This window comes from Tursiops truncatus, chromosome 11, assembly GCF_011762595.2.
Source record: "Tursiops truncatus isolate mTurTru1 chromosome 11, mTurTru1.mat.Y, whole genome shotgun sequence".
In the NCBI taxonomy this organism is placed as follows: Eukaryota; Metazoa; Chordata; class Mammalia; order Artiodactyla; family Delphinidae; genus Tursiops; species Tursiops truncatus.
In genome coordinates this window covers 33,889,409-33,950,356 of record NC_047044.1, presented here as the reverse complement: position 1 = coordinate 33,950,356, position 60,948 = coordinate 33,889,409, and the positions used below count along the sequence as shown (strand labels likewise).

Here is a 60,948-nt window from a genome sequence, read left to right as displayed (position 1 = left end):
AGGACCGGAGGATTCCTTTCCTGTAGACGACCTCCAATGCGTCGGGCACCACCCTGCTAAAGGTAGTGCGTCGGTTTTGTTTAACAAAAAGGACATTTTTTTAAAAATGCAGTGAAGGTTGAGAATTTTTTACTGCAAAACAAGGTCTTAAGAAGAGACCGAATCATTGCCTTGCATTTACATATGTATCCGCTAGGAACCTCTTGCAATCAGGGTGAAACCTGGCTCTCCCCAACGGGAGAGGTGCTCATTCCCGGTGGAAGGCAGGTACAAGAGTGAGGTGTGCGCTACTTCACACACTCACGCCCACACGTTACTGTTAAAGAGTCACACGTCTTCTGCTTTATCCCCTAAATCTGCAGCAATTTGTGATATGGAATAATTCTGGTTGCCAACTTGTGAAACAAAAAGCGCCCTGTCCTTACCAGGGAACTGTTTGATGATCTATTTGCCAATATCAATATTTGGATGGAAAGCTTAAAATATGTTGTTTTCCCAAGAGTTAGACATTAAAGGAGGGAGAGCACCACTGATGAAATATTAGCAGCAAATCGGTTAACCACTAACTTCTTTCTGTAGTCGTCGAGGCTCTTTTAAGTTTTCAGGAGAAAGGAAACTTCATTCTCTTTGCTCAGAACAGAGACTCCTCCACATCTGCTCTCTTAACCACAGCGTCTTCCCCGGCCGGTAGGTGACTTCGCCTACAGCCTTGAGGTCAAATCAGGCGGCGTCTGGAGACGCAGCCGTCAGCCCAGAGGCCCGCCAGGGCGGTCCCCTGCGGCTCCCCCGGGCCGGTAGCCGGGAGGGTGGTCCTACCCCAGAGGTGCGCACCAGGTGGCGAACCACCGGTGCAAGGGGGCGCTCCGACCGGCCTCGGAAGTTCGCTCGGCTCGTAGCCTTTCTCAGGTTCCCGACTGGAGAGCGCCGGCGTGAGGTCGACCGCGGCCGCGGTGGGACACGCGCGCAGACAGACTCTGGAATGCGGGTTCGCGCGGCCGAGGCGCCGCTCGCAGCCCCGGTCCAGCCTGCGCCCCAACGAGGGGCATCCCAGGGGCTCGGCTCTCCTTCTGCGAGCCACAGAGACTTTTTATTCCGCATCTCTACTTACGGCACTTTGCAGGTTAAAGTTTACTTTATCAAAATCCACAGCGGAAATCCATGTTGTTGGGGACAGGCAGGACAGGTTGGAAAGGAGAAGTTGAGTGAATATTAATCTTGACCTTTCTCTAAAGTTCTTTAATGATTTTTCGAATGAAGGAGTTGGCGCCCTCCCCATCCCCCCACCCTTCTCCCCTCCCCGACTAATCCTTGATGTAATGACCGTGTTTGTGTTTTTCTTTCTGTTGAATTCACAGAACACCGCGGCAAAGAGGTTAAACTAGATTACGAATGGTTTTCAGCTGCTTACGATGAGGTGCGTTCTAAGCGCACCTCCTCGGCACCCAAACCCTGTTTTCTTGTCCAGAGGTAAAGGTATTCGTGGGCGAGGGAGGGGCACAGTAGGTGGGGGTCTAACAGGAGGAGAATCTGCTCCTCTCGGTTTGGATCTGCCTTGATTATGTCTATTGGCCCTACCCTGATCGGGTTTGTTTAATGACCATGGACTTTATACTTACATTGTATATAATTCCAGTCCAAAGGAGAAACATCCGTCCTGTCGTTTTTGCTTCCATCTGTATTGAGATGTTAAGTCTTTCCCTGAGACGCGAAACCTCAACTCGTAAAAGTGTTTGCACAGCATCTTTTTGAAAGTAAGTTCTGTCTTTAAGAGATAGCTAATAAATCAGCAGGAAAAATGTATCGAAAACATATTGGATAGAAGCTTAAACAATTCATATCTCAAATAAAACGGTGGAAGACATGTTATAGGTAAGCGATTAACAATATGCTAGTGAAATCTGGGTTTATGAATTGAATACAGTTTAGCTCAATTATGCACTATACGAAAGTATATGTGTCATAAAAGAGATCTAACTTTAACTGTCTTTTTATTTTATTATATCTAGAACTTCCTGGAGCAATGACGACAGCCATAAAGAGAAATAAAGGTAATTATATTATTGCAGTTGAATTATGATTTTTTAATATTTGTAATAAAATACATTTCTCTACTAAATGTAAACAGTGGCATGTTAGATAAGTCACAGTATTTGCAAGTGGGGAAAATAGTCATTTTAGACTTTCACATTTAAATTAGATCCTTCAGGAGAGCAGAAATTAAATCCATTTCTCTCTTTAAGAAAAGGGCAGCTCTGTAAGAGACTATTACTGAAACAAGTTGAAATTCAAAAACAAGCGTAGGTCTTCGAAAAAGCATGTGAATTTCTAAAATACCAGTATACGTACTATGATTGAAATCACAGGTAAATTTAATCCATTATATTTGAGAGCTTTGTTAACAGCACACTTGAAAGACTGACAGGACTGATTAAAATTCAGGCCATTGTTTTTTAAATTAAAATACGGAAGCTTCAAAAATATGACAAAGTTATATATTAGTCTATAGGTGTGTTTTCTGGAGTAGATGATGGAACAGATATTTTGAAGGAAAGCTGAAAGGTTTCTTTGTGTTTGTGTATATATATGTACATATATATTTTTTATTTTGATGAAAACCTCTTGAGCTGCTTCGATGCAGACTATATTTCTGTATCTGTTATGTCTGTAGAGCTGTGGGAAGGGTGAAGATGAAGCCAGGGAAGGAAAGCAGCAGCGGAGCACACACAAAACATGAGGCCACCTGGCTTCTTGCCATCCTACATGACATTCAATTATTTTAGTACTTTTTCATGAGAGTTTTCTCTCCACCCAGCTTCCCCTCCCCTCTCCAGACTCCTGCTTTTCTACATTTGTCATAGTTCATCTAATTCAGCACGCATTTTTCCTAGCTTTACTTACTAGTATGCCTCAAACTCTTGCCAAAAAAAGAAAGGGCTAAGATGAAAATTCTTGCAATCCTATCTTGACATTCCCACTATTACTATATAAGTGTGACATTTCTTTCAAGAAGTTGAGAAAGGAACCAGAGTGGTGTACACATTGCTTCAACTGTTGCTTTGATGTATGTACTCAAAATATTTTTCATTTCCCAAAATATAGTCTCATGGGGGAGGGAGGCATCAAAAGCAACTTTCAGACCATGAGAATTTTTTTTAATGTAAAATAAGTCAAACTGACAGCCAATCCCTTATCTGAACTTGACTTACCTGAAATTACCTTTGTATGGGGGGGGGGGAGAGGAGGAGTCAGTCATTTCAGTGGGCTTTTAAACTAGTTTTAATTTAATTACTTTAATTCTAGGCTCTAAAGGGAACTAAATAAAGAAAACTTTAAACACATCCCAAATCACTGTGTTTGGCGAGCTGGCACCTAACAACAACAGCAGGAACAACCACAAACTGGTTGCAGGAATGTTAAATGTAACTTCAAATCAGAACATCAGAGTCACTTCACAAAACAGCCTTTCCGCTGTGTTAGCATCCCTGGTGCCAGAGAAATGAGAAAACAGTGTTGCAAAGAGGCTGAGACTTGAACCTGCAATAGGTCATGTTAACCCTCATCCTTTTGCTTCCTGGACTCTGCACATTCCTTCCTGACTCTGCCTCAGTCCCATCAAGGAGATGTGAAGAAGCATCAGTAGCTGCACCCTGGGATCTGAAAGTGCCAGCATCCTAGAATGTCCTAAATTTTGTTATGATTTAAAAGAAATTGATGGCTCCCCATCTCTGTCCCTCTCCTACCCCCACTCTCACCCCACTCCCACCACTTCCTGCAAGTGCGTTTTGCCAGGTAGATTTCTTCACTAACATGAAAGATGGGGAGCTGAATCCTGGATTTAGAACCCAGGTTCCAGGTATGGAAAGTGATGAACAATTCTCTCGAAGGAGAAATAGAAAGGTGGAGGAAAGAAGGGAATGGTAGCCTGGGGGTGATGGACTGAGTGTGCTGAGATAAAATCCCAATTAGAACCTGGTTTAATAAACTGGGTCTCTCTGGCCAGCCATGGTTCCTCCAGGCACTGCACCCTGGGGCCCTAGCCATGCTGACCCTTTGGAACTGGGGAGGCTGGGATGAGGAATGTGGATTAGAAGCAGGTTTTTAAAGCCTGCTGAAGAGGAAAGAGCCATGTAGGCTCTGGATAGAGTAGCTGAAAGTATTTATCAAAGTGCTGTGGTCAATTTCCAAGAAGGTTATCCTCAAAGCACCAGGCAGAAAATGCCCAGGTAAATCTCAGAGAGGGCAAGACACCCTCCAATCCAATCAGCCTTCAGTTTCTTCTCCCTTCTTGTGCCTTCCAGAAATCATTTAATTATTGTAGTTTTAATTAGTATTATTTTAAATTTATTATTTAAGGCTCCAATGGTTAGAGCTGTGACATTACCATAAACTCCATCTCAACCTCTCAGAATCCATTTAATGCAGCTCTTGGCAACCAGAGACCCAGCTTCTTGCCAAAAACTGCAGATTAAGCATTCGTTATGGGAGTTTGCCATTAGCTGTTCCCTATGTTTTGGGCACATGTGGTTACATGTCCCCAAACATACAGGACTCTGTGTAATAGATTTGCATTTCCAAGAGGCTCCAGGGATATTAAGTGGGGTTGGTGACACCTTGCACCCATCCCTCAACCACTACCATCAGAAGTGGGGTTGAGGTGTGGGGTGGAAACGGGTTTACTAGGCAGCTGTGGACCCTGGCTCTTCTGTAGCTTCCTCTGCGAGCTGGACCTTCATTGGTTTACAAGTACTCTAGAGCTTGCATCATATGTCTTTCATTTAAGAGACACCGAATGTTTTTCAGGGAATTCAGGGCTCTTAAGACGCATATTTATAAACAAGCTGACAGAGCTCTACGAGGTAACTAAGTTCATAGCTAGGAGTTGTTTGTATATTTCCTCAAGTCAGCAAGGCGTTGTTCTTGCTGCTGTGAATTTTTGAAAAACCTATTAAACGACCATTTCTCTTATCCTCCCCGTGTCTATTAGAGAAAGGCAGGCTGTCAGAACATCTGAAGGTAAGGTACAGAAGGGGTTAGGAGAGAATCAAAAATTATCAACCCGGATAAGAGTGAGTGGATAACTCGACTTCCGACATTCCTGTAGGGATCGCCCAGGAACAGCTAGAAAGTGCTCAGGAAGCGCATAGCTTGCTCCTTCGCCTTAAGCATGGATAGGATGTACCAGAGCAACCTCTCGCCAGCTTTTCCTTGGCCTTCCTCCCGCGTACTCCACCCCCGCAGCACCCCACACCCCCCATCCGAGGATGCCAAGCTTGGAGTTCGCGAGCCTTGGTGCAGTCTGGAATTCTCCCTGAGCCCAGTCCCTGAAAGCTTTCCGCCCCTTTTGAGAGTTAACAGTTAGTGTTTGGTGCCGGCTGCACGGCTCCGGAGATAGTAATAATACAGCTAAAGTTGTATCATTCAGGAATGGTGTCAACTCGCGAGAACCTGAGTGCGCGCTCAAGGCCGTGCAGAGCGCGGCGCCACGTGAATCGAGCTTGTGCCCCTGCTCGGGAGAAGCGTCTTGGGAGAATGGAGGCTGCTGCTCCGGGGCGCCTTCTCGGGTCCCACCCGGCCGGATCTGGGTTTAGGACCGGCCCCGCTTCTTGGGCAGTGCTGAAGCGCCGCTCTGAGGTGCGCAGCGCTCCACAATTCTTCCCCGGCTGCGGCCCATGCTGGCCTCGAAGAGGGTCTCCCAGTGAGTCCTAGGACAGCCAACACCCCGAAGAAAGTGGAAATTCCCGAGCCCATCCGGAGGCTCGCCAGAATTGGGCTTGGCCTCGCCACCCCTGCGTCGGGGCTGCCCCGCGTGCCCAAGGCCGCGGGGTGACTGCCCGGCTGTCCTGGGGAGACGCGACGGGCGCTGCAAGGGCCTGTGCGAAAAAGGCCGTCGGGTAGAGGCCTCCCTTGGAGGGCGCAACCCGTAGTCCCCAACTTGTGGGAGTTTTCACCCTATTTGCCAGTTTAAGAGGCCTGTTGCTAATGGCGGCCTTTCCTTGCCCAAGGCGCTGAACGCTTTTCCCTCCGACGCGGCGGGCTCCCCCGAAACCAAAGGCAGTCCCGAAGCCTCACAGAGGAGCTTTCATCTCCGCAGTGCTGCCTGCCCTCAGGGAGCGGCCAGCTCCCCAGCCTCCCACCATCCCCTCGGGCTGGGACCGGGGTCCTGGCCCAGCTCCGCGCGCGCCCGTCGCTCCCCGAACGCGCTTTTCAAACTCGACCGCGACCATTTAAGAGTAAAATAATAATCTTTTGAAAACCACCCTGAAGGCCTTCCTCGTACTTAAACCCCTTTGTGTAACGAACCTCTCTGGCCTATACTAGGGGCCCTTAGGAGGTACTTTTCCTATCGGGGTTTCTTAAAATAATCTGGATCTAATGATAAAATCGTGGACCAAGGGGAGGGGTGGAAGAAGGGTGGGGAAATCAGGTTGGTATCGGTATAATGTTTTCAGTGCCTCTTGCTCGGCTTTCCTCTCCCATTGCCACCACATCCACACGCCACCGCATTCCAGAAAGAAAGAAAAGGCCACGAGTTCGTGAGCGCCGAGAGCCCCCGGACGCCGAGCTCCTCGGGATTGGAAGGAGAAGCGGCCCCTCTACCACGGCCATCCCAGTTAATAGCTGCCAACGTACCCGGCTTCTTGGGCTTCGGATCAATGTGGATCTTCCACATAAACGATTTACGGATGAAGTAAAAGCCCTTTAGAGCAGTACTTCCTTTCAAGTTCGTAAGACGCCTCTAAATCTTTCTGGTAGTGAGTGGCCGGCGTGGGGGTGGGGTGGGGACCGGGTGCCGGGCGGGCGGCCCGGGAGGGCGCAGAGAGCGGGGAGTGGAGGGTTAACTGCTTTGCGATCTCACCGAGCTCTTCCGAAATGCCAGTCCACTGTCGCGACGGCAGTGTTTCTGGGTGTCGTGGCCTCATCCCTGATGGCATTTGTCTGAAATGGAGCTGTCTGTCTAACCTAGGCCTGGACGCGCCCTTCCCGGGTAAGTGGGGGAAGATGGGGGTGGGGTGGGGGCGGAGGGGAGTCCGGGGTGGAGTTAGTCGCCTGCCTATTTTCATATTCATTAGAACTGGGAGGTTGCCCGAGGAGCCCAGCTGAGTTTCAAGATATAAAAGCAACTTCGGGTGCCCCCTTTCCAGCCGGGACGTCTTAAAGGGCTCGGAGCCGGGCAGCTCCCCGCGCCGCAGCGCCTGCTTCCCCTTCGCTCCTCTCTGGCCCTCCCTCCTCCCGCCCCCTCGCTCCCTCCCCCAGCGCGCTCCAGCCTCCGAGCTCCAGTAGCTCCGAGACAGCTTTCCAGGATTATGGAGTTTCTGAGCGAGAAGTTTGCCCTCAAGAGCCCACCGAGTAAAAACAGTAACTTTTACATGGGCGCAGGAGGCGCGTTGGAGCACGTTATGGAGACGCTGGACAATGAGTCCTTTTACAGCAAAGCGTCGGCGGGCAAATGCGTGCAGGCCTTCGGGCCCCTGCCCCGCGCCGAGCATCACGTGCGCCTGGAGAGGACCTCGCCCTGTCAGGACGGCAGCGGTGAGTCCACTGCTCCAGCCGGGGTCGCGGAAGCCCACCCGCAAATCCGGAGTGCGGGGAGTGGTCGGGGCAGGGAGGGAGGAAAGGAAGGAAGAAGGAAGGAAAAAAGGAAGGAAGGAAGGAAGGGAGGAAGGAAGGGAGGGAGGGAGGGAGGGGGAGCGAGAGAGCTGGAGGGCGGAGGAAGGCAGTGGAACGCTGCTTATTTTAGGAAGCGGAGTTTTGGTTGCTGCAGAGCCAAGGAAGGAACCCGCACCCGGTTACTTCCGCGCGGTTCTCCTTTCGCTGTCCTCCACGGGTCCTGGAGTCCCTCTATCCAGGACCCCACCGTAAACTGATAGGGCGCTAAATAGAGCGTAATTGAGTCAAGACAGCGCGCTTCCTCTGCGAGCCCGCCGAGCTGCCCAGGCAGGAGGAGCTGAAATCCATCACAGCTCGTTAGAGGACGTCACTACCGTCACGAATAAGAAAACTTAGGTGAAAAATGTTTTTTACTTTTCAAGACGCAACGATATTTTTCTTTGTGAAGTTAGAGGGTTACTAGATTAGCTTGTGGGGATCTGTGATTTCTACTTCTTTGGGTTTGCGATACAACAACATACATTTTTGTTAAACGCCAAATCACTTGAAATAGCTTCGGGCAAAGAATCTTCAATATAATCACTCACTCCCGAATTCTGCGTTGTCTATTTTTCTGACTCCACGTAGAAGTCACCTCAGAAGACTTTCGGAATGCTTCTGGATGAAATCTTTAACTTTGGATGGCCAAGTATCTCAAAGTCAAAATGTTATCAAAACAAACCATCTATCTTTTCTATCTTGTAACCCAATACAAACCTATTTTTTTTAGATCGCGACAGCTAAAGCAAGTTTACAATTCCAAGAGGACTTTTCCTTATCATTGTATATATTCAACAGTTAAGCTGTAAGGAGCGGGTTGTTTTAAAATAACAAACGAAATAAGTGTGAAATATTTACAGCAAGCCTGCCGCCCCCTATTCTAATGGTAGTTCAAAATCTGGCAAGGCACCGGCTCATAGAAGCTCCTTTTCTAAATACCTAGTACGCAATAAGCTTAAAAAACGGCCTCGTATATTTTACTTATTTTGTTCAACGTTGCAAGTAACTTTTGACTTGCAAGGTCAAATAAAAAATAAAGGCGCAAACAATAGAGTAAATCAGTTAAATCTCAGTCATTTATTTAGGAAGACGCAAAAACAATTTATTTTAATACACTGAAGTTTTGGCTTTCTTGCTGTATTTCACATTGTAATATTTTTATTTTGAAATTTATAGAGGTATACATAAAGTTATTTCTATGGACAGGATTTTTTAAAAAATGGTTCTGAAATGTCCTCTGTTGACAGCTGGATACGACTCAATCATAATTTTTATTTAAATTGTCGGGATTCCAAAAATAAGAAGAGAAATAGGTGATTTTTGATACTTTATCAAGTTTTTAAAGAACATCATACTATTAGAAGGGATTTTAATAGGAAAGTATTAAGTAAGATAAATGTAGGCAACAAGCAGTCCGCTAAATTTAGGAAGTCTTTCTCCTGAGATGCCCTTACCCTCACGCCTGCTTCCCCTCCCCCATCCCTAATTACCGCAGTTCCCCATTTAACTCTGCCCGCGGAGACAAAACCGTATTGTTTGTTAATGTCCAGGCTCTTCTTTCTGTTTAGTTTTACCTCACATCTTTTTTTGCCTAAATACTCTTCCGTATTTAAGTTACCTAGGTACTAGAGTTCAATACATTTGTATGATGATTAAAGCAGTTGTAAAAATACGTCATGAGAGAATTTTAAGATAGACAGAAACGAAAAAAGTATAACAATTCATTGGAAATCATTGTTGTGGCAGGGCTGACTTAAGAAAATGCTTCCCGTGGCATTATGTGCCTCCATTACATTTGTGTGTGTGTGTATGGCACCATATGATATATTTTCGTTTTATATCATACTGCCAAGCATGCACTCAAATCTGGAGGAAATCACTAAAATTAAAGCACCCCTAAACAGAATGCCAGATGACATCCTTTGTAATCTTTTAATAGATGTTTTAATTTCCGTGCTTTACTAGAGGGAAGAGTAAAGCTTTCTGTCTTAAAACATGTTTCATGAATTAAGCATAAATTTGACAAATTTAGAAAGAACTGCAAATGAGTTTTTAAGCTAAAGAAGTCTACCTAAATCTTATTATTTTCTGTAGGAAACACACACAGAAACTGATGGAAAATTCATTTTTTAACTTAGTAGGTCGCTTTTTGAAATAAAAAATGTAAATGCAGACATGATATACAGTTGAAATATTGGAAATACAGTAGGAAACAATACCATATCTTTATAGTCCATAGGTTTTGTGTGGAGGAGAAACATAACTTTTGAAAAGAGTTTGGATTTTGGTTTACGGATAGTATTTAAAATTGAAATATCCTCTTTGAGCCATGTAAGTAGCTTACTTTTGTCTGCTGTGAATAAATAAGACATATTAAATTTGGCTCACTTAGATTTTTTTGAACTAGAGCGTCTTTTAATTTGATTATAAATTATGTGCATAAACATTACATTAACCCTGGAAAATAGAACTGTGTGTTTTGACAAATTATATGAGTTCCATGTACACATTTTTAGATGATTCTAAACCTGCCCGAAGTGAATTAATAATGTGATGATCAAATTAATACTGGCACAATAAATCATAATGGACCGCTTGCCTGATGCTCTAAATTACTTCAACTTAAGTCCTTCATCCATGTTTTGCAATCCTGAGAACTGTTGTTTTCCCCCTTTGGGTACAGTGAACTATGGGATCACTAAAGTAGAAGGACAGCCTCTTCACACCGAACTAAATAGAGCTATGGACAACTGTAACAGTCTCCGGATGTCTCCCGTGAAAGGGATGCCAGAGAAGGGAGAACTGGATGAACTTGGGGATAAATGTGACAGCAACGTATCCAGCAGTAAGAAGCGGAGACACCGAACCACCTTTACCAGCTTGCAGCTGGAGGAGCTGGAAAAGGTCTTTCAGAAAACCCATTACCCGGATGTATACGTCAGAGAACAGCTTGCTCTGAGGACTGAGCTGACTGAGGCCAGGGTCCAGGTAGGAGCCAAATGAAGGCTTGGGTGTGTGTGTGTTTGGAGGGCGGAGTTGGAGGGGGGATAGTGTTTGATCCATAGTTGTGTTGTACTACAAAGGAAGAAACCGATTCTCCTACTGAAGATGTAGAACGGGGTAGTATGTAAGTGTAGCATGTAAGTCTACTAAAGTTACTTTTTACCTGCAAAGGATTTGACAGCTTGCACACAAGTATAAAAGAAAAGAACACTTGAATTATTACATAGGCATAAAAACTAATGATTATTTTAAAAGAACAGAATATGAACAAATTTCTGATTTCAAAAAGTGATTTTTAAAGGACAAAAAACTAGTCATAGCTATCCAATCTAGTAATCTATGTATTTTGTTTTTCTATTTTATCAGCCGTTGAAGTTCTTTTGGGGTTAGATACCCTATATTGGTAACTTATTTGTATAGTGGTCCATACGTCTATAATTTTACTGAGGTTGGGGTTATAATAAAACAAGGAAAAATGAAGCAGTCTCACAAACTCCCAGTTGTTATGTATACCATAAACTATTTTCACTATACATAATTAAAGAAAGATCATATAGTTCATCTACAATTTTCTCGCCCCAGGAATTGCCAGTACATGCCCTTCCATTATAATTTTAAAAATCTAGATAATTTATATGATTTTTGCAGAGGCAATAGGAATAATAATCTTAAAGTAATTTTTAAATATATAAATTCAGTTAAATTATATCTATATGTTATATTCAAATTATAAAATTGGATGATTCAATATACTAAATTTCTTAATAATTTGAAAAAAATTTTAAAATACTGGGTAAAATTCTACCTCCTAAGTGTATTTTATTTTTACTAGCCTTGATATTCGAAACTATATTTTATTCGTTCCTAAGTAACAATAATTCAGGAGAATAACGTTTTTCTTTGTGTGTGTTTTTACTACTCCAAATAAAATAATTTGAATTTTGAAACTCCCATAAACCACTAGAATAGAGAAATAAATAAAAAATTTTTTCTGAGTGGAGTAATAGTATTCCTCCTGAAGATTGAGCCATTGTAAGGCCCTTATACATCAGTAAAGACAACATCTGGTGGTGCAGGAATACCAAGCAGCAGATTTTTGCTTTAGTTTGCGGAGACAAATGGTTACTTTATCTTAGTTCAGGAAGTAAATGTATAGAAAGTCAACGCTAAGGAAGAATTTTAGAACTGTCAAGTGTTAACACAAACCCCCCACATGTGTGTTTTTTGGTCTTGTGTTCATATATGTAAATTAGTTATACTTGTAACCATAGAAAAATGTGTTTACACACACACAGTGATCAGCTGTGCACAAAGCATGTTTTCCCCTTATCATTTCAGCAAGTTCTGATTAATTTTTGTCTAAGAACATGCACAGAGAGCCAGCCTGAACCTAATTTACTCAGATGGTTCTCTTTTCTGCTTTTCACATCAGAGTGGTAATTGGCACCCATTTTAAGGAGACTGTCAAGGTCTTTTTCTCAGTAGAAAAGCCCTCATTACTAAATTCCCTCAGTATGCTCCTGCTGTGGAGAGAGCAAGAAAGTGTGTTCTGTTTTGCTTTGTTGTTGATGTTGTCTTAAGCCCTGAATATAGTGGATAATACACACTTCCCAGCAGTGTTCTAAGAAACCATCTGAACAGGTAGCTGTCTTTGCCTTCTTTCAATTGCTGAAAACTCTTCCAAGTGCCATCTTAAATTTGCAATACATGTTTACGCACCAAACTGAGTATTAATATGTCTCCATAAGTGTGAAGGTAAAGATATAACAGATTAGAATTGAATATGAAAAAGAGTAAAAATTTCAAATAAAGTTTAATGAAAGGCTTTTTACAATTTACATTTTTATACTTCATTTCCAGCTTCTTTCCTAAGTATTTTATATTCTGAATATAGTTCTGTAAAGACTAAAGAGCTTCCTGAAAGCTGCTTATGTAAATTATACATATTGAATATCAAATTATACATATTGAATATAATTTTCTGTATAGAGAGCTGTATTAAAGAGAGCTTTAATACCTTAAAATATTAAAATGATGATTCTGGAAAGCTACAAGTGTGAATTAGTTAATATTTAACCCTCTGAGGAAGATAGGTGTTATAATGGATATTTCATCTATGCAATTAATTAGAGAGATTTGGAAGGCAGTTCAGTGACCCTGTAGAGGCCGTACTAACTCACAGGCTTTCTTGACAGTTGATTATATCTGCCCTGTTTCTTTTTTAATTTACATTACCCGTAGGTCTTTTAAATTGGATAAATGATTTTGAAGATTTTATGAGCATTTTCTATAAGAGAAAATAAGTAAGTGGTGTCATTTACATAATAAACAATTTGTATATTTTAAAACCATAGTTCAGCTTCAGATGATACCATTTTACCCAAAGTCTTTATCATAATCAATATAATATATAATCCTAATGGTTTTTGTTTCTAAATAATCATGATATTTCTGCTGATGTCATATGTTTTAGATATAATCTTTATGTTTACATTTTTCTAAGTTTTTCTAAGTCTGGGTACAACCCAGAAGAGCCAATTGTTTTGACAGACCCAGATATTAATTTGGTTATAGATTGGCTGGGTTAATGTTGTATACATAGCCCCAAACTAAAAAGTTATGAATGTCTTCCAGACTTGTAGCATTCTCTGAGAGAGGGATTATTATCTGTGATAATTTGAAGATACAAGGAATCTTCACGGTCATATAATCTAATTCTTTTTTATTTTCTGTAAATGAAAAAACAGAGGCTCAGATGTATTAAATAAATTTTTGAAAATGTCTTGTCTCTTTGTATTAAATTATATTGCCTCATGGACATGGCACTTGTCAGGGTAAAATAGAAAGTAAAATTTGTGGATCCTTTTCTAATATAAAAAAATTCCCTTTTTAGTAATTATGTTGACCTGGTTTACCTTTCTAATTTGAAGTCTTTGAACATCATATTTGCATTATCAACTATTCCTTGCCTAAAATTCTACTTTTTTAAAAAATTAGGTTTGGTTTCAAAATCGAAGGGCCAAGTGGAGAAAAAGAGAACGTTATGGCCAAATCCAGCAAGCTAAAAGCCACTTTGCTGCCACCTATGACATATCAGTTTTGCCAAGGACTGACAGCTATCCACAGGTATGGTAAACTGCACAGAACACTGAGAGGCATAGGTGTGGTTTGTATATTCTTAAAAGGGCTAGTATAAGCTTTATTATATCTAATAGCCAAGAATGAAAATTTTAATCTCCAAAAGAATGTTTCCATGTTTGTTAGATTTTTATTTTACTAAAATATTTATTTATTTATTTTAATTTATTTTTCTAGAACCATTCATTTAAAAATATTTCAGGGTCTCTTCTTTGGTATACATTGAAACAACTTAAGTAGCATCATTCAGTAGTATGTCTTTTAATTTCTCTACTCACTCCCTTTGTTAACTTTTAAAATACATAAAGCATTGCTTGGCATGCTATCTCTGTGGCTGTTGTTTTATGAACCATACCATAACCTGGTGTCACATGTGGCCTGTGACACCTTCACTTTCACTGAAAACCATCTTTTTTTCAGTTTTAAGTTCCACTTAAAACTATGTTGTCTTTTCAGCTTTGAATTTGCTCATTGTTTCAAGGAAACATTTAGCCCTTTGTGACATAAAACATATATAGAATTAGTACTGGACATAATTTTTTGAATGTATCATGTTAAGAAAGACTTCTTTTATAATGGGAGCTCTCATCTCATTTCAAAGAATATTTAGAAATTCTTTTTCCTATAATTTTTCCTTTTAATTTAGAGAGGGTTGTTTTTCATACTTTGTAATTCACATAAATAAATTTTGTCTTTCTAATTGGGTATTACTTTTTCCTAATACTGAATTATAATATTCAAAATTGTATTTGATACATGATAAAGGACATGTGTATTATAAGGAACTTTTAAACCATCTGTTATTTCATTCCTGATTGTTTAATGATATGCGTTGTAACAGACTACTTTGAAAACAAATATGTAACATATATGCTGGTAGAATACCTTGATAGTCCAGTAAACAAATCATCTCAGGCCCAAACTTAAGGGTATTCGTTTTCTTTAACTGTAAATTCATACCCTGTGAGCATGAACTCAGTCCTTTAATTTCATGCTATCTTTTTGTTCTTGTGCCTTTCATGATTTTTTAAAACCCTATTTTGAGAACTTCATTCCTCCAGATAAATCCACCAAATTTATTAATGTAATATTATATGCAAACAAGAGCCTTAGAGATCACCTAGTTCAATTCCTTCATTTTAGAAGTCAGGAAACCAGACCCAGATGAGGTAAAAAAAACTGGTCTGTGATCACACAAATGGTTCCTTAGTCTATAAAAGACTGTTACAGCTAAGCCTTGCCACTGCAGTTTGCCAGAAGACCAACATTATGGGTACCTTTTGAATAAATGCCCATACCTACCTTAAGAAGAATCTTGTTTCTTTCACTTTAAAAATTTTATCTTAAAGTAGCTCCTTTATATTTTCTCATATTTTAAAAGCATGTGTATACTCCTGGTTACTTAACATCACAGGGCTAATGAAATTTTATTCACCAAATATTTTGAGTGTCCTAGTTGAGTTCTAAACAAAGTGCTGTGAGGATGTTTGTCCTCTAGGCTGTAAGTGCCGTGAGATCAGGCACTGCTATTTTCCTAGCTGTTAACACGACTGTAGCCCTTACTGTCAGGCACTGTTCTAACTAGGTTCCATATATTAACTCATTTAATCCTTACCACAACCTTATGTAGTAGGTGTTGTTGATTATTCCCATTTTTCTTATGAGGAAACTGAGGCACAGAGAGGTGAGGTATTTACTCACTTTCATTAGTGGTAGTGAACCCAGATTTGAGCAGAGCCAGTCTAGTTCTCAAGGGCAAGATCCTAATTCCCACAATAGACTGTCTCTCCCAGGGAATATGTTTGAATGATTGAATGATTAACTAATACCAAAGGAGCTTAAGTTGCATTATTCAAATTGCAGTTTAGTTCAGGGGAGCAGAGAATGTTCTCACAAACAGTGAAATAACAATTAAAAAAGTAACGGAGATGGCATATACTGCATATAATTTTGAACTACTTGACTGTTGGTGACTTTAGAAATAATAAAGTCACAAATTATGAACTCTTTTCAAATGGACTTTAAACAGTCTTACTGATATGTCCCACAACACTTGACTGTGATGTGTCTTTTTTTCACCTTATTATTTCAATATTCATTCCTTTCCTTGTTACCATTTCTATTTGCCACTTTTCTGCTCCTTGCTTTTGGTTGCCTTATCTCTAACCCCCCTTTCTTCTTTAGTGTATCATAAAACATATAGAATAGTGCCTGGACCAATTAAGCTCTATACAAAAGCTTAATATAACAATATAACTAGTCACCCTTTTTTCCTAAAATTATCTTGCTACTATGTTATTGTGCCTCATAGCTTGTGACATTAACGATTAGCAGAATGAGGTCACCTAGTAGCTCAGGCAGGAAAGGAAATGGTAAAATCAAATTGTACATTTGATAGTCTTTTTCACTCCAACAAAGGATAAATTAAAAAAAAAATTCCCCTCACAGATAACAGAATTTGCACTAATTCTTCTTGTGGCTTCTCCATAACTTATATACATTGGTTACACCACCTCATAATTTAAGTATGGGAATGCAGAGATCATATGTTGAAGTTATTTTGACAGTGCAATTCATTAACAATGATAAAAATCAGTACTGATGAATCCACACTACTTTTCTGTATTGGTAAGTCATTTAATGTTTGGTTACCAAAAATTCTGAAATCAAGCATCTCCCACTCCCCACTGTAGGTATTGGATAAAGTCAGGGGAAAATTCCATTTTAACTTAAAAATATATGGTTGACATTTTTTAGTTTGTTTGAAAAAAAATAATTATGCAAAAATCATGTCTCTCAAGACTCAGCCTAAGGAAATTTTTTTTTTATTATGTGGCTTAAAAATAGAAGTTTATAATGGGAAAAATAGGAACTGAAATAGAGCCTAACCAACTCAATGCAGTAAGACACTGAATTTGGTTACTGTTACTAATTACAGAAAAAAAATTATTAATTACAAAATGTTGGAACTAGAAAATGTTGGCGGCAGGACAGAAATAAAGAATTAGCAATTTGGCAGGGAAACAAAAGCATACACAGAAATACATCAAAACCAGAAATGGTTTACAAAATGATCTCCTTAAGCCTGCTCATAAAAATAAGCCTGTGTATCATAATCTTACCTAGCATAAAGGTATATGTATATAACATATAATGTTTATTTGTGAATAGTAATTAATATTTTCTAAAATGTTCTAAATACTTTGTTTCCACTGGTCCTCATTACACTATAGTAACAACAGCTGTAACAGTAAAAATAGTAACTACCAGTTGAGGGCTTATTATAAGCCAGGCTTCCTTCTTATAGCCATTAACTCATTGAATTTGAGCCCAAGTTTCTTGAGTTTAGGAGTCCCAGGCTTTTTATGCAACATTATGTTGGAGTCTCCCTAATCCAACATGGTGTTGAAATAGTTCAATTTTGACCCTAAAGCATTGCATTACTTTGGTAAGGAAAAATGCTTTCATTTTTTAAATTTGTAAAATAATAATATAAAACATTTAAAAAATGTAGATACTTCTTAGACTGTTTAAGATATTCTTTTTCTTAAACTTACTCATCATATGTGATAGCAAACAAACAAATAAGAAAGTGAGTGCTATGATGTCAGTAGTAATGTACTCTAAAGGTAGTATATTTTGATGTAGTGAAAAGCTGTTAGTTTTTAAAGCTCTATTTTGGGTCACAATATCAGTTGCCATTTGTCAACACTGTATAGCTAAATTAAATTACTTGATATTCTCCAACACATGATATTTTAGAAAAGAGTCTCCTTGCTTGTGCTAAGTCTGTTTCCCTCTATCCTGAATTCCCTTCCCTTCACCTAAACCATATTTCTTCCATGAAGCCTCCTCTCAATTTTCCCTCAATCAGCGCATCACTTTCTCATTGACATTGTGGTGGATTGTGTAAAATGTCTCCCACACATTTAGAATGTAAAGTATTTAAAAGATGATTCAGTTCTTATTCACATTTGTATCACCACAGTATTAAGCAAATTATGTATACACTGAATAGATGTGAAAAAAAGTACTGGTTCACTTCACTATTCAGGAGTACATTATAAAACAAAAACTAGTCTATTTTTAATAAAACAGATGGTTTCTGAATCTCTGATATTAACCAGCTCTGTGGTCTTAAGCAATTAACTTTTCCTCTTTGAAAAGAATAGACTAGAAAGATTTTGTAGACCCCTTGCAGCTTAATTTGTTTTTCTTGCAGAGTTGTTTGCATTTTATCAAACAAATGTATGCCAGGTATTGTTTTAGGCACAGAGGTTATACAAATGATCCAGACAAAATCTCCTGCTTTGTGGACAGATTACAAACTAGATATTACAAATTCTGCAAACACTTCTTGATGCAAACTAGACCCAGAAAACCAAACCAATTAGAGACCTACATAATTTTGTCCTTGAGTTTAAGAAGCAAGCACATATCTATCAACATTAGATTCTAACTTGTTTCTAATTTATCAAAACCAAAGCATTTTTTTTTTTTCCGGTACGCGGGCCTCTCACTGGTGTGGCCTCTCCCATTGCGGAGCACAGGCTCTGGACACGCAGGCTCAGCGGCCATGGCTCAGGGGCACAGCCGCTCTGCGGCATGTGGGATCTTCCCAGACCGGGGCACAAACCCGTGTCCCCTGCATCGGCAGGCGGACTTTCAACCACTGTGCCACCAGGGAAACCCAAAACCAAAGCATTTTTAAAATAATTAATTTTAGTGAATAAAATATTTTCTCTTAAGTTATAAACATTTTCTAGGAGTTTATAGCAGCCTTCATTCTTAAAGAAGAGCTAATTTCATGCCATTAGGTTTAGTTTGGATTAAAAGTACACTAACTTTATCATTTACTAGCTGAGTAACTTTGGGTAAGTCTCCGGGCTTCCTTGATCTTCAGAGTCTTTATTTGTAAGATTGAGGTATTGTTGGTGCTAGAGTTGGTGGTCTTAGTAGTATAGATGATGATGATGATACTTTTTCTGTTATGGAGAGGATTAGAGTGATTTCTAAACAGTCTTTGCAGCTAAATCCTGGGATTTGGGATGGGCCATGGATTCATGTATGACTGTGGGCTGCACAATTAGGGAGTTGTGGATTCAAATCCTGGCTCTGCCACTTAATAGATTTTTAGACCTTTGGCAAATAAATTAACCTCTAGGAACGTTTCTCTTCATTTATAAAATGGTGATACAAGTTCATATGTTATTCGTGAGGATTAAACAAAATAGTTTATGCAGAGTTCTTAGGATATTGCCTAGTACATAATGAGTGCTCAATAGTCATGGTTCTATGATAGCCATTAATCATTATTAATTTTTTTCTGCAGTAGAGAGGTAGCTAAGTGGTTTGAATTTTCCCTTATGTTGTAGCATTTAAGCTCATCCAATCTGTGAGTATATTTACTATTTGGGGATCTAGAGAAAGATCAAATTCAGTTAAATACACTTTCTTCTTTAAATTAGGATGAACAAATATGGTAGCTTTGGGAAAATTTGAGTATATTCTTAATCCACCAAAATTATTTTCTCATGAAGAAAATATTTTCATCAAAAATTTCGAAAAAAGTGTTGAAGATTTTCCCACCAAAATTTTCATTGAGGTTTTACTTAGTATATATTGAGAATCATAATTAAATCTATATATTCCAAATGCACTAAAAGACCCATGCAGTATTTTTGCTTTCTGTTGTTTAATTGATGACTTTATAAATATATGACACTTGGAGTTTGAACATACCAAGAGTTGGATTCAAGTTATAGATAATTTGTAGTAACTGGAGTAATTTAAAAAAACAGATGAAAGCTGTGTAATATTTCTAGTTTAACAAATCTACTTCAAGCATTGTTATTATACAATAAAAGGAAATGTTAAAGTTTCTGTAAAATAGTGATTTGAAGATATTGTGCACCCTACTTTCTTCTCTCACAAGTATCTGTCCTAATCTTAATGTTTACCTTTGCTTAATCTAAATAAGGAATATGAAACTTGTTTTCTTTTACCACCGTGGTTTAGTGATTTAAAGGTATCTGGAGCAGGTTTGTTTTTTGGTTTTTTTCTGGAGCAGTTTTTACCTTTAGAAAAAGTATCACATTTTTATCACTATTATTTCTATTTTTCCCAGATATTTGAAGTAAACAAAGATCCCAAGGTCTTTAAAAAATGTTAATAATATAGCTATACTTGGTGCATTGTGTAATGAACAGTCTCATAGCTGTCAAACAACCAATAAGATGGTCATATATTGTGATACAATAAAACTTCCCTCATGATGAATGGAGGGACAAAAATGTTAACAGCATCAGGTCAGCAGGTCATAGTGGTATTGTACAATTTCTCACTGATTATAAGCACAAATATTTAATATTATAGAAGGACATAATTTATTCAAATTAATATAATTTTTACAATGGATAAAGTTGCTAATTTAATTAAATATATGCATATATATTTTATATAAACACATATAAAGACTATTTCACATACATGTGTATGTTAAAACTAAGTTACGTGTAGTAGGAGGTAGATTTTGTTAGTATCAGGTAAAGGTGCAGCTAGACACAGACAGTGAATAATTCTTTTATTTTGTTGAAAGTACAGGTTCTTTAAAGAGGTAAAGAATATCCTCCAAAAAAAGTAAAGTGCATTCATGTTGTTGACTATGAAAGATTTATTTTTTTTAATGTAATATTCAAATTTAATGTGATTTAAAGACTTTACATAGTCGTAATAACTTAGCTGTTTGTTTTTTTTTTTTTTTTTTTTTTTGCTTTTAATAAGTGACCACTGTTAAAGCATTGTATTTAACTGAATTGGTCATACATATTTTATATTTTAAGAGGAAAGAATAAATCAATAAATTGAGTAGGTTACCAAAATAAGTAATAAATATGAAAATAAATTATTGAGAAGTGCCAGTGTTGCTCATACATATAAAAACTACCTTATAGGAGGATAGAGAAGAACCAGGGGGAAATTAAGCATCAAAGTCTGAGAAGTCTATGAGAACAGACTTGTGGATTAAAACCTACAGTTCAAACCATTATTGTTAGTGTGACCCTCAGGATATACTTTAATCCAGAATTTTATGTGTGCCATATTTATTAGGCCACATGTGTCTTGGGCTTTCTTTTTTCTTTTAAATTATGGAGCGTTAAATAGAAAAAAATCTTTGTGCAAATGCACAGTTGAATTAGAAATCACAAAAATAAAATTCAAATTATAGTTAACACAAATACAAGATGAATATAATTGATAACTTTACTCGCGATTTTAAGAATAAATTCAAATCTCGTACATGACACCATGTGGGACTCTCTAAGATTAAAAATATACTGTGTAAATACTTCAAGTGTTTGCATATTTGATTTACATTTTAAGTTAATAATTCACAAAGAAAACTTAATTTATATTATAATTTTTTTCTTATAATTGTAAATTTTTAATAGATGAATTGTCATTAAAAATGAATCAGCAATAGTTACCATGCATGTATTAAAATACATGAAAAATAAGGTGACAAATAGTTGGAAAATACTTCATATGATAATTGTTGCTGGATAATTATTAAAAAAATAGCAAATGCTAGGTGCTTTGATTTTATTCTCTCCTTAAGTGAGTTGATTTGAAAAGTTTCATTTTAGGCATGTAGGGTGAGATTTTCTATGAATCTTTTTTTAAAAATGATCACAATTAATACAAAATTTGAGAACACATTCAACACTAAAGGAAACGAGAAATGTTCTTAATGCTTCCTCTGTCTTTGACTTGGAGCATATTTCAAATATTATTCGAATAATACAAAATTTAAATACCTTTATATGGTATCATTCTTAAAATTTTCAGACATTAACATTTCTCATGAGACTTAGTGCTTTTAATTTTTGCACTAATGAGATATATACTTTTATTTTTTCTATATAGCAGTTTTCTTCTCAGTTCATTAATATCATATGACTATTATATCTAGTAGTGATTTTTTTTAACAGAAAAGGCATTCTTTCTTGTTTAAAATCCCTGTATACATTTCTAAGATGAAATTTTATTTAAGAACTCAAAGTAGCAATGAATACTTAACATGTGGTCCTTTTCTGATGAATAAATAATTTCTAATCCCTTCAACTTAATAGTACCATGTGCTGAAAACATATATTTTTGGAATTTTTGAAATGTAAATTGATTCCCCCCAAATCTTAGTATTTGTATATTATCTTAAATTTTTTTCATTACAATTCCACTAATAAGAGGGCACTGATGAAAACATACCCTCATTTCTATCTCAGGTAGTACCTAAACTTGCTCAGATTGATCTTTTCACTGCGTAATTAATTCAAGTTGGGATTTTTTTTTTTTTTTCCAGATGCACAAAGTCTCAGTGTGTGTTATTCACTGGTAGCAAATTCACTATTTAGAAAAACACTTATACCCCTTCTCCCTGCCAGCAGCTTACTGATGTAGTTACTAGAAAAGTTAATGGGACCCTAAGTTTAGACAACAGCTAAAAATATCTGCAAGTTACTAAGCATATGATTCTTTTAATATTTTATCCCTCTAAATTTTAAAGGAACAGATATGCTAATAAAGAATGTAATGGTCTCTTAAAAAATTGAACTGCTTTTGTAAACAGTGATGTTTTCATTCTTAAAAGAGACCATATAAGAAATCAGGTAAATTAAATTATATAGTGATAATGTGGTAATAAATCTATATAGTAAGTATTCAATAATATTCAGAGTAGTCAATAAATGTAAACATTCTGTCAAACAGGAAAAACCAAAGTCAACTTTCAGATTTTAATGCAAAGAAGCTATTGCTATAACATCATCACAAATACCTCTTTGTGAATCCCTGATCTCTGTCTTTTTATAGCAACCTTTTAACTCCCTCAGGGAAGTGTTGGGGCTGTGATGTGAGGGTAGTGTGAGGATAGGATAATATGTGTATCGTGATGTGTGTGTGTGTCTATGTACGTGTGTACATGTAGATGTTGGTGGCTGGTAGAAACAGTGTATATGTAGAGGAGTAAGGTTAAATAAACTTGTTTTAGTAGAAAAATAGTTGGTTTTAGAGATGCTCTAAAATTAAGGAACAGTTATTACTCATATATGCTCACATTTTTCAGTATTTCTATTAAATCCAGATTAAATTCCATTGGCTAGTGTCTCAATAAATACCACTAACAGTAGGATATAGAGTATATAAATCAGGAAACTATTTGCTTTTTTTTACACATCATGCTACTTTACAACTAAGGGAAAGACTAATAAACTTACATTAAAAGGTTTTTTAAAAGTATGAAAAATTCCCCACTACAATAAAATCAGCAAATATATTAGAAATATACACCAAATTTAGCATACTAAAATTTTCTTTACAGTTTTGGTTATATAAAGAATATGTCTGTATCAAGTTTCCATGATGAAGGTAAATGAAATTTATAATTTCCTATCCATGATTTACCCTATTCAATTCATGACATATATAGATCCACAGTGAAGAACTCTTAATATATATGTGTATTCTTATATATCACCCCTCTCCTTCCTAGCCATTGCTTTTAATTCCTTGAAAGGAAAGTGAATGTTAAATGAATTTGATTTGTTTGGAAAGAGACAAAAAAATCAACTTTCCTCCAAAATTCAAAGTTATGGAATAATTAAGTTTTTACGTGATTAGAAAAACATTAAGGGGCAGACGTTCAAAGTGGAGAGTTCTAAGTCAGCTGAACTTCCATTCATGCTAATGGGAAGTAGTTGGCTAAGTTCCCTGGACAGTGCTTTGAACATACCATCAGAACTTTAAAAAATGCTGTGAACCGCATTAAAACATTGAATATTTTTAGATTATCCACTCCTTTTAAACACAAAGAAGAAAAAATGGAAAGGCAAGCAGTCTTTTTTTCTCATTTTTCTTTTCTTTTTTTTTTTAAGCACACGTGAAAAAAGGATGTGGACATGATTCAGTAATGCTGTTCCTGGTTGTAAAGCCCTTGAATATTATACAGTTAGAAGCCTACAAAAAAATTATTTGGTGTCAGTGAACTAGTCTAAAACTAGTCTAAAAAAAAAGAAAAGTAGTGATCTTATTTAGAAAAAAGTGCATTCTTTCATTCCAAAATTTAACAGCAAATACAGTATTTTTAATAAGTCAGAGAGTAAGATTTTTGTATGACTTCTCTGTGGACAAATATATACGCAGTTTTAGACAATATGTGTCGATTCTAGCGCATCATTTTAAAATGATCACTTACAAGAATAGGATTGGTGGAGGGATGGAGGAGGCATAGAACGAGCCCACTTGGACAGCAGTAGATTTATTAAACCACAAGCTCAAACGACTTTGTTGTTCAATCAAATATCGCCTTCAAATATTAACAGAAGTAGATGATCTAGAACAAAGATGATACCTGCTGGGTTATCCCTACGGTGATCAGACGACATCTAGATTATATTCTGTTGTCAGTGCTGGATGTTAATAAGGGTGAAGGGTGTTGACAACCTCTAGCATATCCAGAGGAACGTGACTGGAATGATACCGTCTGGAAATCATGTCATATGAGGAATCCTTAGAGGAAAGAGACTTGTGATTGTATAATAGTCACCTGATGATATTTGAAGGTTTTCCCATGTAAGAAGGATGCTACTTATTCTGTATCATTTTAAGGGACAGACATAGAAGAGATAGATAGAGGAGAAAGATAACAGTCACTTTTTTACAGAGCTCTCCAAAAGGGAATGGAATGTTTTTTAAACAGGGTGAGCTTCTTATCACAGGAATCGAACATAATTGAAAATGTACAAGGGTTTTTTGCATTTGGAAAGAAGCTGGACTTCAATAGCGTTTCCTGATCCTAGGTGATTTTAGGAATTGCTTGTGTGTATTACTATTGCCATTATTTTAGTACAAATCCCCTCGGCCACACCCCCTGCTTAATGAATCAGAATCTCCAGGAAGATACATCTGTGGTGGATAGTAAGTGTTTAACAGAAAAAAAAAACCAAAAAGCTGCCTAGGGAAATATAGTCAACAGGGTCCAGCTTTGTAATTTTCATGATTTCTGTTAAGATTGTGTAGTATGGTGATTCTAGCATTCAAATCAGGAAAAAAAATTTAGATATATTAGCATAAATTGTCCATAAAGCTTTGATTACATCTGCAAGATGGATCAGTCCAAATTTCATATTCTTGGAGATTTTTCCATTATTTAATAAATGTATATAAAGGGTTTTTCATATGCTGTGTTAGGCCTGGGGATGAGAAAACGGTTGTGAGTGATCATTGGGAATTTTGCTTTCAGAAAGTGGAGTCTATGAACAACCCGAAACTTAGGGTTATTAATAAGTAAATAACAATTTCAAGTCATAAGACTAGTTTTTATGTCATTGTAGCATTTATAAGATTTCTTGGGTTCAGATTTGACCTCTGCCATTGCAGTTATGCCATCTTGGGTGAGATTCTTAAACTCTTTGTTCTATAGTTGTACCTTTTACGAAATGGGGATAGTAAAAGCACATACCTTTTCCGATGTCAAAACGATTAGAAGTCTTCATCATGCTTTTAACATAATGCTTGACAAATGGTAATTAATTGATAACTGTTAGCTATCATGAGCGTGATCTTGATCGTCATCATCAGATGTTTTAAACATCCAGAGGGAATGCTTCAGAGGAAGCAAAACCTCAGTTCACTGGGGATATTATTTTTTATGATTTGCATCTAACTTTAATATAGAAACCAACTAGATCCCCAAAGTCTAATGAAAACATGCCAGAAATTTGAAAATCAAAGAAAGGCTGGGAAGAGAGGGGTGATAGAGATCATGGAAACAGGGCATAGCAGTAAAAGCATGTGACAGCATCACTACCCATGAGAATATTTGGGTATCCCCTCAAGTCCAACTAAAGTATTGCTGTTTGTAAATTGCTTTATTAATCTGTTCTGTTCAGAAGACATTTCTATATGTTGTATTTCATGAAAAGTAACTCATTTAACTTGCTTGATCATGTTCAGGTAAGAAGTTTTGATCAAAATAACAATATTTGCTCATGTCGTGGAAAGTGGAGAATTTCTTTTCATTTTATACATAGATTACTGTTAATCCTTTCAGGGGAAAAATATTTTAAATTTAAATTCATAGATTTCCTTCCTTGCTTTTACTCTCCTTATTTTTTCTTTTTGACTGAGTTGTTAAATATATTTCTATGCATTTGGAATACAAGTAGATGATTTTAATAATAAATTCTAGCAACACTGTGTATAAGTTGAGGGATCCTTCAACAAACATAAAATGTAAATAATCTTTCTCCACCACTATCTTGCCTTGCATTTATTTTTTCAAAAGTAAGCAAGCAAGTTCACTTTCATTTCCTGAAAGCCCTTTTGTCAGACATATGACTGTGGTTTTTGCAGTGTAGCACAATGTTTGATTGAATGTCAGAGGAAAATCACCCAGATCAAGTTAGAAGAGCTAGTTTGACAGACTAATGACATTAACAGCCCCTCCTGTTGGTTTGAGATACATAACTCAGCAGTCACTGGCACCAATCATCATACTTTGGCTAAAGTGGGAGACATATACTAGAATGAGCCAAAATTAAAACAGCATAGCCCATGACGATTTAAGGATTGATAATGTATGCAAATCGTGATGGACAGCTAGCTAGATAGCTAGCTAGATGTCTATAGGTATCTCTCACAGATTTGACATATTTAAAGCAGCTTAGAAAATATTTATATAAAGAACTATTAAACAATACTAAAATGAGCATCTTGCCAACCGCTGAAGCACCACCTAAGGGATAATATTTGTTGTTCAGTTTAGAACTGGTTGTGATCCTTTCTAAGTGACAGAGTAACATCTCTACAGTGTAATCTAGAAGTTTCATCAGCATATTTTTGGCTATTAATTGAAAATAAGTTGTCTTAAAAAATATGGCTTCAGCTTGTTGTAAGACTATAGCAGAGGCTGTATGTAGCAGTGTTGTAAGACTATAGCAGAGGCTATATGGGTGTTGTAAGACTATAGCAGAGGCTATATGTAGCAGACTGAAATTTCTATGTAAAAATAAATATGAGAAAACAGTTCTTGTATACGTGTGGAAATAATTGATGATTCCATTCTAATTATGATTTTAAAAGAGAAAAGAAAGTCACATGGGATAAACATATTTATTGTTGTTGTGTTCTAGTCTAAATCTATTGTAATAATACTGTATAAGGCATATAATTTTTAAATTTCGTTTTCTAAGGCTGCATCTCTCTGCCATGCTATACCAAGCAACATCTTCCTTTTTTCCCAGCTCCTGCCGTTTATCAGGATTTTCTCTGTGCTTCTCAGTCATGCATGTGATCACTTTTGTTTTGCCCTTCTTTAAATAGCTAGTTTAATATACCTCCTATTTAGAATTCATAGTATACAAATTCTACTTAATGTTTCTTTTACATGCTAGTAACTTTAGAGAAATTTGTATTTGCTGATAATATTGCACTGAAATGTTTCCTGTAGAGATTTAATGAGATGAGATGTGAATTTCTTGGGCACAAATGATAACCCAGTTTTCAATCTTATATAAGATGTTATCTAGTACTTTATTTGTATTCATATGATATTTTTTGCTAACACTTGCATATTTTTCTCAATTGTGCTTTCATTATTGGGTAATAGTCAAGTTTTAGAATTCTAAATCTGTTCTACATGTCATACTTATGCTGCAACCTCAGTATATCATATATAAATCATAGAATAAATGTTTAAAATATGTGTATAATTGTCCTTTTCACAGAGCTATGTATTCAAGACTATAGGATATGAAAAACAATGAAACAGTGAACATTTTCCAAAATGAGTTTGATCAAAAATATCTCTGAAGAACAAACAGCCTCGTATCAGCATTGGTTTCCAGCACAAACTACCACATCAAGAGTCCAGATGTGGAATTTAAAAAAACAAACGCAATTGTGTAATTTTGTTTAGAAAGATGAAAACTATATTTAAACTTCAAACCATATTCTTAACCACTTTTCTAAGCACATGAATTGGTCAGGAATCATGACTAAATCTTCCAGATTTCATTTTAAAAATCATGACTATAAAAAGAATACTCGAGATTGACATGTTTTGAGAGTATTTTATGTGGTCAAATATGTGGGTTTTGGTGATCCATTCCAGTATAACAAACTAGAAGAATCTTTCAAATAACTATTTTTCAGTAATTGCTTGATGTACTCAGAATGAAATTACAGACCACCCAACAGGAGCAAACAACTGAACAACTAACAAAAAAATGAACAACTAACAAAACTTCGTAAATACAGTTTCACAAAAGTAAGGGAACAAAAGTGAGAACGTGTAAATGTAATATTTGTTGTTTTATATATTCCAGATTCAGAACAATCTGTGGGCAGGAAATGCAAGTGGTGGTTCTGTGGTCACTTCATGCATGTTGCCACGTGACACTTCCTCCTGTATGACACCTTACTCTCACTCGCCTCGGACAGATTCCAGTTACACAGGGTTTTCAAACCACCAGAACCAGTTCAGCCATGTGCCCCTCAACAATTTTTTCACTGACTCTCTTCTTACCGGGGCTACCAATGGACATGCATTTGAAACAAAGCCAGAGTTTGAAAGGAGGTCCTCCAGTATCGCAGTTCTTCGAATGAAAGCCAAGGAGCACACTGCCAATATTTCATGGGCCATGTAACATACAGTACTCTTTTCTTTTTCTCTTAATGGCAAAGTAAAACATTCTTATTTCTCATATTTAAAGGATACCACAATAAGCTGCTGTGTGTGGAATTGCTAAAGGTCAAGATATACAGTGAGACCAGCTTAAATGAATAGTTGTTATTATTTAACATTAAAATCTAAGAATGAACCTCTGAAAAGACTAAATAGGTTTACCATGCACCCGTCTCCACAAACTCTGTTTTAGTAGTAAGATTTTTTTTCTATTGTACGAGTCAATGAAATATGATCATGCAGCTTCTGAAAAGAATAAATGTATTAAACAAATTCCTCTGTTATAGATTGATTTATGTTAGTTCTGTATAACAAGAAATCCCTTGTAAAATAATACCTGAAAAAGGAGGAAATGCACTGGGGAAAATGTCAAGATACCAAAGCTGTCAGGTAAATATTGAAGCAGGGTGTTTGGGGGAGTTAACTGGCGTTTCTCCCTCTCTGGCTCCAAGACACAATGGGCATATCCTCCGTTGCTGAGAATTTATCTACAGGCCTTGAAGATTTTTTTACCTCTACGTGTTTTGGTGAATTTCCACTCCGTGAAAAAAAGGACTCTTCGGAAATGACCAGCATTTGCATGAAATATTCGGGCATCGTTTCCTGAAACCATGTGGCTAAAGGTGATAACTGAAATATCCTGGTGTGATTTAAAATACAGTCACAAGAACAGTTTGTATAAATGCCATCTTTTTAATGAAAAAGCCAGCACGGACTCAGCAATTAATTATCACACACAAGAGAAAAAGAAAGTTACAAAACCCGCTGTTGCTTTTAAACTAAAATTGTCAATTAAACTGTACACACAAACATCTAATAAATACACTCAAAGAAATATTTTCAGTTAAAGGAGCAGCAGTTGGAATCTGTACTTATTTCATGAGTATGTGCAAGTGCACGTGTGTGTGTTTGTTTTTTGACATAGAAGCTGTAAGCATTTTTTGCTACTGTGGTTTTGCACAGGGAATTAAAATGTCAGAAGGCTCTCTAAAATTTCTGGTGGAAAAGAAGAGAAGAAAAATACATTGCATCTGGAAAATTGCTAACCCCTTTGATTTACTTCTCCTCCCTTTCCCCTGTCACATTCCAGGCTTTTTCAGATGAGTGAAATGTCAACCTCCTTGAAAGACTCTTAAGTTCATAAAGGCAAAGTAAATTAATTGAAATGAAGATGGCTTCCATGGCTTGGATCAGAGCACGATCTGCTCTTTGTACTCACTTAGAATCTTCCTTGTGGTTCCTACAACCTTTAGGGATATGCTTGGAAGCCCTAAAGGCTGAAGGGCAAGAATAAATGAATTTTTAAAACTAAATTTCAGAGAAAGTACTTAAATCCAGTAAGTGTCTGTTTCTAGTGGGAAAATATTTACGGCAGTTAGACATCTTCTGTAATAAAATTTTAAATCAAGCAGATGATGGAGATGAGTGATGTCCTAAACAAACATTCTTTGACTTCATAATAACTCTGTTCTTTATTACTTTTGTGTTCTCTCTTTTTCGTTTTGTTCCCAAGACAAACTTGTTCCACTTTGGCCCTGAGAACTATGCTTACATGCAGGAGCTTTTGTCAAAGGATTGTTTAGGCAGCTGTTAAATATCCTTCATGTTTTAGAAGAGAATGACTTCTTTAATACACACATATATCTGGTCAGTAGGAATTTGTGAACTAAAACTTAGAACTAAAATGTGAGATTTTTTTTTTCAAAAATTTCCCCAATCAGTGGTATCCATGTTCATTTTCTTCTGCTTTCATAATTGAAATTTTAGTGTCCCTTGCCTAATAACTTATATTTTTAAAATGAGAGACAAAACTCATTTTTGAATCAAGTTTGAATTTCACTTCCTTTTTTTTTCCTTCTCTAAATGTTTTCCTCATTAATTCTAATAATTAGTTGGAGCTTCTGTAACTCAATTCTTTTCAGTGTAAATAACATCTTTTTAATTGAAGTTCTACGTCTTCAATGCTTTGTATAAATTTAATTCAATCAGCACATTTGTTTTTTTTTGACACCTACAGTGTGTGAAGTACTATTTGGGATAATAAAAAAACTAATGGAACCATGGTTCTTGCCCTTGATGAGTTCACAGTCTTCCTGGACAGACACATGCCTAAAGTTTGCACCCTCAACCGTGCTTCTCATTTTATGAAGGTAGTAAGAATTGCATGAATTTTCTTGTGTTAACATTCTGACCTTTGTTTTTATTGGCTGAAAATTTTATTACACATTTAAGTGACTAAAATATAACAAAAATGAACTTCTGATGTAGTAGGATAAGATAAAGCTAAAACAAAAAGTGCATAGATGCACTTCCTGAATTTTCTCTTGCTCTTTCTGAACTTAGGTTAACAAGTTTTATATACTAGAATTCGTAACACTCACAAAAATGTTGAATGTACCTACTTAAAGGAAAAACTAAGGAGCATTTCGTTTACTTTTATTTTGGTTCATTATTGACAGTATTGAAACTGGGTATTTTGGTTCATTAAGTAGTTGATCCACTTGGACATTTGTTCCTGTAACAATTTCATCCTCTATTTGCCCCTTCCACACTTCTCTTGCACAGATGGTTTAATAGATGATTCTTATACTCTTTTTCTTCCTGAGTGAGTTGGTTAAGGTTTCGACCTTATGATAAGAAAGAAATTTAATGGAGTATTAGCTAAAGTATGCAGTTTCTTTCATAAACATAAAATTAAATTTCAGAAAATGGTTTGTGAAATTCTGAAAATATTTATTTATGGACATTAAATACTGATTATTTTCTTCTTATGTAACGTTTTATGAAAGCAGAGAAATAAAGCCACTGTAATCTTTGCCCTCAGTCCTGACAACATATCTTAAAAGAATAACAGAGTTACTTAACCTATATAACCTTGAGGAAACTCATGAAATTGTGCGTATAAATTACTGGAGTGTATTAGTTTCATCGTTTCAATTGGCTGTTGATTTTTTTTACCTCCAAGGAAGGGGTGAGGGGCAGACCAATGCACTTAACACAGTTTTTACAAAACACAGTCTTTACTTTTTCATCTCAAATTCCGGACGCTTATTTGACTTCCATGGTACAATTCATACATCATCTCCCTGTGTTTTATATAATGCTGTTTTATATATAATGTTGTAGTTTTAGTTTATCAGCAACTAAACAATGCCTTGGTGAGAAATAAGAAGTGAAAAGATCAACTACAGTGTTTGCATAAGCTGTTTGAAATTTTCAAGTAATTTTCTAAACTTACCAGTGACCCTAACTTTTGTCTTTCAACATTTAAATCAAATAGTATTGTAAATGATGAGTGATTATGTTAGATATATATTTTTCATTAAAAAAAGACCACTTTTGCTGCCAAATATTTTAGAAGAAATATGGGAATGATCTTATTTTTAAAATTCTACTTGGATTGACTTCTCTTTTTAGAATATAAAGATGTATGTTTATTATTTAAAATATAATTGCTAACTTTAAGCCATTTCTACTTTAAGAAGTTAGTCATCTAAAATTCAAACAGACATTATTTCCTTATAGCTATTCATATTTTGCATTGAAGAAAGTATGACTTTTTGTGAGGGAATCTAATAGAATGATATGTATTAAATAGTACTTTTGTTCTTAGCATATATTGCATATATTTTATACAAGCCAGGCAGTAATGATACAAATGAAAGCAAGATCATAAGTGAAATACCTAACAGTAGTAGAGTCAGCATTTATGGCACGGAACCTCAAAAACAGATTAAATGCGATATTGGTTTCATAGCGTATAGTAAATGCTAAAACGGGATTTTGTTTTATTTTAATAACTCTACTTTTTAAATAAACATACTGCCGTCATTTATCCTGGAAATATGTTGCAAAAACGGTGAGCAAGGCTTCAGGGCAGGGCCTAGCTAATTCTTCAATTTTACTGCATAAAATAGTAGAGGATTAACAGAAGTTTTTTTCTTCTTAGTCTGAGAGTTGTATACCACTATGCAGTTTTCTAAGTTCAAGGGACAAATAAATGACTTGAGTATTTCATCATGACACTATTTTATAGCATGTCTGACTTTAGAAAAAGAGATACTGCATACTGAAGGTTTTCATGCATCTTCACATAATATATACTTGTAATTTTTTAAATCTATTTACCTTGACATACACTTTAAAGACTTAAGACAATAATTCAGAACAGTTACCAGCATTGTCAAAACATAAATTTTCAGTAGAAGGCAAAAGGAGCCCCCTACAGGTTACTTACACAGTCCAGTTAGGGAAGATGAAAAGATTCAAATGCTCAAAATCTCTCCATATCACTACAGCAGAGTTCATAATGTAGGGAGAGTGGGTATAGGAGGGTGTATCTCTGGATAGAACTCAGAGGATACATAAACTGAGATAGAAAAATAATTAGATCTTTGTTTCCACTAACACCTAGAATGAAACATAGCGTTTTATTTATGAATGGACAACAGATCTGAGTAGTTTTAGCAGTACCTGTGCTTTTGTCACCAATAGAAAGAACAGATATTTGCATATCACATTTATTAGAGTTATTAAAGATATCTTGAAATAATTCAAGCTTATCACTTGATTAGGGCAGTTTTCAGACTGCTTCAATAGTTTCAAACTACTACAAAGTTGGGGTAATTTTTAGCTCTGTTGCTAGATCTTGTTATCTGTCGATAAAGATTCACAGATACTACTACATCCTAAAATTAGTTTTGTAAATATCTGAACACCTGTGTTTTAATATAGTTAGTTTCCCTCTTAAGCCTATGTATTTTATTAAAGACATCTACTAAGGAGTTCACAAGATCACTAAACTACCAGAGGGGTCTATGGCACAAAAGGGATTAAGAAACCCTTTTGATGCACCAGAGTCGTTTCTCCAGATTAAATAATTTTTCACCCTAGAGGATGGTCCTATGTTGTGGAAGGAGTATAATAGAGTACCTAATAATTTATCAGATTATTTATCTCTTACTAGCAGAATGGAGGATTAAAAGAGAATAGGACTTTTTAAGGCAGGCAGACCCAGAGCATTCATTGTTGAATGAATGAATGAGGCATTTTAATGAGGATCACTGAGGAACCAGGACACAGTAGATGGGGGCTAGGCATTTGGAAGAGGCAAGTGGTTTGGGCAGCATCATGGCAAGAGTTTGGCCTTAGGAATCTAGCTCCACCACTTTTTAGCTTTAAAGTTTTAGGAAGGTTATTCAATTTCTCTGAGCCTTAGTTTTCTGGATAATTGAAAAAGTTGTATAAAGCTTTGAATTAACAAGGCACTTTCACATTTATTTTCCCTGACTTTCACAATTTTGTGACAGTGGGTATTATCATCATCTCCATTTCACAGATAAGCAAAGTTATGGTCAGAGAGTATAAGGAGCTTCTAAGTGCAACACCTCCCTTTCTGCCTTCTTATTCTACATGCTTTCTTTAAAGCTATGAAAAAAAATAATTGAAATATGCATTTGAGAATACTTTCTCGTAGTCTGTAAAGTACTTAATGGAAATACTTTTTTTTACAGATTCTAATTTTTCCTCCTGTTGAGTTGATGTTAAATTTTTTCTTCCTTTTCTTCATTTTTTAATATTTAAATTCAGTTTTACTCAATTTATCAAACATTTATTGAGAACTCCCTTTGTGCTAAGACCTTAAAGAAACTACATGCTGGTTGGGGAGATGAAAAAGTACAATAAATAATTAAAATATGGCATGGAAGTGGCTCAAGCAAAATACTATTGGAAAACAGGTAACAAAGCAATTAATTCAGCCATTATAAATAGTCCTGGAAAGCTGAAGAGAAGAGGTGACATTTGAGCCAGACATTGAAAGATGAATAGGAACTTATAAGAGTATAGCATTTTATCTCTTTTTCTCTGAAAGATAACCCAAATGTGTCTTGAAAGACTATGTCCATGCTAATTAAAATATTTCCAAACCTTTTCTCTAATTTTAAAACAACTTTTTAAAAATATTTCCAAACAACTTTTCTCTAATTTTAAATATTTCTTTTCCTTATTATTATTACTTTATTAACTGGATTGAAGCTCTCAAGTTCAGTGGAGAAACAGTTTGTTTTATTCAATAATGTTTTTCAAGATTTTTCCTCTCAATTCAGTGAATATGGGCTGAGCTCATAGTATTACCATGTGCTGTGCCAGCCATGGAGGTTATGAATAAATGCAACCATGACTTTTGTCTTCAGGGAACAGTCAGTTTAGTTGGATGGATAACATTTGCTGAAACTTACCTAATATGAAAATACAGCAAACATATTTTAATATGTTATTTTAATATTTAATAAATGTATTTATTAAAATATTTAATATTTAATAAATGTATAACAGAAAACAAGGAAAAATTGTAAGTGCAGCTTCAAAGTACGCATGCAGAAAGTTGATAGAAAAGTTCAATAAGAAGAAGGTTTCACCCTGGTGTACCCCTTGATCTCTGACCAAGAAAAAGACAGAAGATTCTAAGGTCATTAGAGGAAAAATACTCCCTACTCCATGAAAGGGAAAAGAAAAAGAAGCAGCAGCTGGGTGTTGCTTTTGTGTCCTTAACTCTTTGTCTGCCTCAGTATGGTCAAAGTTTGTCTCATTTTATACAAAACTCTTGCCTAAATTTTATAAACAGAGGTTCAATGGACGAATTGCTCCCTCTTATCTAGATCTCTCCATTCCCAGCTGTGAAATTGATTGATGTTTTTAAAGCCCTAAGAAGCCTCCCCTTGTAGATATGTTCTCTGGTTCAAAGGAAAGGAAAAAAAAAAGGCAGGAGAAATTGTTCAGGGAAATATCTTTGAAAAAAATTTTAATGACCTAGGAAGAGACCTATAAGCTAGATGTTATGAAGGGGGAAAACCCTGAAATCAGTCAACGTATTGAGTGAAAATACATGGCAAGAGAGAATTTACTGGGTTTATATAGTTATATGACTCAGATTAACATTTGTAGCTGTGTGACATTTTTTTTTAGATTTAAACTTCTTCATGTAATATTTCCAATGGCTTTGGCTGGGATCACTAAGTGTCTGGCAGAACAGAATCAAGATTCTGATCCCAGATGTGTCACTGATGATCAGTGCCACCTCACCTCTCAGTTCTCAGAGTTCAGTTCAATTCAGCAAATATTTATTGAGTGCTTATGGCTGCCGACTTTTCTAAGTCAGAGAAAAATAATGAGATGTTAGTAAAATGTGACATGGCTTGGGTAAGACACAGTTGCATATAGAAAGCCATTATCATCATTGGCATTTTAAACCAGAAGTTCAATTTAATTGCATCAATAACACCAATAGTATACATTGCTTCAAGCTACAATAATTTCCACACTGGATTCGGATTTTTATCTGCAAGAATCACTGGATACAAACCACAGTCCCCAAGGCTTGACTTAGAAGTAAAATAACACCATCCCTGGTCTAGCATCAGTTATACATGTCCCTAATAGCTCAGCTGAGGGACAGCATTAGCCATTATATAAACTAATTGGGTTAATTCTGCTCTGGAATTTAGGCAAATAATGTAACCGAGATAAACAGAGGGTCACTTATGCGTCTACTTGTACACATTTATCTACACTTCTTATTTATACTACTAAATGCTTAAAACAACACTAGGCTATAAATTTGTCTTTTCTTTCTGATTCTCTTGGCAGAGTTTCTTACATGCTTAACTTTTAAAGAGTGGAGTTCGGTCTTCTCTCAAATAAATAAGAGAGCAGTGGAAGGAAAAAACTGCAGCTACAAAGTAGTTCTAACCCATTAAACGCAGATGGCTCACAGGGGGTTTAATCATCAGGAGCGAACACACATCATGCTGAAATATAGAGCTGTTTTCTATCACTTGTTACCATTTGAATGTCTGTCTCAGGAAAGTGAATTCCATATATCTTCCTGGCCATCAGTTGCCCTTTGAATACTCCTCTCTCTGATGTAGCTAGATTTCTCTTCAGAACTTACTGAGATGAATGAGCTCTGGCCACACGTAGAAGTGAAAGAAAACATTTCTTTCTCTGCCAGAACAGATGAGATTCATCATTAGGAGAATGGATTTGACCTTGTAAAGTGGACCAAAGCAATTTACAAACAAACCCCTTTGGGGAAGATTGCCTTTATCCTAGTCCACTAACAGAAGCGTTTCTTTTGTTTGTTTGTTTTTTTCTTTTTTGGATGTGGTCATAGCTGTGTCTCAAAGTCTGTTGAATCTGATCACCTGAAAAGAATCTAAAACGTGGAATAAGAAATCATCTCTAATTTAAGCCTTCCCATGCAAAGAGAATTTCATGGACACTTAGGAAATCATATGGATTTATCCTTGGCTATCATAAGTCAGTTATCAATCAGTCAAATTGATCAGAGATCATTAAAGAAATCCATGAAACCAGTTTGATGGCAGCATATACAACAAAACTAGCGTTCAGCATTTAGAGCCTATTATAAAAATGGAGAAAAACTCAAATTGGGGACAATTTATAATACCCAAGAAAAAGATTGATTGCCCTCTGTATCTCTCCTCAACTCACTGTATCAGCTTGTTTAATCTACTTATCTCTTAATTCTCGATCTTTCTTCTATAGTTTCTTTCCCCCACTCCTTATCTATCCCTTCTTCTTTTATCTATTCTCCCCTTTCCTGGAGCCCATACCTAGCCAGAACCCATTCTTCAAGTCTAATGTCTTAGGTGACATTCAGGGAAAGAGCAGCTACCAATCCCTGGGATAACACAGCAACCGTAAGAAAGCGACTTCCTTACTTTCCCTCCAGTGCATGTTTGGCTGACGCTATTAAGGTGAATGACATAATCTTGAGTAGACCCCGCTGATAAACCACATGGAAGCTGCCCATCTACCATGGACCTGCAATACTTTGGTCTTGCTATTCACTTGTCTTCCTGAATGAGTATATAACCCATTCAACAATTAGACACTTAGATATGGATTAAAAGTTATTGCTTTATCCCACAAATAATATAATCAGTTTCAGACATTTGTAGAAAGCCATTCCTTCTAAACATTCTGTGCATTTATTGTATTTATCTTATTTTTGGCAAACTCTACCTTTTGAAAAACAAGAAACAGGTTAGGTGAAGGATATCGGGCTAGCAAAAGATCAGAGATCTCCATGCATTTTTAAAAGTTCAGAAACTTGAAAAAATTTATTATTGAGGAAAATATTAAATCCACTTATTATTATTTTACCAGTAGATGGCACTGCACAGGTGTAAGAGACGTCTACGAGAGAGGGTCATCAACCGAGCGGCTGGTGTGAAATGCCCTCCACTAGAATTCTCTCTCATAGTTAGAGTACTGTATCCAGGAATCCCAACAATTGTATGTGAGGAAAGAACAGAAATTCATTTACAGTCATTTTATTTACCAAACACTCAAACAGTGCTTATTACATGACAGATGAGCAAGTCTTCTTATATCCCCTTTCTGATAAGAAAACCGAAGCACAGAGAGGTTAAGATTCTTTAATGTCATACAGCTACTTAAGTGGTAGGACTAGGATATGGCCCAGGCATTTGATCTAGTCTGTGCTCTCTCTTCTTTGCTCCCTCTCAATTCACTAACAGGAATCACTCATTTTTCTAATCAACAGTTTGTAAGGAGCTGTCTTGAAAATCTAAGGTATTGAAACTGACAGATTCCAATTAAAGAAACAGAGAAGTTTTAGGATCATGGGGGTAATGTTGAAGAAAGCAAAGGGGTCTTCAAGGGGGAGGGAATGTATGGGTCTGTTATGGAGGAAAATAGGGCAAGGTAACAGTAATAAGAAACACCAACAAAGAGGAACAGATGCTATACGTACATAAAATTCACCAATTCACAGCTTTGTTTAGAGTCAGGATGCTGCATGTTTTTAAGATAAATACACTCTTAAGATTGTTCAACTGTATTTTACATTCTAGCTGATGTAGAAAAGACTTTAAAAACTTTACTAAGTGGATTACAAACTTGTTCGGTGCGTTGGAGCATCAACTCCAGTAATTCTCGCCTCCCCCTTCCTCCAGGCATCTACATCTCTAGTGACACCTCAGAGCTTCAGGTTACCCAGAATTGTACCATCATGGAAGTCTGAAATTCCACCTTCCCGTTCTCTGGCAGTACCCTACCCCGTTCACAAATTTTAACTTACTTTCTTCAATGTGCCTATTATCTGACTTCGTCAAATCCTCCAGTCCCTGGGCCTCTGCATGTTTTCTCTGACACCCTTCCATATCTCCATTTTTTCCTATCCAGCTTAAACTTCACAGCCCACTCTTTCACTACTCTTTGGCCAATACCTTCAAAAGCCTGCTGTTTTCCTTTTATCACACCTGCCTCCACCTGGGCTAATCAACATCGCTTAAAAAAAAAATCAGAAATATGTGCAGATTAGCTCCACTAAAAGAATGTGTATTAGGTCCACTAAAAATGTGGGCCTTCGGTCCCAAAGGGACCCTCCACATGCCTGAGCCAGTCGCTCTTTCTTCCCATTTTCAACCATAAACATTTCAAATCTTGTCCACTCTTCAAATCTTTTACCTTAATGCTCTCCCACCGCGCTGCATCTTCTCCATGAGGAAAAAAAAAAAAATCCTGTGGGAACTCTGCCAATTTCTTGCCACTACATCGACAAATATACCTGTATCCATAAGTGCTTTCCTTCTTCTGGCTTATTTTAGGGGAAGAGATATTCTCTTTCTAATTCTAATCCTTGTTCTGTGTTGCATCCTTTTCCATCTTGTCAAGAGTTTTTACAGTATGTCCTGTCTGTTTAAGCTGCTTCTTTCTGCCATTTACCTAACCTTATGTGTTAAAAAAATAATAATAATAATAATAAAAGTGGGAAAAAAAATCTTCACACCCCTTCACTACTTCCAGGTTTGCCCCAAAACTTCCTGTGAAGGTATATCTGCCCTCGTCTCTTTCACTTGCCATTTACTATTCAAACCTCCACAACTGGGTTTTGATTTCTGCCAATCCATGAAGAGTACTGTGTTTTGTTCTATTTTTTTCATCTTCCAGTTCTTTTTTAATGCATTTGCATTCTATACACATAACTTTAAAAAATGGGGTCATACCCTATTTAGGGTATGACCTGAGCTCAGAGGGGACTCTGTATAAATAGACTGAAACACCTTTATTCTTAACCCTTATGGTATATTACCACACACAGCTCACAAGAAGCAAAGCAGTGTGACTTCAGAATATGAACCCCCAACCATGACACTAATTTCTAAATATATTTTGAAGTCATTAATATCTCTTCTCATTGTCATCATATTAATTCAAGCACCATCATCTTTCAGTAAGTTTACTAACAGCACTCTCTTAATGGCTTTCGTGCATCCAGTCTGGCCCTATTCCAGACTGCTGTTTCTAAAGCACAAATCTGATAACACTAAACATAAAACCATCTCATGGCTCCCCATCACCTCTAAAGAAAGCAGACACTCCAAAACATGTTTATAACTCCCTGCTCCACCCAAATCCTTAAGTCTGCCATACTGACCTGTACTGCTCTGCAGGCACTTTGCCCATACTTAAATCTGCATCTTTGTACATATGGGTCCATTTACTTCTGTTGGTCTTTTCTGTTTCTCCATTTGACTCTTTCTTCAGATTGCAACTTAAATATCATGTCCTAGTTACAGTTGTCAGATTTAGCAAATAAAAACACGGGATACCCAGTTACAAATATTGCATGGAACATACTTATACTAAGGAATTATTCATTGTTTATCAGAAATTCAAGTGTAACTGGGCATCTTCTATTTTTTCTGACAACCCTATATCCTAGGGAAATCTCTGAAACTGCATCCCCAGGATTGGGCTAAGTGCCCTCTGATCTGTTCCCATAGCCTCCTATGCTCATTGCATCACAATATCCACTTCTATCTATTATTCATGTAATACATCCATCTCACCCACCATCCTTAAGGAAAGAGAGTGTCTTTTCCAACAGCATGTCTCCAGCGTCTAGACATCCAATGCTTCGTGCTCAACAAATGTTTATTAAATATTTTTATGACTGGATTCAACACCTTCAATTCTAACACTTTGCCATTGTAGGTTGCTATTAGTTGAACTATTAAGATATATTTTATACTTATTTTTGATGTGTTTAGTAGAAATTGCTTTTTGTATTTAACTTTGACATTCTCGATTTAGAATTTTGTGGAACTATATAAATTATCTTCAGTTAATTCCTGGCCAGCCTCAGCTCCTCTAACCGCAAAGGCAGAGGTATGCAAAGTTCAGTGGTAGGCTGTTAAGTGTGTAACTTATCTAGATTGTAGCAAGATTGGACTTTCTTTCCTTTCCAGTGGCTGGAAGTGACAGCTGAGATACCAAATACTGTCCACTTACCCAATCTAAGAGAAAAAAAATTTTTCTATATTAGTCATTAATATTTTTTGTCCATAATATGTCTTAAGGAACACTATCCCTCAGATTGATAATAGGTGTTGTTCAAATGAAAACACATTATAAGTTTATCAGGTAGGCAAAACAAGTTTGGACAGATTTCTGTCCTCTAGGAATTTTCAGAACTTTAACATGTTCATGTACATAGTGAATCGATCTCTAGGAGGTGATGTATAATATATAGAGTTGTTCTAGTCTAATTAATCACAGAATTTTTTTGTTAGTTAACACCTGATTTAGGAAATCCGAATGTAGATTTTGATGCTCTCCTCAGGGTAAGTGAGTATATTGACTAGATTTTTATTGTTAAAAACAGGTTTTTTGGAATGCCTGACTCAAAGATGTGATCACAAAATTTATCAAATAGACCTAGCTTTATTGGGTCATGTTCATCTGTTTTGAACTAGAGTGCCAAAAAGTTTTCAAAATAAATGTCTTTGGGATTTAGTGTATATAAAATAAAGTTTGTATTTGACACAGAAATTGGTAAGCCCATAAGGAGGTATGTAAAATCCTAAAGCAGTTATATGTAATTTGGATGGCTGAATATTTAGTATTATTGGATTTAAAAACAGGAACTTCAAAGGTAAAATATAATTCTCACTAATGAATAGCACATGTGATATGGCTGAAGCCCCCATAGGCAACAGTCAGTCAGGGCAGGCCTGGTGTGTGATCAGAGTACCGGGCTGGCCCCTGTGAGCTGCAGTTTGAGGGTCCTGAGCCACAGATCTGCCTTCCAAATCATACTTCCCTCCATCATTTGAATGAGGTTGAGTGTCACCAGAGAGTTAACATATAACGTGTTGCATCTGAAAGGTGGCACATCACCTATTAACCTAGAGGTGAGGATGCGTTTGTTCCTATTATTGTCAAATGCCATAGCCCTGATTTTTTATAATTTCCATCTATTCAACCGCACATGTCAAGTACTGTGCCAGTTGCTTTTCATGATGATAGTGACAATAGCTAGTCTTTTTGAGCACTTTGCGCACTACACACAGTGCGAAGTTTTCTACTTGCATTGATTCATTTAATGATTTCAGCAACCCCTTGAAGTCAGTCTCACCATTTATATCCACTTTACAGATGATGACAACTTTAGAGACTTACTCAAGAGGCGTAGTATGTAGCTGAAAAGTGCTTTGAAATGATCTCTATCTGACCTGTGAGCCTGCAATCTTACCCACTATGCCATGATAATGCCACAGTTTGGATAGATCTCAGAACACTGATGTAAGTATTCTTATTACCTCTTAATGTGGAAGAAACCGAGGCTGGGAGAATATATGTACTTTGCTCAGGGTCTTGAGGGAATAGGTACATGGGTTTCATTGTGGGAAAATAAAGGTATAAATCGTGTGACACTACCAAAATAGAAGCATCAGACGTGAGGTCCTGGACAATAAGAACATACAGTTTTGGACTATGTGAAGAGGAGGTGAGATAAAGGAGGACCAAAAATGAAGTAGGATGAACTCCAAAGAGCAAACTGGTCTTCCTACTAATTCTGTTTCAGACTTTAAGGAAAACTCTGGCTATTTAAAGTGGATTGGTGTTTCCTATCTAATTTATAAACTGTATAAAATAGGTTTGAATGTAATATGATGTTTTTGACTGCTAAAAGCATTAGGAAATAGACCACTTGAGGTCAGGGTAACACCAAGAAGGATTTCCCGGCACTAAAATGAACCACATTGCAAACTCTTTCTAAGTGCTTAGCAATGTCCTGAAACAGCTCCATTTATGTGAGGCTTGAGAAACGAAAGGGGCCTCTTGTGAACTTTTCAACCACAGAGAGGAGTGTGCTTTAAGAAAATATACTCAGAGTGATATAACAAGTGTTAAATATAAGTTGGTGAGTCTCCTTACTTAAAAACAATTGTGAATAAAAGACATTCTTCCTGTTGAAAGTCAAAATAGTTCAATCTTCAAAAATTGTTTCTGAAAGCCATAATAATTAAATATTATATGCTTAATGTTCTTTATATTCCATAATTGGTTTTTAATTTTTTCCTATATATTTTTTCATATATGTGATAGCCCATTAAAGATCTCATGATTCTTACAGCTTATTGAATGACTGGGTAATAGAGATTGATGTTAATAAAAATGGACATTTAGTGGTATCAGACACTCTGCAAAGAGGCTTTGGAATAAAGAAACTAAGAATTTGTCATGGTGGTTGTTTGATTTCAAACAACATCCCCTTTCAGACAAACTTCCCCTGGAGAAAATGTTGGTTTTAGCTCTTATGGCCCGAATGGGAGTGAGATTATTAAAAATGGTTGATATATTACAAAGGTTAGTATAGCCAACTAGTATCCCACTAAGCACTTCATCAACAATTTTCAGAATCATTCTGTGAGGCAGCTACTATTACTATTCCCAATTCATAGATGAAGAAACCGAGGTTTAGAGAGTAAGTAATTTATCCAAAGTAAAACAGCTAGTCAGCGGTAGAGCCAGGATACAAACTCTGGCAACCAGACTGCACAACCAACACTTGTAACCATTATAGTATATATGGTCTTCCATGGAAAGAGCATTGTTGGGGAACCAGTTCTGACACAGCTCTGACTTTAATTTCTGTGTCTTGGATTCCCCATCTGTAAAATGAGGCCAATCTAGCTGACTCCTGAGATTAACTGAAGGTCTGATGTTCTGTGTTTCTAATTGTTATAGCAAAACATTAGAGAAGTGACTACTTGTGCAATGTCCGAAATGGATTATATTATACATGGAAAATCTAGAGAGAATGAATAGTGATTTATGAAAGAAGAAGTCAAAAATCATACATATTAATAACTTACGAAGTACAGTGAACTCATTTAGTGTTCCCTGTACACGTGAAAAAATTACTTTTACAGATGCCTTTGGCAACTGCATACCTAGCCTGTGGAACTTAAGTCTGGAAAACATTCATTTTGGGGGGTTTTGTTTTATGTATTTGAATTCACACAGCTAATATAGAGTGCCCTTTTTCTTAGATATATTCATAATTAATGGTAAATTAGAAAAATTTTGCCAAGGAGCCTTTAACCATCTATTTCCAAAATATGTTTGTCTGACTTTCTTGGGTATGACCAAAGAACTTCAGTCTTTGGATTCTCAAGTGAACTTTTCCTCTTTGTAACTCCATCTTCCATTTTTATTAACCAGTCAAGCATGTTTTACTTTACACTGTGATAAGGGGATCAGAAACAGCTTCCCCACATGTAAGGCGATCTTAATCAACTGCAAGGAATACATGAGTGGCATAGTGTGGAAGCTTCCTGCCTCAAGGAGGACGAGATCTCCTTTGGATTATTACTTTTGATTCCATTGACAGAGGGAGAAAATTAGGTAACCTTGCAAACGAGATACTTTTGACTGTGAACCATTTTGAAAGGACATAAGGTGAATTGTCACCCCCCCCTTGACCTTCAACTAACCTTTCACTTTTAATATATGTTTTGAAGTGCCAGCCATGTTGATTTCCATGCCTGTTTGGTTACGTTTCAGAGAAACCTACTGCCCCCAAGTCTTTAATCATTTCTTGAACTTTGAATATAAGCATTTAAGATGCTCTTAGGGCCCATAGAAGACTGGCTAACTGGCACTGACTGCGCACACTCCCCCCCCAAGTTGCATTACAGAGCCCCTCATTCAGACACCTTACTACGAGGTCTCATTACCCAGGATGCAGAATGAGGCGTGTAAGCTCACTGTGCATATAGTGGTGAAGTGGTGATTGAATCCTGGAATCTACTGGACATCCTGAATTCCTGTTTTTCGCACAACCACAGGAAGGCCCACTTGTTTCTGGGGCATTTTCCAGCTTATGCTGTGAATCAAGCTATTGTGTGCCGATATTTCTTCTTTCAATGCCATGAGATATGAAAGAGTAAATGTACAGTTAATGTGAGAGGAGACTGACAAACATGAAAGCAAAGTATCAAGGGTTCATTTCTGGCAAAGGCAGAGTAATCAAAAAGTGTTAAAGTGCAATTAATCATAAGCGCACATATAATATGGCCCCAAAAGAAGAGAAGAACAGTGTTAAACGAACTGGATTCTCTCACTTTGGCTTCTGTAAAACAACTTTAACTCTTTCTTCTATTGTCTTTGCTACCAATGCTGCCGCCTCTGAAAAACCTACCACATTTTTAAATTTTTTTTTTTTAAAGAAATAAGGTCACATGAATGGAATGAGAATCAAGCCTCACTAATGTCCAGGTCAGGGGCTGGCAGCCTTCCAGAAATGCTTTTCCAAAATACTGGTTTCAGGTTTTCATTGTTGACGGAGAAGGGAGAGAGGGAATTTTGGGACGTTGAGAACCTCAGGGGATTATCACTGGCTCAGACACCTCATTACACAGCTTTCGAGGGCGAGCAACAGGAGAGCGCTGGAGGCCAGGGAGATCCTGGAGAAGAACTTCTTGAAAGTAGGAGTGTACAAAGAAAAAAAAAAAGGAAGGAAAGAAAAGAAGGTCTTTCATTTTGTAATATTAATGGTGTGAGCTGCCAATTTATGTGCCACCAAAAATGATCTTCTGTGCAAAAATATTTCTAAGGAAATAATCAGTATATCATGTTAATTAAATAAGGTGATAGGATTTACTGATGGGCAGCAATATGTTACACCATGAACAGCACATAGGAAGTGCTCAACAAAATTTTGTTGAATTAATTTGAGGTCATGTATGGACAATCTGAACATATACTTTGTGGCAAGCCGTGTGCTAAGTATCATGGAGGATACAGGAATACATCCTTAGACATAAATCCTGCCCTCTGGGGTTTATAGTTTAACTATGATCATAAACAAGTTTAAATGTTAGTCTTATGTGATGCAGTTGCATTAAATTGACCTTGAGTGAATGAAAAAACTGCCACTTTAAAAGTATTTTAATATTGGACTTTCAATTGGCAGGGATAAACTTTAGCTCTTTAAAGAACTCATGTAGCTCCTAAGAAACTAGAGTTTCATTATTAAGTATCCCAGTACCTTGTAGAAGAATCCTCTCAAATAAAGATCCTATTCCCTTTACTATATAGTGGCTATTTAAAAATAGATCTCAATGTGACGTGTGTGCTTATGTACGTGAATGTGTGTGTTTGTGTGTGTGATTGTTCATGTGCAGGTTAAAAACAAATGAAAGTAAGAGAGGAAGAAAGATGCTCTAAGGCCATGCTGAACCTATCTTTCATGAGTTAATGACTAACATTAGTTTGAAGAAAAAGCCGTTCCTAAATATTCCACATAAAACAAGATAAAAAGCAGAAATTTTCCACATTGGAATAAAAATGTAATCTATTCCCTGTGTCTACCTGGCTTACTGCATTTCTGCCTCTAGTTGTGTCTGTCACGATCCAGAGCCCATCTCTAAACTGCAATCGAGTGTAAGACTCACATCTTATCAAGTCACTTCTCTGCTTCAGACTCTTCAGTGTCTTCAAGTGACTTAGGTTAAAGTCACAATCCTGTAACATGGTGGACAAGGGATTCTGTGATCCAGTGTCTGCTAACATCTCTAACCCATGACCAATTGTTGTTCAATTCCTGGATGCACTATATGCTCTTTTTTGATCTTTAGGGTTTGGGTTTTTTAACAACTAGATGTAAATTTATTAAAAAGGCTGATTTAAGCATCTGCAATGGTGACTTCAACCTTGACTCCTGGCTCAGTAGTGATGGAAGTAATCTGCTTGACAATCTCAGAAGGACTGTGTAAGTCAATGAATCGCTTGTAGATCTTGATCTGAAAAAGGTCCCAAGTCTTAGAACCTTCACCACAAGGAGTTTTCTTTGTAGTTATTCTCAGAGTCTTGGTGGGCATCCAAACTGGTCCTTTCCCTTTGAGATTCTTTTCTATTAACTTTGCCTTGAAAAAATGTTCTCTTTCTTCTTTATCTAGTTACCCTCCCGCCTTTTGAGTTCTAACTTAAAAGTCATTTTTATCAGGAGGTCTTTCCTGATCATTTGCTGACATTGACCCAAGTGGTTCTGTTCAAAGTCGCCCTGCACCTTCTATTTCCCTGGTTATGGCAATTATCGTACTTTGTTACAGCTGTTTCTGTGTCTAACTCCTCACTGCACTGTAACCTTCCATGAATATAGGGATGATGTCCTTTTTGTTCACAGAATCTGGAACATAGTAGAGATGCAATATTTATAGAATTCATTAGTTCATTCAAGAAATATTTATTCACTGATGCTAGACACTGTTGTAGGTGCTTGGTATAGAGCAGTGAATAAAACAAACAATTCTCTGTCCCCATGGAGATTATATTCTAAAGGAATGAGTGAAAACATGGTATGTTACAAATAAGTGCTCAGTTAAAAAAACAGAGGAAAGAGGAGGTAAGGAAACACTAGAGTGGAAGAGGACTATGCTTATATTGACATAGTCAGGGGACATCTCTTGGAGAAGGTGAGTCGAAGGAGATGCAGGAGATGCCAAGGGGACATAGGGAGGAAAGGCACTGACACAGAGGAAATAACTGCAAGGTCCCAAGGGAGGATTCTCCCCACTGTGTGAGGGAGAACATGATACAAGGGACCAGTCACTAAGGTACCTGTGGGCTACTGTAAGAACTTGATATTTTTTTTACTTTTTATTTTGTAATAATAGATTGATAGAGAGTTGCACAGATAGTACATAGAATTCTTCTACACCCTTGACCAGCTTTCTCTAACGTTAACATCTGTCGTACCATCGTACAGTTACCAAAATGAATCTATTACCATTGGTACCATATTATTAACTAAACTCAGATTCAGTAGTTTTTCTACAGACGCTCCCCCCTTTTTTTGGGCTCCAGTTCCCCTCCAGGATACTCCATGGCAGTTAATCATCATGTTTCTTTTGTCTCCTCTTGTCTGTAACAGTCTTTCAGTTTTCCTTTGTTTTTTATGTTCTTAAACTTTTTGAAGAGTACTAGTCAAGTATTTTGTAGAGGATACCTCAATTTGGGTTCACCTATTTTTTTACTTATGATTAGGGTGGGGTTATGAGATTTTGGAAAGAATACCTTCAGAAGTGAAATGCCATTCTCATCATATTATATCAGGGGTACATGATATCAACATGGATCACCACTGGTGACCTTAGCCTTGATCACTTGGTGAAGGTAGTGTTTGACACTACCTATTTTCTCCACTTCAAATTTACTATTTTTTTCCTATTCCATACTCTGTTTGGGAGGGGAATTAAACTCCACCTCCTGGAGGGAAGAGGATCAAAGAATTTGTGGACATATGTTAAAACCACCACAGAAATTAATAAGGATTTGGGGGAGGTACCTTGAGGATACACAAATATCCTGTTTTTCCTTAAAGTTTCACCTGCTAATTACAGTGTTCATTCATGGATCTTGCCTGCAGTCATTATTACTGTGGCGTTCTAATGGTGACTTTCTATTTTCTTTATTTCTTCTACATTTATTGTTTGGAATTCTTCCATAAAGAGGTTTAACCATATATGTATATTTAAACTATATTTATCTTTTCATGGTAAATGATAATTCCATTTCTAGTTTTTTAAGGGAAAATGAGATTTGCACATTTTAAAGCGAACTAAAAGGTAAAAAAGCAATTCGTATTCCACATCTGAAATGCTCAGTTGGGAGTTATGTTTGCCGACATCAGCTCTACCAGGTCGGAAGCAAAAAGAGAACAGTGCTCCCTATGAATTAGCATGTATCTATTGAATACCATCAAAAGTGACATAAATATCGTCTTTTGAAGAGCACTCCAAAAGCTGTAAAGCTTTATATTTTACCTGATTACAGAGTAGATTAGCTTATGAAGTAGCAAATAGTCCTTGAAAATAATGACATGTGTTCTAATTTAATGATTATTATATCAAATGCATGTTTACATCAAAATACCAAAAAAAAAAGTCTCTGCAGCTCAGTTATGGGCATAGGTAGAATGCTTTGGGTAGGGTACTGTGCTGAACAAAGAGGAGTAATAAAGAAATTTTATGGGACTGAAACAGGCTTGGCAAATACTATTTACTAGCTTGTTAACGTGACAGTTATCTTTCATTGTTTATCATCAAAGCCAAAAGGAAACAAACACGGTGAAATAGCTTCCTTCAAATTCTTTTATTAAATATCTTTGCCTGGTGCCTTTTTATTCAAGATATATATGTGCATTTTCAGTGGATAATTGTAACAGGAATTTTAGAATGCTTAAAACATAGAACCTGTGTGCCTACAGGCTTACTAGACAAGGATAAATAAACCAAAAAATTTTCTGGATACACACAATCAAAGAAAACATTTTCGTGTGAGAGCCCTGTTGTCTGTGGGCATAAGTTTGCCTGTCCTTTCCCCCTCCTCTCCCCCCACACACAGCACTTAACAGATGTTTCACCTTCATCTTTCTTCAATAGTTCCTGTTTCTGTGTTGATCGTTCCCCTTTTCTTTTTCTCCCTCCCTCTTCTTTCTTCTTTCCCTCCTTCCTTCCTCCCTCCCTCCCTCCCGCCCTTCCTTCCTTCCTTCCTTCCATGTTGCCAAATCTTGCTTTTCTTTTAGCCTTTGACCCTCTATCTCTCTACCCCTAACTATAATTCCTCTCTGTATTTCCTTAGCACTAATAATTCTATTTTTCCTTTTACCTTTCTCTTCTCTTTTTCAGAGTCATTACAGGGTAAAGAGAACAATCTGCTCCTTAAAAGCATTAACATAGTCGCTTCTATCACTTATGTGTCTCTCTTGTGCAATGTAAACAGATATGCACACTGGTTCTTTACGCACACAAACACGGGGTACTGTTTTGTCTGTACCTGTCACGTCAGTCATAGAGTACAGCCTTCTCTTTTTCTCCTGACCTGACTGATTAAGTCAGTCAAAACATCAAACTGGTTTATATGACTAGACAGCATCACTCTGTGTCTTGTTTGTTATGACATGCCATGTTTCCCTGACATTTTTGTAAATTTCAAGTTATGACATTTTCTTTGAAATCAGCTGCTACTGTTTCTTCAAAAACGTATCTGTGGAGTCTCCAGCTTTTCAGCCCCCCAGTTGGAACTCATCACTCTCTCCTGAATGCTCCCACTACACTTTGATCATACCTCCATTACTTCATGTGTTACAGTTAGCCAAACAGGCAATTGTTTCCTTTGCTAGATTACACATACTACAGAGAGTATTTTTTTTATACTTTTAGTATTTCATAGAGTTCTTTTTATTTAGTAGGTGCCTAGGGACATATTCTATAAATAGGTGAATGCTTGCATTCTAATTTTCAAAATTAAAATTTTGAGTTAAGAGTAACCAAAAAAAAAAAAAAAAAAGATCATAAACAAACGGCAGCAAGATATATGATACCTGATTTCAAAGGAGAATGTCACGTCACCACTGTATTAACAATTAGCTCTTATGTTAGACGATACTTAGCAAAAATTGAGGAGAGTTCATCTTTGCCTATTCCCCTCCCTGACTTTATAGATCCATGGAAAAAAATTAAATATAGAAGAATTCTTGTGCTTATTTATGGAAAGGTTTTTTTGTTTGTTTGTTTTGCTTTCTTCATTGAATTAAAGGCAATGTACATTTTTCATAGGCCGACAAGCTTTGAAGATTTTACTTAGGTTTAAGTTTATGTAGCTTTTGATTGGTAACATGTGCTCTGTGGATGTCTATGTATATGAATGTGTACACAATATACCTATGAATATATATGTAAAAAATGATACAAATCCTCCTTATCTGTTTATATACTTCTGCTTTACAACTTCTAAAATTTACTAAATCCATCTAAGTACTATAGTACATTGACAAGTTAAAAACCATCTAAAAGTGTATTGATGTCTCTGTCTCTCTATCATAGATACACATTTGCAGGCAGAGTAAAGAACAGAACAAAAAGGAAGAAGAGAAAAAGAGGAAAGAAATACGTATGTGAGTGGATGCATTCATGGGGTAGCATATTTATGTTTGTGCCTTTGGTGGGGGATCCATGAACACTGGAGTATATGAACAATTACATCTGTATCTTTACATCTCATTCTCTACATATCCAAATCTATATCAACTGGAGAGTAAAAATATTTTGCTTATGTACATATTCTAATTTTATGCATATTTTGTTACTCAAAGTAACAATTATTAAAAATTAGAATGCTAATAATAATGAATAGCAATTACATAGATAATGCAAAGTTTAAGTTTTAGTATTACAAGTGTGGGTATTTAACTAAAATGTAAATACAAGGAGTATTTTCCATTTCTAGGGAATTTTTTAAATTATAATGCTTTTGCTCTCTAAAATGCAGAGTAAAATATCAAATTGGGATAGCTGTTTGATTAATTTGACCAACTCAGGTTTTTATTCTTAGGATAGATTGTGTAATATGTATGTGTAACTTAAGGTGAAGAAATAGCTAAAAAACTTTTAAATTTTTGTTAAATGAAACATGTATTCAGTGTAATTATTATTTTTCAGTAACCTGATTTCATATTACATGTGAAAACAACAACCTTATATGTGATTTGCAAAGCATAAAGAAACAAACATTTTCCCCCAAACAGGATACAAAACGTTAAAGGTAACATAGATTATTTGGTAAAACAGCTTATTCAAGAAGCAATCCTCATCTTTCTTTATTATTCTAATTCTGAATCTTTCCTCTTGTCAGTAGTTCCATATTGTATTTGCTTATAAAGAACGTCGATTAAATCTCTAGTGTAATCTGGCTAAGTTAAAAAGTTGTGAATCCTCAATACATATAATCACACAGCAAAATATTTGTTTCTGTGCCTATGGAAGCAGGCACAGAAACAAATGATTTATTAATATTATAAATATGGACATTTCAGTTTCAGTAAATTAACTAGAAGTTGTCAGCCTTGAGTATAGTATAAGGAAAGCTTTTGTTGAACAGCACATAGTAGAATGTCTATTTAAGCTGGAATATTTAGCTATTAGCCTGAAACAGATTCATTGCCATAATTTTTATCCTGATAGCATTTAAAGCACGTGAAATAGTAGATGTCATGGAAATAAATAATTGCATATTTGTTTTCTGGGATTTTATTTTAAGACTTGAGAAGGAAATCTTAGTATTAGCTTCATATAGATGAATGTATTTCTTTTAGCCTTTTTCAAAACAAAGACTAATTTTTTAAAATTTAGGCAAATAAGTAAGTCTTTGATAATAATCGGGCTATAAACAAGATTACTAACCAGTCTGTTTTACTGAATTCAATAATCTTCAAAACTTGTTGTGTGTCGGAATAGGGCTGGATTTAATTATAAGAAAAAAAATTGTCCACAAGCCATGTCCTGTAATAGTTATGAATTAACCATCTGTCAGCTTTTCTGAGTCTAATTTTTTCAGTCTAATTGTTCACTGTAGACTCACTGTTTCTTCTTCATGACGATTTACATACATAAATACACACGCACACACACAAACACACATGTATTTATTTTATTGTAGGGGCTGAAGAAGGAGGGGAAATTCAAATCCTTATTTCAACTTGTTAGTATTTCTAGTAAGAAAAAGGGCACTGAGGAAGAGAATGAAACTATACATTCACTAAAATTCAGGCTTAGGGATTTAAAAAAAATTATCTTCTTCAAAATTTGACTTGTTAACTCCCCTACCCCCACTCCAATTTAGGATTTAAGGCCATAATGAACACACAGATATGTGCAGTTTTTATCTGTGTGAATGACACCTGTGTATCATTCTAGCACTTTGATTCTCAGAACTGTCTCGTGGTCTTCACTGAGTTTCCCCGTTCTGTACTCTCTTCCTCCACCATCCATCCTCCTTTTTCTTTTAGGAAGGGAGATTGGAAAACAATGATTTAAATAAAATCATTTAATCATTTGAGAGGTACAGAATATAAAAGGGAAAAGTGACCAGAAAGGACTAGAGAGAGAGAATTGCCTTAGGACACTGAATGATAAGACGGATGTGTAGGGCAAGATGTGCTACATATTTTGTTTCATTTCCTCTGTCATCTTTTTCCCTCTTTAAGATCACTTGAGTATATATAGGTATGAAGTATAGGAAGAAACACAGATTGTTTCAAAGCACACATCTAGTTCAGAAATGTATCCATGAGGAATGAATTCAATATTCATAACATTATTTTTAAAAATCTGTATTGAAGAATGTGACACAGCTTTTATATAATCATCTGATCAATTATAATTTTCAGATGATGAATTTTTTGTTTCTTTTAGAGTCCCAATTGTGAATATAGAGTGATGTGTTTCAATTGCTGTGGTTAGTACATTGATAGTATTTAGTTCACGGCTTTCCACTATACTGTATAAATATACAACAATTTCTAAAGGCAATGTGTTCTAAAAATGTCTTCATAATTCAGTTAACTGGAACTTAATAGACCTTATTTTTTTTTCTCCAATAGTAAACAATGTTAAAAATGGTGGTTAAGATCTCAGGATAGTTCACAAAGACACATTTAGACATTTAGCCTGACTCTGCAGCCCAGCTTGTTCTTGCATGCATGTAAGAACCATTCCCCAAGAAAAAAAGATGTGCCTAACTTCCCAATCCCCCCAGCAGAGGTGAGGCAGTTAAATTCTACCTGCTTCTATAAGGTGTCTTCCTTTCCTTTCTCCCTTCTTCCCTCTCCACACTTCATCTTTAACCCTTCTCCCTCTTCCAAGATCACAACTGTGGGACAGCGACCAGCACACGAAGAGGGCCTTCTCAGCCATAGAGGGGAGTCAGTTTATATCTGTCCACTTGCCTTAGGCAGTGAGCACCTGACCAAAGTACCAGGATGGAAGAGAACTGAATGATTGCCTTGTTCTACAAATGATGGATTTTATTTCATGATGGGGATTTTCATTTTCTTTGGAGTTTCTCAGCCAGCTCATTGTCATTGTGTGTGTTATACCAAATCAAAAAGTATTTTGATTGTCCTAGCTACACAGATCAGTACATTTTATCACACGTTTCTAACGACTTTGAACGTGCTGCTGAACTTCTGAGAAATATACATACTGCATCTACTTATGCTTTGGCACATTGACGGAGGACTGGATGATAAACAACCATTTTCAGATTTTTCTAAAGGCAACCTTCTAGAACTACAAATATTTTCATCTTCTCCTTATGTATTTTGTAATTCTTCTATGAGAATGATGCTCTGTTTCATGTCTTTAAGTTTCATTCAGTTGCATCCTCAATTTAGGCTCAGATTCACTCTGGGTGCGTTTAATATTACATCTCTAGATCTGGTCAAGGTTTCCCCTTAAACCTAAAGGAAATAGTTGAAAGGAAAAAAACAGAATATAATATCATAGGAAGACTCAGACTTGGTCTGGCTATGTTTAGATTTCTTCCAAATTTTGGCTCGGTTTTAAGCTTTATTGGCAGACTCATTCAGAACTGTGGCTTTATCCTTTTTTTTTTTCATTTGGCTAATATGATTTGTTAAAACATTCTCTGTTTATTTCTTCTTGCTTAACATTTTTCCACACAGCAGGCATAATGAATTTTTGTTTATGATGGGCTGTGCTGCCTGAATTATGGTATGGAATCTGGATCTGGTTTCTCTGGAAAGGTATTTCATTGCTCTTTGAGGGGATTTTTGCTGCTTCTGGTGTTCTCTTAGGCATGAGTGTTTCTGAAGTTGGTTGTGTAGATTTCTAAGGAAAACTAGGCAGTATCTGCTGATAAATAGCACCAAAATTTGTTAGAAATAGATTTCTTGGTATAGGTGTTGTCGTATTCTCTACCAAACTATCTTTGAATTGTGCAATGCATGATTTTTAAAATATAATACACACCTTTTAAAAAACCAAAGTATAATTGATTTACAGTGTTGTGTTAATTTCTGCTGTACAGTGAACTGATTCAGTTATGCATATATATATATATATATTCTTTTTTATATTCTTTTCCATTATGGTTTATCAGAGGATATTGAATATAATTCCCTGTGCTATACACTAGGACCTTGTTATTTATCCACTCTATATATAATGGTTTGCATCTGCTAACCCCAGACTCCCACTCCATCCCTCCTCCTTGGCAACCACAAACCTGTTCTCTATGTCTGTGAGTCTGTTTCTCTTTCGTAGATAAGTTCATTTGTGTCATATTTTACATTCCATATATAAGTGATATCATATGATATTTGTCTTTCTAACTTACTTCACTTAGTATGATAGTCTCTAGGTCCATCCATGTTGCTGCAAATGGCATTATTTCATTCTTCTTTGTGGCTGAGTAGTATTCCATTGTGTGTGTGTGTGTGTGTGTATGCACCACATCTTCTTTACCCATTCATCTGTTGATGAATACATGAATACAATAGCCATGTCTTGGGTATTGTAAATAGTGCTGCTGTGAACATAGGGGTGCATGTATCTTTTTGAATTATAGTTTTGTCCAGGTATATACCTAGAAGTGGAATTGCTGGATCACATGGTAACTCTATTTTTAGTTTTTTAAGGAACCTCCATACTGTTTTCCATAGAGACTGCACCAATTTACATTCCCACCAACAGTGTATGAGGATTCCCTTTTCTCTCCAACCTCCCAGCATTTATTTGTAGACTTTTTAATGATGACCATTCCGACCTGCGTGAGGTGGTACGTCATTGTAGTTTTGATTTGCATTTCTCTAATAATTAGCGATGTTGAGCATCTTTCCATCAATATGTACCTTTTTAACTGAAGTTCATCAAAGCTCTTTAAAGTGCCGTATGCACTGGGGCTTGTTAATGCTGATTGGCTATAGGAAACACATATTGAAATATACTCTCCCCAGAAAGAGCTAAAAAGACCATATTTCTTTGTACAAGGAATATTTATATGGGCTACATTTTGAAATAAAAAGTACATGGTTTGTAGCTGAAGAAATGATTATGCCTCTTTGAGATGCCTCACTGTAAATTTGAATTGTCTAACATAAACTTTTAAAGAAACCAAACCACAATTTCCCAGTTTATCTGCCACCATATCATATAAATTGACTTATTAGAGTTTTCCAAGAGAGAATACTCAATAAATTCATTCATTTTTAAAATACATACTGGAATGGAATGCATTTTTTATATGAACAATTATGGTGTTTTCCTTGAGATACAAAAAGAAAGAGGCAAAACTCCAAAACCCTTGTGTGGAGTTACTTTTAGTTTATTTACTTGTGAAATGGCCATCCAAATACCTGATATCCCACAGAGCATAGACTTTGAGGCTGGGCTGATCTCATTTGCAATAACAGCTCTACCTCTGAGTAAATTACTAAATCTATGTTGAGTCTGTTTCCTCATATGTAAAATAAAATTAAGAATACAGAACCTAACTGTTGTACAGACCAAGTGATGTAATGAATGCAAAATGTGTCGTATTACATCTGGCAGACATTATGTGTCCAATAAATAAATAAAGTAATAGTATTACTTTATTATTATGCATTCAGTGGTAATGACTGTTTCTTGAAAGACATTTTGAAATAGAAAGATGGGTGTCTATGACATGTTTTCTGAAAATATATACTTTGTATTTAATTACTGGCAAATAAAATATGAATCAACAACACAGAAATGGTATTTTTAAAGACAATGCTAATATAATATTGTAGGGTTAAGTAATTTTTCTCCGATGCTAATCCTTTTATAGGTTTTGGAGTCAACCACTCAGGATCAAAGAACTCAAAGAGAATTTCAGTGGGGATCCCCAAAATAATTAAATTAGTGATAAATAAGACCCAGGATAAACGGAATGAAAAAATGTTAGTGGATATTTTTGTTTCCTTAGGTTGAGAGTTACTGCATAGTTCCGGTATTACAGTTGTTAACAGCACAGGTTCTGAGGTCAGGCTGCCTGACTGACCTACTTCCTAATTTTGTGATCTTAGACAAGTTGCTTTCATTTTTGCTTCTATTCCCTTGCATAAGATAAAAGCAAAATTAATATTAGTAGATCTACACTATTTTATTTTTCTTACCATTTACATGTAACATTTTTATAAAACAAGCAGATAAAATATCAAAAAGTTCATGCCCCTGTGTTAAAGAAGATTCTTCCTTTCCTTTTTTCAAAAAATAATTTTATTTATTTATTTATTTTTGGCTGCGTTGAGTTTTCGTTGCTGCGCGTGGGCTTTCTCCAGGCGAGCAGGGGCTACTCTTCATTGTGGTGCGTGGGCTTCTCATTGCAGTGGCTTCTCTTGTTGCGGAGCATGGGCTCTAGGTGCGTGAGCTTCAGTAGTTGCGGCACGTGGGCTGAGTAGTTGTGGCTCGAGGGCTCTAGAGCGCAGGCTCAGTAGTTGTGGCGCACGGGCTCAGTTGCTCCGTGGCATGTGGGATCTTCCCAGACCAGGGATTGAACCCGTGTCCCCTGCATTGGCAGGTGGACTCTTAACCACTGTGCCACCAGGGAAGTCACTTACCTTCCTTTTAATGCCTACTGTTTTGGGCTCTATTGCCTGCTGTAAGTTTGATAGATACTGGCTCATAGTGCCTTTTTCATAATTTCAAAATTATGAAACTCTGAAAATTGAAAGGTGTTTTTTGGTAACTAATTTGGTAGAAAACCCCAATATGATCCAAATAAATCATTTGATTGCATTTGATTACAAAACATGATCTGAAATAACATGATGTCTAGAGTCGTTTTTTGTCAATTTAGTATGAACGCTTATCTACATATCAGTCAGGATGAGCTAGGTTATGCTATAGTAATAAACAACCTTCAAATATAGTGGCTTAAAACAATACGTTCACTACAGTTTGACATGGTCACTCAAGAACCTGGGCTGGTAGGACATCCACCACCTCAGATACCACTGACTGTCATGCCAGAGGGTTAGAGAACTATGGAGGATCTCACATTAACAATTAATACTTGAATTTAGAAATGACACACATCACTTCCACTCACAAACAGAACTAGCTGCATGACTTTTCCCAACCACAAGAAGTATAATCCTACTCTGTGCCTGGAAGGGAAGAGGAGTGGACATATATTTGGTAAATAACACTAATGAATATCAAACTATGTTTCACTGCAGAAATATCATGGTGATTACAGGGTACAGTCGCCGATACCTGGTTGTGGTCTTACAGATTACATATTATATATACCATATTATTTTTCTAAAATCCAAATGATTTTGGATTCTACCAAGACCAAGTTTCAGATATGAAATTAAAAATGAATACTGTGTTAAGCTTTAGGGATCTGAAGACGAAGATGACATGGTGCTTATTTTCATAGAGTTTACAGTCCAATGAGGGAGACGGACATGTAGTCATAAACTTTCAATGCAATACATAATGTGTTCCATTAGAAATTTGATGAGAGTACAGAGGAGGGAGTAAATAGCTAGGCCTGGACTAAATAGAAAGGCTTCTGATAGAGGTTACATTTAAGCTGGAGTTTGAAGTATGGCTAATAGGTAAGTAAGCATTGAAGGAGATGATACATATTTCTGACAGATTTTACCAAAAATGTTTTTGTTGTTGCCAGGCTCTGTGCTTTGCTCTTACACAGTATGTACATAATTTGATTGTACCTGCAATGTTTTGGGGTAGAGTAAATATGATGGTGGTTCCGCCATGGAGAAAAGATAAGTCTGAATAAAAATTCATGCCTAATCATGAAGGGTTTGGAGATGCTGTAGTAAAGCACTTTTAATCTTATTCTGTGGGAAGCAGAGGCAAGCAACCAAATTTTTTGGAAGGAATTGTGAAGTTTTCTGTTCTTTGAAAAGGTCCTCTTGAACCAAAGGATGGAATGTAGGAATGTCAAACTCACTGGAAACAGTGATTTGTGAATAGAGAAGTAAATATTATTTTATATTTTAGTTCTTTTTTAATAATGTCTTTTCAATATAGAGCTTATATTCAATATTAAGCCTAGCTGGGAACTAAAATCTTAAACATCTTTACACTCATTTGGGCAAAAGGTCATACTGGGGTATTCCCTATATTTATGTTTAGATTTGGTTAACTTCAACTTTTCCTTATGTATGTTGCATTTCTGGAGTCCTAGCTGGTGTCAAATGCATTTGCCACTGTCATTCTATATTTTAATTCATGAAATATGTGAGTAGAATATGATGGACGAACTCTCTGTGCAAGAAGTGGTGTAAACACCTCCTTAAAAAACCACAGCTGCACTTGCATCAATCCTTGAAGTGAAATTGCAGGAAAATCTCTGAAAATGAGGAAAACATGAAAAAATAGAGCAGTTAACATTTACAGAGGAAACACTTCATTTAGAGAAAGATATGAAATATTTGAGAACTATGGAAGTCAGAATTTATTATTATATGTTGCACACTTTATATAATTATAGCATTTAGAAAATGTATAGTCTAGTAGGATCATATGTTACTAACTTACGGAGAATATTTCAGAGTATGTACCAGTTTATATTTTTTAATAGTATATAAAGTTTAAAATACTTTTCCATACATTAAGTTCAGTAACTAAATGCTAAAGTCATTGAAGCGGTAAGAGTAAAAATTATGTTGTATCTTCATCAAGCAGATACCAGTTGAGAAGCATATGGCACTCAATCAAATAAAACTAGCCAGTATTAAAAATACAATGACATGACTTTTCATTATAGAAAAAATTATGTAAGACTTTCCTTGTGTTGAAAAGATGTCTCTTTAGGGGAGACTGATTAATAACTTACTGTCTATGTAATACAATTTCCTTATTTGCCTCATCCTATAGACCAACACAGAAGAGAGTAGTGGAATGAACCGGAATTTTGATTGAAGTAGATCGGGATTAAAATCCAGTTTTGCTACTTATCAGCTATGGCCTTGTGCAAGTTGCTTAAACTCTCAGATCTCTATTTTTGCACATGTAAATTGAAGATCCTGACATCTAGCATAAAGAGTCGTGCATATGAAAGAAAGGATGCAAAGTCAATGCAGTGCAAAGGAGCCATGGCCCCAGGAAAAAAACTGTCATACCATTCTGATTTCACTGTTAATGGTCTGCCACTTCCACTCACAGAAATCCCACCTTCCTGATGTTCGTCATCCTTTAAGTAGAACAAAAGCTTACTTTCTAAGAAGTTTGGAATAAAAATATTCCAAAGACAGGTATCACATTGCATTGTTTTAATAAGAACCAGTTATGCATCCATGAAATAAGTTGTACTACAAAGAGAAAAGTGGGATATCAATTGGAAACAACAGAATGCCATGCAGATGGGCAGGGTAGAAGTACCAAAAAAAAAAAAAAAAATCAGTCTGAACTTGATATCTGTGATATTGTGATTTATAGTAAGAAATATATATTTGGTCTTCAACCTAGTTCCTAGCACAGAGCTGCTAAAACCCTTGGAATCTCCTGTGATAAGAGCAATAAAGGTATCATTTGTTATGTTAATGAGGCAACTTTTGGATAGCCTGTAGTTGTTTACCAGAGGATGGGGGCTGGTTGCTAGGGGAACCAACCTAGGTGATCAGAGGGTTGGACCTTTCAGTACCATACCCCCAGCTGAGGAGGGGAGAGGGGCCGGAGGGCAAATCAATAGCCAATAGCCAATGATTTAGTCAATCATGACTATGTAAAGAAGCCTCCATAAAAACCCAAAAGGACAGGGTTCAGAGACCTTCTGTGTTAGTGAACAGGTGAAAGGTGCTGGGAGAGTGGCATGTCTGGAGAGATCATGGAACGTGATTGCCCTTTTCCCAGACCTTGCCCTATACATCTCTTCCATCTGGCTATTCCTGAGTTATACATATCCTTTCATAATAAACTGGTGATCTAGGAAGTAAAATGTTTTTCTGAGTTCTGCGAGCCTGTCTAGCATATTAATCGAACCAGAGGAGGGGCGTCTTGAGAACCTCTGATTTATAGCCATTCCTTCAGAAGTACAAGTGAGAACCTGGACTTGGCTACCGGCATCTGAAATCCAAGGAGGAGGCTGTAGAAACCTCTGATCTGTAGCTGGTCAGTTAGAAGGACAGGTAACAACTTGGGCTTGCAACTGGCATCTGAAATGGGTGGGGGGTGGGTGTCAGTCTAGTAAGTCTAACCCCTTAAACTGTGGAC

At 36.4% G+C, this 60,948-nt stretch overlaps 1 protein-coding gene and 1 long non-coding RNA gene across 3 annotated transcripts in view; both read left to right on the top strand.

Annotated features, from left to right (window-relative positions):
• The first annotated feature begins 6,786 nt into the window (after positions 1-6,786).
• Positions 6,787-28,804, top strand: ALX1 (ALX homeobox 1). Of its 2 annotated transcripts, XM_073787966.1 has the most exons (5): positions 6,787-6,985; positions 7,378-7,530; positions 10,331-10,635; positions 13,648-13,776; positions 28,173-28,804. In XM_073787966.1, exons 1-5 carry the CDS (start codon positions 6,871-6,873, stop codon positions 28,491-28,493), a joined length of 1,023 nt encoding a protein of 340 aa, XP_073644067.1. In that variant the 5' UTR covers positions 6,787-6,870; the 3' UTR covers positions 28,494-28,804. The 2 variants fall into 2 exon arrangements, with proteins under 2 accessions (XP_073644067.1, XP_033721522.1); XM_033865631.2 differs by lacking the exon at positions 6,787-6,985 and having other exon boundaries at positions 7,111-7,530.
• A 21,997-nt stretch (positions 28,805-50,801) lies between these two features.
• Positions 50,802-60,948, top strand: part of LOC141275767 (uncharacterized) — a 12,198-nt gene continuing 2,051 nt past the window's right edge. Inside the window, exons 1-2 of the long non-coding RNA XR_012324056.1 lie at positions 50,802-50,831; positions 51,376-51,478. This is a non-coding gene — a long non-coding RNA (uncharacterized lncRNA). The remainder of the gene's footprint in view (positions 50,832-51,375; positions 51,479-60,948) is intronic.

Coding starts and splice junctions, on each gene's coding strand:
- ALX1 (XM_073787966.1), top strand. CDS start 6,871: ATGCCAGTCCACTGTCGCGACGGCAGTGTTTCTGGGTGTCGTGGCCTC. Junction 6,986..7,377: donor CCTGGACGCGCCCTTCCCGG/GTAAGTGGGGGA, acceptor ACATGGGCGCAG/GAGGCGCGTTGGAGCACGTT. Junction 10,636..13,647: donor TGACTGAGGCCAGGGTCCAG/GTAGGAGCCAAA, acceptor TTAAAAAATTAG/GTTTGGTTTCAAAATCGAAG.